This window comes from Ranitomeya imitator, chromosome 1, assembly GCF_032444005.1.
Source record: "Ranitomeya imitator isolate aRanImi1 chromosome 1, aRanImi1.pri, whole genome shotgun sequence".
NCBI classification, from domain to species: Eukaryota; Metazoa; Chordata; class Amphibia; order Anura; family Dendrobatidae; genus Ranitomeya; species Ranitomeya imitator.
The window spans coordinates 483614086-483686174 of NC_091282.1; the positions used below are offsets into that span (position 1 = coordinate 483614086).

The following is a 72089-nucleotide window of genomic DNA, read 5'->3' on the forward strand; positions in this document are numbered from 1 at the left end:
TTGTAACAGCCTCCTCGTCTTGCAAAGTCTGTTTTATACAGTTCTGACATAACCTCTTGGGGTACGTGTCGGGTAGGGGTTGCAAACATGGGGCACATTGCTTGTGCTTAGTTTTACTGGTCTTTTTAGCCTAAGGGGATAGGCAGAGAAGGAAGGGATCAGCTTATAGGTAGAGGACCATGAAACACTCACCCAGTGAAGCTAACGTCATACCGGTCTTGGAGGTGGAAACTCTGTGTGGGGAATGAGTAGATCTGAATCTCTACTTCTTGTCTTACTCCTGTGAGTATCAGCACCTGCCATGGAGCGATTACTCTTTTTTGCAGACTTAGTGCTGCTTTTCTCAGCGCTGGCATCCACCACTGGTGGAAGCTCGTTATGTGCCGGGGACAGCATAGTGAGCGATTAGCTCTGTGTCCCGGCCTGTATTTGAAAAGCGCGGTCATCCTGTCGCGAACCGGAAGTGTACCCAACCACTTCCGGTTCAGTGAATCAGCGCGGACTTACCCGCGCGATGCTGCCGCCGCCGCTCCTAGCGAAACACTCACCCAGCAGCGCCGCTGGAGAGCGGATGATCCTCCACACTTGCCTCCTCCATAGGCCGGACTCTGTCGCCCGGAACCTGCCGGATGGTGCCCAGACGAGGGGGGGATGCGTGCAGTGCCTCCCCCGACGCTGCCACCGCAGCCCCTGCTGTTCCCTCGGATACCACACAGGCGGGTGCATGGGTCAGGTAACATGGAGGTGCTCCGACCACCTCCCTCCATGTAGGTATTCCAGGCTTTCCGATAGGAACAGGAAACCAACTGAGAAGGAGAGGGGGACCGCCCTTTTTGTCTCTGTAGGTTTCCTGTTCCTATGGGCGGGTCCCTCTCTCTTAGTGGGTGCTGTCATGGCGAAGGGTAAAAAAGCACTTACCGATAACAGTATTTCCCAGAGCCCATGATGGCACCATGGAGAGAGGGAATCAGCCCTTCAGGGACAGGAAAAATACAAAATAAAAGGGCGGTACCTCTCCCCCGCCTCAGTTGGTTTACAGAGCATCGAAGGTCCTCCAGGTAAAGCGACAACAAAAAATATGCTTTTATCATATTTCTTAATAGGAACACACCGTGTCTATACATAAACACACTACACAATAAAAAACGTGCTCAACGCATACTTGATATGGGGGGGGGGGGGGAGGGAGAAATAAGCGGGTGCTGTCATGGGCTCTGAGAAATACTGTTATTGGTAAGTAACTATGCTTAGGTCTAGATGATAGGGCCTGAAAAAGGTTGAAGGTGATGACCAGGTGGCCACCTTACAGTTTTGTTCTATTGATACCTCTGACCCTTCAGCCCAGGAGGTCACCATAGCTCTTGTGGAATGAGCTTTTAGCCCCTCTGGAACTACATTTCCAGTAGATAAGTATGCAGAGGCTATCACATCTTATCCAATGCGCTATAGTGCTCTTGGATTCCTTGAGTCCTTTCCTAGGTCCCCAAAAGCAGACAGAGACCCTTCCTACAACCTCTGGGTGGACTCTAGGTACTGAATCAGACATCTCACATCTAATGTGTGAAATTTTTCTTCCCTATTTTTAGGATTTGAGCAGAATGAAGGATTATCTCTTGGAATCAGGATGCTACTTTTGGAAGGTAGGGTTATCCTAAAACCCGACCTATCTTCCAGAATTTTTGTGAAGGGAAGACCTGCAGACAGAGCTTGGAGATCACTTACTCTCCGGGCTGAGGTTAGGGCTATCAGGAGGGCAGTTTTAAGCGATATGGTTTCAAGAGGGATCGACTCTATAGGTCGAAAAAGGAAGAAGGGGGGGGGGGGGGGGGGGGGAGGAAAGAATCTGTTAAATCTAGTTCTAAGTCCCAAGATGGTATTCTTTGAAGGGCTAATGGTTTAGACCTTGCGGTGGCCCTGATAAATCATGCTATCCAAGGGTTGCCTGCTATACTTTCATTATACAATGTTCTTAGAGCTACTACCTGTACCTTTAAGATACTAAGGGCTCATTTCCACTTGAGAGAAAAGAAAAAAAACAAGGAGGTAAATCATGCGAACGCAGATACGCTGGTAATTCAATTGCCGGCTTTTGCTATCTCCTTCACAAACCCGACAGGATATGAGACACGGTTTACATACAGTAAACCATTTCATATCCCTTATTTTATTACATATTCCTGACTACTAGTGTACGAAGTGTCTTTGTGCAAAATTTGGGGGCTCTAGCTGTTAAAATAAAGGGTTAAATCACAGAAAATATTGGCGTGGGCTCCCGCACAATTTTCTCCGCCAGAGCAGTAAAGCCAGTGACTGAGGGCAGATATTAATAGCCTAGAGAGGGACCATGGATATAGAACGCCTGTTCTGTAAGATGCGCCTGTTCTGGCACTTGGCCACTCTTCCCACTCCCGTGTAGTGGTGGGATATGGGGTAATTAATGGTTAACGTCACCTTGCTATTGTAAGGTGACATTAAGCCAGGTTAATAATGGAGAGGCGTCAATAAGACACCCATCCATATTAATCAAATAGCAGTAAATGGTTAATAAAACACGCACACATATTAGGAATAAAGTATTTTAATGAAAGACAGGGTGTTGTAATAGTTTATTATACTCTTAATCCCATTGAAGACCCTTGTCACCTGAAACAAAGTTAAAATAAAAAATCAACAATATCCCATACCTTCCGTCGTTCAGTCTTGTCCCATGCTGTAAATCCATCTGAAGGGGTTAAATAATTTTACAGCCAGGAGCCTGCTAATGCAGCTGTGCTTTTGCCTGTAAAAGTTGGGGAATGAATGGAAAGCAGGGGAACGTAGCTACCTAGACTTGCGGTGTGCCCCCTGCTGGCATAACCTCATATGAACTATAGCGTGGGAAAATATTCTGAATATACCGCAAGTCTAGGTAGCTACGTTCCCCTGCTTCCCATTCATTCCCCACTTTTTACAGTCAGGAGCACAGCTGCATTAGCAGGCTCCTGGCTGTAAAATTTTTTAACCCCTGCCAATGGATTTACAGCATGGGACAAGACTGAACGACGGAAGGTATGGGATATTGTTGATTTTTTATTTTAACTTTGTTTCAGGTGACAAGGGTCTTCAATTGGATTAAGAGTATAATAAACTATTACAGCACCGTGTCTTTATTTCATTAAAATACTTTAGTGTGTGTTATTAACCATTTACTACTATACTAGTATTGGATTAATAATGGATAGCTGTCTTGATGCCTCTCCATTATTAACCTGGCTAAATGTCACCCTACAATAGCAAGGTGACATTAACCCTTTATTACCCCATATCCCACCCCTACACAGGAGTGGGAAGAGAATGGCCAAGTGCCAGAATAGGCGCATCTTACAGATGTGCCTTTTCTGGGGTGGCTGGGGCAGATGGTTTTAGCTGGGGGGGTTTCTATATCCATGGTCCCTCTCTAGGCTATTAATATCTGCCCTCAGTCACTGGCTTTACCACTCTGGCGGAGAAAGTTGCATGGAAGCCCACACCAATTTTCTGTAATTTAACCCTTTATTTTAACAGCTAGAGCTACCAAATTTTACACAAAGACATTTCTTATATTAGTAGTCAGGAATATGTAATAAAATAAGAGATCTGGAATGGTTTACTGTATGTAAGCCATATCTCATTCTGTCAGGTTTGTGAAGGAGATAGCAAAAGCCGACAATTGAAGTACCGGCTTTTCTGCTATCTAGTGCTGATATATATATATATATATATATATATAGAGATATATATATATATATATATATATATATTAGCCTTGCAGCGCTGGGGTCCTGGGTTCTAATCCCACCCGGGACAACATCTGCAAAGATTTTGTATGTTCTCTCCGTGTTTGCGTGTGTTTCCTCCGGGCACTCCGGTTTCCTCCCACATTCCAAAGACATACTGATGGGGCTCACAATCTAGAATCCCTATCGGGGACAGTGATGATAATGTGTGCAACCTGTAAAGTGCTGTGGAATATGTTAGCGCTATATAAAAATAAAGATTATATATAATCTATATCCATCTCACTTATATATGTATATATACCTATTATATGTGTATAAATCTAAGCTGTCAGTGTGATTTTACTGTACACTGTGCTGAATTACCGGCTTTTCAAAGGAGACAGGTGTGTTAAAAAAAAATAAAAAAAAATAAAAAAAAAATCAGACAGAACTCACATGATGCGAGTGCTGCGCGATTTTCTTGCACCGATTGACTTACATTGGCGAGTCTCGTCTGAGAATTGCAGCATGCTGCGATTCTCAGTCCGATTTCAGCTGAGAAAAAAAACACGCAGCTGAACATTGATCCGAGTGCAATCTGATTTATCGGATGGCACTCGTCCGTTTTCCTCGCAAGTGGAAATGAGCCCTTATTGTGAGGCCCAGTTCTAGTCCCTTCTGTAGAAACTCTAAGATCTTAGTAATCCTGTACCTTTACTCCAGAAGTGGATAGGAATTTTTTCCATAGATTTTAGTGGAGGAGTGTAGAGACTAATTTATCTGAAAAACCTCTTCCTTTCAATAACACCCTTTCAATTCCACATTGTTTAGAGATTTGCTGACAGAGGGTGGAACACCATTCCATGAGAGAGAAGGTCCAGAAGAACCTAAAGGTACCGTCACACTAGACGATATCGCTAGCGATCCGTGACGTTGCAGCATCCTGGCTAGCGATATCGTCCAGTGTGACAGGCAGCAGCGATCAGGCCCCTGCTGTGATATCGCTGGTCGGGGCAGAAAGTCCAGAACTTTGTTTCGTCGCTGGATCTCCCGCTGAATCGGCGTGTGTGACGCCGATTCAGCGATGTCTTCGCTGGTAACCAGGGTAACCATCGGGTTACTAAGCGCAGGGCCGCGCTTAGTAACCCGATGTTTAGCCTGGTTACCGGCATCGTTGGTCGCTGGAGAGCGGTCTGTGTGACAGCTCTCCAGCGACCAAACAGCGACGCTGCAGCGATCCGGATCGCTGTCGGTATCGCTGAAGCGTCGCTTAGTGTGACGGTACCTTAAGAATCTGTGACCAGCAGGAGAAACAAGTTCTTTTTGGCCAGAGGGGAGCTATTAATATTAGCCTTGACCTTTCATAGAACTGCTGGGATGAGGATGGCTGGGGGGGGTGTGAAGGCATATGCAAGATTCTGCAGCCAAGGATCATGAAAGCGTATAAGGCCTGACGGATCCCTTCTGTTGATACTGGGAAACAGGTCTATTACTGGGGTCCCCCACATTTCTACAATCTGATTGAAAATGGACTGAATTAATGTCAATTTGCCCTGTCTCAGTTGAGTACAGCTCAGAAAGTCTCCTGATTTTCTAATCCCCCCCCCAAAAAAATGTGTAAACAAGGAAATTGATAGAAGATAGTTCTCTGCCAAATTGAAGATTTTGGAAGTGATGTCCATTAAGGCTCGGGATCTGTTTACCCCCGATGGTTTAAGTAGGCGACCCCCACACGATTGTCTGAGAATAACCGAACATGATGTCCTTGTAGAATGTGTAGGAAGGCGTGACCTATTGCACAGGTACTGACATGGCTCCCTGTTCAGGCACAGGAAACCAACCGATGCAGGGGAGAGGTACTGCCCTTTAATTCTGTAGCTTTCCTGTCCCTGAAGGGCAGATCCCATCTCCGTGGCGCTGCCGGGGGGGGGGGGGGGGAATGGAGGACCTGAGAATTTCTTCACGGCATTCCTTGAGTAGTGTAAGTGAAGAGATGACAATTCTCTGGGTCAGTACGATTACTGCGATGCCACATAATATTTGAGCTTTTATCACTGAAAAGGGTTAATTAGTTTTAACAGTTTTATAGGGTACTTTGTGCCAGATGTTCATCTGTCAAGTGTACATGTCCACCTGATGTGGCCCTTGGTGACAAGGAGTGACACCCCTACTTCTGAACATCAGTGCAGACTCAAGTGTTGTATTTGGGCGCTTCAGCACCATAATGTTGTATTACAGTTTAGATGAAAGTGTAAATATCCAAGGAGGAGTCCTTCATAAATGAAGCCCAAGCTTCCAGAAGCTCATCAAGATTTCCCATTCAGATGGTATTTTGTAATATAGCCACCAACAACCTTCCAGAGGCCCTTGGAGCATACAAAGCTACTAGGTAGTACTGGCCACGGACTAAGGCTAGCCATCTCATGAGCACGGAGGAAATCCTGTCGTCACACCTCAATGAATACAAGTCAAAACCAGATATTACATGTCTGACAAGACAGCATTTTATTAGTACAAAAGTGCACAACATCGTGGATGCAGTGGGGGGGCTATACATTAGTGATACCAGATTTGTGATGAGGAGCAGAAACATCCAGGAGCAAGACAAAGTCCAGTGTTAGAGACAACTCCTTTCACAAGGTCTATTGCCAGTTACTGGCCCTCAGATCAATATGGCATTCATTCATGTAATCATGTGTCTCAATGGAAGCTTGAAGTTTTACTCCTCTTTAATGGAATCCCCACATCGGCTTCTTGCTCCTCATGTTGGCTACTAGCCAGTTGAGGGTAAAAACCACCAACCAGCCAATTTAGTGTAGTTTTGTTTATGATGTAGGTCAGCACATCATCCATACTAGCCTTTATTCTTGTGAACTTTATTCTTGTGTCTGCCAGCCTTTTAACCGTCACAAAGGACATTTCTCTGAAGGAAGAGGCAGAGTGGAAGTTTTGGTAGACATCTGCACCCATGGCCCCAACACTATGAACCTTGGTCTGAATATTCTGTGGAAGACCTCGTACGCTGGAGACCAGAGACAAACATGTAGTCTGCAGGTGCCGAGTGAAATTTTGGGCAATAGTCAGTACGTGGGATTCAATTTTCTGTAAATGGAAGTTGACAGGTTATATTTTAATATACAAGTGACGTCTAGCACAAGTCTTGTTTTAGGAGGAATGTTGTTACCTCTGCACCCTCAGTGTCCACACCAGCATCTTCTCTGCCTCTTGTCCACTCCACCCACTTGTTGTACATGTTCTCCTGGGCATCATGGATCTTCAGACTTGCATCATACAGGTTTTTTCTTGCATAATCAAGCTTAAAGAAAGGAATACATTTGGGTTCATGGAAGACTGGATGATGAGGAAGGTGCGAGCGTATGAAATACCTCTATCATTTATGCCCCTATTAGAGCTACTGCCAAGAGCAGTCATGTTTGTTTGAATGGTACTCCATGTCAGTCAACATTAAAGGGAAGCTGCATTCATGAGACTCAAGAAGGCCATGACAGATGTTTAGGGTTACAAGTACATTTACTAACCAGGCTGACAGTGCTCTGGAGCTGGGCAATGGCCTTTTGACTCCTGCATTTTGCATCCTTGATCTGGATCAAAGCCTGTTGATAAGAACGCTTGCAGACCTTAGTAGAGAGCAACCCCAGGCGCATGTAGTAACCAGGCTCATGTTGGGACACCTCAAAGCCTTCTGTTTTAGTTGCTTCATTAGCTATAATAAAGAAGGAAGTTATGCCCATATATTTTACATAAGGACAACAGGGAAGGTTCTTAAAGAAGCACTCCCAGCAAAGTTTATCCTTTTATTATATTGCAATCCTATTATGTAGTGCTGTGTAATTGCAATTGCTCATTTTGCCATCTACCCAGCTAATTTTTCCATTAGTTCTATGACATCATGCGATCAAGAAACAGAGCGTAGAAGGCTTCAGCTAGTCTATGGAGAACCAAGAAGTCTCCTCACTGAAAGTCCCTGGTAGGAGAAAGAGCAAAGCAGCTGGATCAGGAGTTAGAGGGAGGACTGCAGAGAAAGACTTGCATTACTACAAGATAGAGATAAAAGGAGACTTAACTGGGAAGAAAGTCAAAGTGAGTAGCTCAAGTACACAGTGCTATTTAAAATATCATGGCCAACATATGAAGGATAAAACCTTGGATGGGAGAACTTCTGTAGAGAAACCCAGACAAGCTAGTATTTTGACTGCCTCAAGTCAATATCCCTTGTGCAAACAAGTTGGCAGGCCTGGTAGGTTTTGGCTTACCCAGCTCCTCATGTGTTGGTGGCAGGTAGTGTTCCATTAGAGATTCAGACCTTGTTAGTGCAGAATCCACATGGTTGCTCATGACCTTCACAACACTGCTTCCCAGGACAGTGTTAATGCTGCCATGTACAACAGCCCTAGTCATCTCCACACCATCCTGCACAGCTCCCTTTGTTTTATCCACTACTCCTGTGATACTATGGACTACAGCATCTCTGGCACCAACAACGGCTTCTGAGGCATTAGCCACAACCTAAGATATAGAAGATGGCACTTGTGTAATGTAACCTGAAGTGAAATGTAAGGGCCGCCATCATTTTAGCAGCTTACCTTCCCAGGAGGCTGATGCAGAATAGGCAACTTCTCCTCAATCTTGTCCAGCCCAACACAGGCCATACTGTTTGCCACAGAAACTGAGGGGAAGAAAGGGACATTGATGCAATAGTCATCTGTGTACAGAAGGCAGCAGAGACCTGAGTAATACTAGGACTGGTGATATAGGAAGTAGGCAATTACCTAAAAGCCTGGGTGTCATGGCCAGAGTGGAGAAGTTATATTTAAGAGGTCTTGGATTTTGTGTTAGAAAGGAAAGCCATTTAGTTAGGGCTTATTTTCTCCCCATTGAGGGCATTTCAGTTAAGGTACCGTCACATTAAGCGATGCTGCAGCGATCTAGACAACGATGCCGATCGCTGCAGCGTCGCTGTTTGGTCGCTGGAGAGCAGTCACACAGACAGCTCTCCAGCGACCAACGATCCCGAAGTCCCCGGGTAACCATTGGGTTACTGAGCGCAGGGCCGTGCTTAGTAACCTGATGTTTACCCTGGTTACCATTGTGAAAAAAAAAAACAAAAAAAAAAAACTACATAGTTACATTCCTGTCGCATCCCCCAGCATCAGCTTCCCTGTACTGTGTAAGCGCTGGCCAGAAAGCAGAGCGGTGACGTCACTGCTGTGCTCTGCTTTACGGCCGGCGCTGACACTGGGGGGACGCAGGGAAGCCGACGCTGAGGAACGTGACAGGAATGTAAGTATGTAGTGTTTTTTACTTTTACAATGGTAACCAGGGTAAACATTGGGTTACTAAGTGCGGCCCTGCGCTTAGTAACCCGATGTTTACCCTGGTTACCAGTGAAGACATCACTGAATTGGCATCGCACACGCCGATTCAGCGACAAAATAAGGTACTGGACTTTCCCCAATGATCTCCCAGCAGGGGCCTGATCGTTGGTCGCTGTCACGCATAACGATTTTGTTAACGATATCGTTGCTACATCACAAAAAGCAACGATATCGATGTGTGACGGTAACTTTAATCTTTGGTTGCACTATACATCAGGCTGCAAAATGAAGTTAATTGTCAGCAGGCTTTTGATATGCAATTTGAGGGTAGCATGAGGTAGTGGCAGAGAGATTTCAGTAATAGGTCACCGATTAGTCTGTGTACTGTTTAACAGGTATTTTATCAGCAGGACATCACTACAGACATAGCAGCCTGGATGTCTTCTGGTCCAACCTCACCCCCAGCACAGATTAGTAGCTACTGGCAATATACACTGAGAGGTAAACTAGCAAACACTTTGGAAGGTTTTAAAAATTGTAGTCTAAAAAGGAGTAGAAAGATCTGCACATGTTTTAGTGGGAGAGTCACTCAGTTCTCAAATACAGAATGAGTATGGACTGCCAAACATGGAATTTTAGAAGAATCTTCAGTTACGACATGGATATCAGGCAGAGGGTCTCATCCTACATAACAGTGCCTCAAAATGATGCAATAGAGGATTGCCAGCTCAACTCTGGGGGACTAATCTCATTACTTCAGATATCTGTTGGACCTTGTATTAACAAACACCCCATACGGTCAAAAGAAAAGTGGGAGGGCATGATAAGCAATATTGAAGAGGGGTTGTGGTCTGAAATACTGGAAAGAGTTCTACAGTTCTCTTTGATTAAGTCCCATAGATTCTCCCACTTACAGGTACTGTCTACACCAGTCATGTAGAACACCCCCAATTTCTCCACAATATAGGGCTTCAACCAGACTCCATGTGCTAGATGTAAAACATCCCCAGCCACCATGCTTCATGTGATGTGGACATGCTCTGATTTGGAAACTTTCTGGAGGGATGTAATAGATCAATAGAACATAATTAGTGGATACAGATCCCTAACCATTAGTCTGCATCACTGGTGGGTAGTGATGAGTGAGTATACTTGTGTGGGTTTTCCTGAGCATACTCGGGTGGTCTCCGAGTATTTTAAAGTGCTCGGAGATTTAGTTTTTGTTGACGTAGCTGCACGATTTACAGCCATTAGCCAGCCTGAGTACATGTGGGGGTTGCCTGGGAATTCCTACATGTAATCAAGCTGTCTAGTAACCGTAAATTATGCAGCTGCAGCGAGGAAAACAAAATCTCTGAGCAGTAACAAATACTCGGAGACCACCCGAGCAATGAGTACACTCGCTCATCACTAGTACTGGGATATATAGAAGATATGAGCACCGATGAACATGACAAAATAGAAGTAGCATGCATGTTATACATGGCCAGGAAAGAGACAGCCCAACATTGGTTATCAAGAGAAACAATTAATTTTGTATTAAGTCTGAATTTTTATTTTAATAAATCTATACGAAGGAGGCCATCTTCAGATTTAAAAAAAAAAAAAAAATATGGGCTCCATGGATTAACGGCTCCAGCCTAGCATTTTGAGAACGGCAAAGATTGGCTTCTATATAGATTCAATCTAGAGACATGATCGGTGCCCTCACATTGGGGTGCTCTCACATTGGGCAGCTTTAGTATAAATATTTTCACACATACTGTTCCAAACAGATCTAGATCCCCATTAATATTGTGATGGTGATTATTCATATTGTAAGATTTTTAATTTCCTGAGGACATAACTGAAAAATTTCTCAAAACATTATGTTTAAAAAGGGTGACTGGGTCCCTTTCACAGTTGAGTTTTTACTGTTGTGTCAAAGGGGGAAAAAAAAAAAAAAGTAAACACTGATCACAACTGCTGCACCCAGAAAGTGAGTGATAAGGATTACTCTCCTTAACAAAAACAGGTCTGATATTGATCCTGAGCAGTGGGACGAGTCATGCGAACACAAGGCGATTTTAAGATAGCTTTTCCATAGGGTGATTATGTAATTTAAACAGTTAACCAAGGAAGTATTCTGCAATGTTAGATGTGAGCATATAAATCAGAGCTTTGCATTTGTAGCTTACTGTGAAGGTTTAATAAATAATTAACTGAAGATTTGCAAGGATCCTCCTATCTATATATAATTGTCTAAAGGTACCGTCACACTTAGCGACGCTGCAGCGATACCGACAACGATCCGGATCGCTGCAGCGTCGCTGTTTGGTCGCTGGAGAGCTGTCACACAGACAGCTCTCCAGCGACCAACGATCCCGAGGTCCCCGGTAACCAGGGAAAACATCGGGTAACTAAGCGCAGGGCCGCGCTTAGTAACCCGATGTTTACCCTGGTTACCAGCGTAAAAAAACAAACAGTACATACTTACATTCAGCTGTCTGTCCCTTGCCGTCTGGTTCCTGCACTGACTGCTGGCCGCAAAGTGAAAGTGAAAGCACAGCACAGCGGTGAGTCACACAGCGGTGACTCACCGCTGTGGCTGTGCTCTGCTTTCACTTTATGGCCAGCAGTCAAGGCAGGAACCAGACGGCAAGGGACAGACAGCTGAATGTAAGTATGTACTGTTTGTTTTTTTACGCTGGTAACCAGGGTAAACAGCGGGTTACTAAGCGCGGCCCTGCGCTTAGTTACCCGATGTTTACCCTGGTTACCAGTGAAGACATCGCTGAATCGGAGTCACACACGCTGATTCAGCGATGTCTGCGGGGAGTCCAGCGACGAAATAAAGTTCTGGACTTTCTTCCCCGACCAGCGATCTCCCAGCAGGGGCCTGATCGCTGCTGCCTGTCACACTGGACGATATCGCTAGCGAGGACGCTGCAACGTCACGGATCGCTAGCGATATCGTCTAGTGTGACAGTACCTTAAGGGTCACTTCCGTCTGACACGGAAATCCTGTGCCTGAGACCAATCAGCGATGGGTACAGTCCAGCAACAAATTGGCTGCTCCCTCCTCCCCTGCAGTCAGTGCCCCCTCCCTACTCCCCCCCCCCCCAGTCAGTACCCACATAGCATTAACCCCTTCCCGACCTTTGACGCACTGTATGAGTCATGAAAACCTGTGCCATTCCGACCTGTGACGCAGCATATGCGTCATGGCCAGATTGGGCTCTTGCAGGCTGGGTGAAAGGGTTAACTAACTTCACCCGGCCTGCAGGGACAGGGGGAGTTGTACTTTAGCCTGGGGGGGGGGTGTGGCTTTGCCCCCCGTGGCTACGATCGCTCTGATTGGCTGTTGAAAGTGACGTTTCACTTTCAAATCAGAGCAATAGTAATATTTCACCAATGAAAATTGGTGAAATATTACAATCCAGCCATGGCCGATGCTGCAATAGCATCAGCCATGGCTGGAGATTGTGATCTGACACCGCCACTGATCGCCTCCCCTCCGGTCCTCCATCCTGTCATTTAGCTCCCCTCCGGTCTCCTGTCCGCCCCCCCGCTGTCCGATCATACCCCCCCCCCCCCGCATACTTACCGACCTGGGTCCCTCCTGGTGTCCGTCTGTGTGTTCGATGGGCACCGCCATCTTCCAAAATGGCGGGCGCATGTGCAAACGTCAGCACTTGCGCTAGCAGCAGCCTGTTAGCGTATGTGCTGAACGGGCTGCTGCTAGCGCAGTGTGAACCTGGCCTTAGGGTTACGGCTAGAATTAGGCTATGTGCACACGGTGCGGATTTGGCTGCAGATCTGCAGCGGATTTGGCTGCGGCCAATCCGCTGCGGATTCGTAGCAGTTTTCCCATCAGGTTTACAGTACCATGTAAACCTATGGAAAACCAAATCCGCTGTGCCCATGGTGCGGAAACACCAAGGTTACTTACTGGTAGCCGGTTTTTCCGGAGCCCATGACAGCACACATGAGAGAGGGATCCGCCCAGTCGGGACAAGAAACCTACTGAAATAAAAGGGCGGTACCTCTCCCTCGCTTCAGTGGGTTTTCAGAGCATGAGAGGCCTCCTTGGTTAGTACACATGGTAAACCACCACCACATTATAATAACAAAAACACCCAACTAAAAGTGCACACCAAAGGGTGAAAAAAAAGGGAGGGAGTATACAGGTGCTGTCATGGGCTCCGGAAAAACCGGCTACCAGTAAGTAACCTTGGTGTTTTCCCGTCTCCCATGACAGCACACATGAGACTTTTGGAGAAGGAAACACCTTAGGGAGGGACCACCGCTTGCAGCACCCTTCTACCAAAGGTAAGGTCAGTTGAGGAGGATAGATCTAGTCGGTAGTGTCTAAAGAAGGTAGACTGAGGACCAGGTAGCGGCCTTACAAATTTGATCAATCGATACCTCTGCTTTTTCTGCCCAGGAAGTAGCCACGGCTCTGGTGGAGTGAGCCTTGATGCCTTCAGGGATCGGGGCACCACGAGAAGCATAGGATAAGGAAATGGCCTCCCTAATCCACCTAGCAATAGTACCCTTGGATACCCCATATCCCTTCCAGCTCCCCTGGAAAGCTATAAATAGGGATTGATCCTTCCTCCACTGACTAGTCAGAGATATATACTGCAAAATAGCCCTTATGTCAAGCGTATGAAATTTCTCTTCCCCTGGGTTCTTGGGATTATCACAGAAAGAGGGCAACACAATTTCTTGACTCCTATGGAATTTAAGAACTACTTTCGGCAGATATGCCGGATCCGGTCTGAGCACTACTCTGTCATCAAATATCTGTGTGTAAGGAGGGGAGATGGACAGGGCTTGCAAGTCACTCACCCTACGGGCTGATGTCAACGCTACCAGAAGTACTGTCTTAAGTGTAAGTATTTTAATTGATAACTCCTGCAAGGGTTCAAACGGAACACTAGTCAGAGCTTCTAACACCAGATTTAAATCCCATGGAGGAACCCTCTGAATTACCACTGGTCTAGACCTACTACACGATTTAATAAAGCGGGACACCCATCTATTGGAGGCCAGATTACAGTTATACAAGGCTCCTAATGCCGACACTTGTACCTTGAGCGTATTAGTTGCTAATCCCAACTGCAACCCTGCCTGTAAAAATTCTAAAATAGTACCCACAGGAGCCTTGTCCCCTAAAGGTTGCCCCGAAAAATCTAGAAACTTTTTCCATGTTCTGCCGTATATCCTTGATGTAACTGATTTTCTACTTTTCAACAGGGTTGAGACTAACCCTGGTGAAAACCCCTGCCTACTCAGTAATGCCCTCTCAAATTCCAGGCTGCAAGATGGAAGCCCTTCACTTGAGAGTGGCATATTGGACCTTGTTATGAAAGGCAATTCAGTACTACAATGGACATAGCGGTCAGAGCACACACAGTGATCTGACAATAACCCAAAATCATAGAACGAGCTCTGAGACGTGGGAACTCTGCAGACCGCAATCCCTAATCCTCTCCAAACACTAGAGGCAGCCGTGGATTGCGCCTAACTCTGCCTAGGCAACTCGGCACAGCCTGGGAAACTAACTAGCCTGAAGATAGAGAATAAGCCTACCTTGCCTCAGAGAAATACCCCAAAGGAAAAGGCAGCCCCCCACATATAATGACTGAGTTAAGATGAAAAGACAAACGTAGAGATGAAATAGATTCAGCAAAGTGAGGCCCGACTTTAACAGATCGAGGATAGAAAAGGTAACTTTGCGGTCTACACAAAACCCTACAAACAACCATGCAAAGGGGGCAAAAAGACCCTCCGTACCGAACTAACAGCACGGAGGTACACCCTTTGCGTCCCAGAGCTTCCAGCAACAAATTAGACAAGCTGGACAGAAAAAAAAAATAGCAAACAAATAGCAAAGAAGAACTTAGCTATGCAGAGCAGCAGGCCACAGGAATGATCCAGGGAAAAGCAAGTCCAACACTGGAACATTGACAGGAAGCCAGGATCAAAGCATTAGGTGGAGTCAAGTAGAGAAGCACCTAACGACCTCACCAGATCACCTGAGGGAGGAAACTCAGAAGCCGCAGTACCACTTCCCTCCACCAACAGAAGCTCACAGAGAGAACCAGCCGAAGTACCACTTGTGACCACAGGAGGGAGCTCTGCCACAGAATTCACAACAGGACCCTGAGTAAGCAGGTCCGGAATTTCTGGCAGAATCCATGGATCGGTCACTGACATTTATCTCAGGGAGAACCAAGGTCTTTTTGGCCAAAATGGAGCAATCAAAATTACTCTCGCCTGCTCCATTCTGATTTTTCTTACTACTGTCGGAATCATCGCTATTGGTGGAAACATACGCGAGACTGAAATTCCATTGTATTTGGAGAGCATCTACCGCGAAAGGTTTTGCTCTTGGGTTTAATGAACAGAAGCCCTCTACTTTCCTGTTGTCTAGGGTGGCAAATAAATCTATCACAGGTAAGCCCCAGGCCTGCACCATTTGTTGAAACACCTGGGGATTCAAAGACCACTCTCCTTGTTTCAGTGTCTTGCGACTTAGGTAGTCTGCTCTCGTATTCGCGACTCCCTTTATGTGGAGAGCCGAGAGGGATAGTAGGTGGCGCTCCGCTAGTTGTAGAGGACAGATGCTGACTTCATCAGGGAAGGGGATCTCGTGACCCCTTGGTGATTGATATATGCAACTACTGCGTGATTGTCTGACATCACTCTGGTATGATGGCCCTGAAGGATGGGAAGGAAATGTTTTACGGCTCTCTCTACAGCCCATAACTCTTAGGTTTGATGCTTGTTGAGATTCCAATTGGGACCAGGATCCCTGAACTGAGAGAGTGTCCCCAAATGAGCTCCCCATCCTGAACCGCTTGCATATGTGGTGATGATCTGATCTATCGGAGTTATCCACTGGACCCCTGATGTCAAATGATCTCACGGTCCACCATTTAGGGAACTTGTTACCTCTAACGAAAGGCGTAGTTTCCCCTCTAAATGCCCTTTTAACCACCTCTGCGCTGACAGGACCTCCCATTGTAACTGTCTCAGATGGAACTGAGCCCATCTTACTGCGGGTATACAGGACGTCAGAGAACCCAACAGGGACATTGCCTTTCTCAACGTCATTACGGGGTGATGAATTGCCAACTCTACAAGATTTTGAATTTTGACCAGCTTGTTTTCTGGTAGAAGACAAAGCTGACGCCTGGAGTCCAGAACTAAGCCCAGAAAAGATTGCACTAGCTCCGGCGTCAACCTTGACTTGGCAAGATTTATTTTCCACCCCAACCGCTCTAGCGTCGCTATGACTTCTTTTATTTGTGTCAGGCAATGTGGTGCCGAGTTCCCTATAATAAGGAAGTCGTCCAGATACGGAACAATAACTACATTCTGAGAGCTGAGGAAGGACATGACCTCTGACATCAGCTTTGTAAAAATTCTCGGTGCTATTGATATGCTGCTCTACCATTCGGCCTATTGATAGTGCCTGAGACAACCTTGGACATAAACCGCCACTCTTAGGAATTTTTGGTAGTCTTGATGAATTGGGACGTGGTAACAGGCGTCCTTTAGGTCTATGGCTGCCATGATGCAATTTGGGAACAAGAGTTTTGCCGTATTTACCGACTCCATTTTGAAGGAGCAGTTTACTACTGACCGATTTAGATTTTTTAAATTGACAATGGTTCTCAAAGACCCGTCCGGTTTTTGTACCAAAAAAAAAAAAAAAAAAAAAAAAAAAAAAAAAAGAAGGAGGGGAGTAAAAACCTTTTCCCTGCTCTTCCCCCGGGACCTCCACTAGAACCCGTTTTGACCCGAGCTCCAGTACTTCTGTCTCCAAGGCTAGCTGTTCCTCCGGGGTTTTTCTTTGGGGCGTTAAAACAAAAGTTTGTCGCGGTGGAAAAACAAAATCTATTTTTAGGCCATGTTCGATGACTTTTAGAGTCCAATGGCTGGGGGAGATGTCTACCCAGGCTGGGAAAAAAGATGAAAGCCTTCCCCCCACCTCTGGCCTGGCGTCATTGGGAGGGCTTTTTTGCGGATGTTGAGGGACCTTTAAACATATATCCAGATCCCTTCCTGTCTCTGGAGTCCCAATTTCTTCTATCTCCCGGGGGGCGGCCTCTATTAAATTTGCCCCTCCGAAAATAAGGCCTTCTAAAGTCCACAGGAAAACGAGGAAACCCCTTTTTCCTGTCTCCTGCTTTTTCTAAAATGTCTTCCAACTTTTGACCGAAGAGGAAATGGCCGTCACATGGTATAGAACAAAGTCTATTTTTTGAAGGTAGATCACCCGGGCACCCCTTCAACCAGAGAGCACGTCTAGCCGCATTGGATAAACTTGCAGCCCTAGCTGCCAGCCTTACGGAGTCTGCTGAGGAATCTGCTACGAAGGCAGCTGCACCTTTAGCCAAAGTTACATTCGTTAGAATTTTATCTCTCGGGGCTTTAGACTTTAGTTGCTCCTCTATCTGCTGCAGCCAGACGATAAGGGAGCGAGAGACACAGGTCCCTGCAATTGCTGGTTTCAAGCCTCCTGCGGTTGCTTCCCAGGTGTGTCTTAGGAACCCATCCGCTTTATCTAAGGGATCCCTTAATACCCCAGAGTCTTCTAAGGGAAGGGACAACTTTTTAGACGATCTAGCGACCGCACCATCAATTTTCGGAACCTTATCCCAAGTCTCTGAATCTTTGTCCTCAAAGGGGGTAACGTCTTTTAGAAGCTGAGGGAAGATTACCCGATTATTCTGGCTTCCTCCACTCTTTCTATAAGGGCCTTTATTCTGGAATTCACTGGAAAGGTGCGCTTCCTCTTTTCCTCTAAACCCCCAAACATTATGTCCTCCAGGGACTTGGCCGCTTTCTCATCTTTGAGGCCCATTGAAGCTCTAACAGCTTTTACTAGCTTGTCCGTGTTCTCAGTAAGAAAGCACGGACGGCCCCCCACATCACTATCAGAAGAGGAGCCCAAGGATTTAGAGAAGAGGAGCAGGGAGATAAAGGTTCCTCTTGATATTCCTCCTCAGAAGGAGATACTTCAGAAGCTGAAACTGGTTCAGGGTGCTTACTACCCTTTTTCTTAAGGGCTGCTTTAACAGAGTCCTGCACTTCGGTTCTGATTATTGCTCTAAGACTAGAGGCAAAGTCAGGGGTCTCTTCCTGGATAGTCTTTTGAATGCAATCTGCACACAGACTTTTCTGCCACTGGACTGACAATGGAACTCTACAGAGGGCACATTCCTTATTCTTTGCCTTGGAGCTAGCCTTCCTCGGCGCCTGCCAAGTAAACAGAAAATGTAGCCCATTACCACCAGGGTGACATTCACGTAGATCACTCACCACCCGCTGACCATAAAAGGGTACCGGATTCCGAGGCGGACTGGGAGCACGGGGAACATTCCTCCTGGATGCTGAAGAGTCGTGAGACGTCCGACGACCGCTGCCCTTTCCACCTGAGCGGCTGTCTTTCTTAGCATGATGGTGGGCAGGCGTATCGCCTGACAAGGGCTCTTGCTGCTGCTGTGATAGCTGCTGCTCCATATCTGGATTGTATGGAAACGAGCAGCGATCTTGTGTGGCCACCCCCTTAATAAGGGGTCTTTCCCCGCCTCTTCCGGTACCAATATCGCTCCTCTCCCCCTCCAGAATACCGCCGGAAAGTTTAGATTACCGGCGTTCTGAATCCATAGGCGCCGCCATCTTGGATCCAGCGCATCTCTGTGACGTCACGCAGGCACGCCCGTTCCCAGCGTGCTCTGCGCTGAACGCCAGCTGCGCACCCGGAAGTCGCCCAGCAGAGGGGGAGAGCGGCGTGGCAGCCGCGGAATGGCTCCAGAGATCCGGACTGCGCTGGACCGACGCCCGCGAGCGCCCGAAGGATCTGCGGACGGCGCTACCAGCATCCCGAAGGCCGACATACAGGCGTCCTGCCTGCGCTTCAAGTGCCGGGATGAGAGTGGGTAAGTGGATCTTCAATCAACAAAAAAAAAAAAAAAAAAAAAAAAAAAAAAAAAAAGTACTGCCGTGATTCAGCACAAGGGTTCCCATCAGGACAGGAAACCCAACTGAAGCGAGGGAGAGGTACCGCCCTTTTATTTCAGTAGGTTTCCTGTCCCGACTGGGCGGATCCCTCTCTCATGTGTGCTGTCATGGGAGACGGGAAAAATACAGCACGGAAACGCTGTGTTGTATTTTACGCAGCATGTCAATTCTTTGTGCGGATTCCGCAGCGTTTTACACCTGTTCCTTAATAGGAATCCGCAGGTGAAATCCGCACAAAAAAAAAACACTGGAAATCCGCAGGTAAAATGCAGTGCCTTTTACCTGCAGATTTTTCAAAAATAGTGCGGAAAAATCTCACACGAATCCGCAACGTGGGCACATAGGGTTAGGGTTGGAATTAGGATTAAGATTAGGCTGTGGTTAGGGGTGTGTTGTGGTTAGGGTTGGGATTAGGGTTATGGCTAGAGTTGGGATTAGGGTTAGGGGGTGTGTTAGGGTTAGTGGTGGAGTTAGAATTGAGGGGTTTCCAAACGCAACATGGCGCCACCATTGATTCCAGTCAATCTTGCATTCAAAAAGTCAAATGGTGCTCCCTCCCTTCTGAGCCCCGACATGCGCCCAAACAGTGGTTTACGCCCACATATGGGGTACCAGCATACTCAGGACAAACTGGGCAACAATTATTGGGGTCCAATTTCTCCTGTTACCCTTGTGAAAATAAAAAATTGGTTGCTAAAACATCATTTTGAGGAAAGAAACATGATTTTTTTTATTTTCACGGCTCTGCGTTATAAAATTCTGTGAAACACTTGAGGGTTTAAAGTGGTCACCGCACATCTAGATTAGTTCTTTGGGAGGTCTAGTTTCAACACTGGGGGGGGGTCACATGTGGGGAAGCTCCAATGTTTAGGCAAACAGGGGCTCTCCAAACGCGACATGGTGTCAGCTAACGATTGGAGCTAATTTTTCATTCAAAAAGTCAAATGGCGCTCCTTCCCTTCCGAGCCTTGCCGTGTGCACAAACAGTGGTTTGTGACCACATATGAGGCATCGGTGTACTCAGGAGAAATTGCCCAACACATTTTAGGATCCATTTTATCCTGCTACCCATGTGAAAATGAAAAAGTTGAGGCTAAAAGAAATTGTGAAAAAAAAAAAAAAAGTACTTTCATTTTTACCGATCAATTCGTGAAGCACCTGGGGGTTCAACGTGCTCACTATGCATCTAGATAAGCTCATTGGGGGGGGGTCTAGTTTCCAAAGTGGGGTCACTTGTGGGGGAGCTCCAATGTTTAGGCACATGGGGGCTCTCCAAACGCGACATGGTGTCCGCTAAAGATTGGAGCCAATTTTTCATTCAAAAAGTCAAATGGCGCTCCTCCCCTTCCGAGCCCTGTCGTGCGCCCAAACAGTGGTTCCCCCCCCCCCATCCACATATGGGGTATCGGTGTACTCGGGACAAATTGTACAATAACTTTTGGTGTCCAGTTTCTGTTTTTACCCTTGGGAAAATAAAAAGATTGTTGCTAAAACATCATTTTTGTGACTAAAAAGTTAAATGTTCATTTTTTCCTTCCATGTTGATTCTGCTGCTGTGAAGCACCTGAAGGGTTAATAAACTTCTTGAATGTGGTTTTGAGCACCTTGAGGGGTGCAGTTTTTAGAATGGTGTAAATTTTGGGTATTTTCAGCCATATAGACCCCTCAAAATGACTTCAAATGTGAGGTGGTCCCTAAAAAAAAGGGTTTTGTAAATTTTGCTGTAAAAATGAGAAATCTCTGGTCAAATTTTAACCCTTATAACTTCCTAGCAAAAAAAAAAAAAAAAAAAATTTGGTTCCAAAATTGTGCTGATGGAAAGTAGACATGTGGGTAATCTTATTTATTGACTATTTTGTGTCACAACTCTCGTTTAACAGAATAAAAACTCAATTTGAAAATTGTCAAAATTTTATCCAAATTTCCATTTTTCACAAAAACACAAAAATTAGCGACCTAAATTTACCACTAACATGAAGCCCAATATGTCACGAAAAAACATTCTCAGAACCGCTAGGATTTGTTGAAGCGTTCTTGAGTTATTACCTCATAGAAGGACACTGGTCAGAATTACAAAAAATGGCCAGGTCATTAAGGTCAAAATAGGCAGGGTCGTGAAGGGGTTAATCGGACTGCCTTACACCGTGGCATAACGTGGTGTAAGGCAGTCAGTTAATGCTGCCATTAACCCTGTGTGACCAACTTTTTTTACTATTGATGTTGCGCCTATGCAGGATCAATAGTAAAAACATGTTAAAAATAAACAATTTAAAAAAAATTGATATACTCACCCTCCGACTGCCCCCGGATCCAGCCCAGGCCTTTTCCGCTCTGGTCCCCAGAACGCATTGCGGCAATGACTGGAGACGACGAAGCGGTCTCCCAAGACCGCTACATCACCACGTGTTATTGCCGCTTCGGGCCGGAGCTGCGCACGAGGAGCAGGAAAGGCCTGGGCTGGATCCGGGGGCGAGTATATAACGATTTTTTTTTTTTAACAGAAATATGGTGCCCACATTGCTATATACGGCATGGGCTGTCGCGAACAATCAGTGACAGGCGCACTCCGGCCATGAATTGCCACAGGCTTTGAACCACGCTTCGCTAATTGGTCATGCCCAGCCAGCCAAATTCATTGTATTCTAGAATATATGTAGTTTATTTATGAAGATTTTAGGACACCCAATGCGTTAGAATCAGGCCACCATCTAGTTAGGAATAACCACCAAAGGCTTTGCAAGTAGGGAGACTGATATCAACCCAAATACTCAACACCCCACTTGCCAACGCAAGAAAAAAAAAAAAAAAAAAAAAAAAAAAAACACACAAAACAGTGAGGCTCAGTACCAGAGTTGATACATCTTACGGACATGCCATTACTGAGGCAGCTGAGAACTGATTTTTTTTTTTAAAGTCTGGGAAGGGGCCAATATCCATGGCCCATTGCTACGAGGCTGAAGTTGGTTTCTTATTCGGCAATTTTTTCTTTTCTGTTTTTTATAGGTTTAACAAAAAATAATCATCACAATAATAAAAGACAATGCAGCGAGGAGCCCTGATGTGAATACACTTAAAAACGGCACAAAAATGGGCATCAAAGTGGGCACCAAAGAGCGCTGAAGAAAGGGTTAAATGCCTTTGGGCCACTGATCTAACACTGCAGACATATAGAACAGGGCGCCCCACATCAAAACCAGTTATTTCCAGCCTGGCCCAAATGGGTTCTGGGTACCAGAACTGGCATCAAAGTGGGCAGACAGTCAATTCTTTCCATTTGACTAAGTAACTGATGCTTTTAAGGGGTTAAATGCCTTTGGGCCACTGATCTGACACTTAAAATACACAGAGCGATGCCCTGCATCAAACCCAGGTCCCTCCAGCCTGGCCCAAATGGGTTCTGGGCACCAGAACTGGCATCAAAATGGGCAAACAGCCCTTTTTCACAGATTTGAATAACTAACTGATGTTTTGAAGGGGTTAAATGCCTTTGGGCCACTGATACCACAATGCATATGTCAGGAAATAGGAAGAAGTCCTGATTACTTCAATTACACATACAGCGCTCTGAGCTGCAATTTCCTCTGCCTGCCCACAGAAGGCTGGAATTCTAAGCCACTCTTTCTCCCTCCTCCCACTATACAGCCGTAATGTAAGACGAGCCTGCCAGGTTCATTGAAGAATTTATATAGCCCTGTGCTGCTGTCACGATAATGCCAAAAATTGTCATGTTGTGAGTATAGTTTCAGAAGGACATGGCTAACCACACACACACTCACAATGCAGCTGCAACCCCTTGCTCTTCCCCCCCCCCCCTCCCCCCTCAGCTTCACTCCTACCTGAAACAAAGCCTATGAGAGACTGGGCAACCTGATACTAATGGCAGGCAGGGTGTGGTTTTAAACTGCAGGTGACCAATCCAGCAAAGCCACCCGTTGTCCCTCCCCTCTCTCAGGAATGCCTTTGTCTGAGACCTTGGAATAATGTAAAGAACTATCCGATCAGTGCATATCATTAACCAGCCCTTTAGTGATGTCACAAGCTCAGAAGTCAGTCACCGCTGTGCTTTCCGGCTGGCGCTCAGTCAGTGCGGGAAGCGAGGGGCGTGACAGACAGCGGAATGTGAGTATGTAGTGTTTTTTTTTTTTTTTTAACTTTTATAATGGCAACAGGGCCACGCTTAGTAACCCAATATTTTCCCTGGTTACCATTGTAAAAGTAAAAAAAACACTACATACTCACATTCCGCTGTCTGTCACGCCCCTCGCCGTTAGCTTCCCGCACTGACTGAGCGCCGGCCGGAAAGCACAGCGGTGACTGACTTCTGAGCTTGTGACATCACTAAAGGGCTGGTTAATGATATGCACTGATCGGATAGTTCTTTACATTATTCCAAGGTCTCAGACAAAGGCATTCCTGAGTGAGAGGGGGAGGGACAACGGGTGGCTTTGCAGGATTGGTCACCTGCAGTTTAAAACCACACCCTGCCCATCATTAGTATCAGGTTGCCCAGTCTCCAACATAGGCTTTGTTTCAGGTAGGAGTAACATAGTAACATAGTTAGTAAGGCCGAAAAAAGACATTTGTCCATCCAGTTCAGCCTTTAACAGTGAAGCTGAGGGGGGTGGAGGGGGTGGGAGAGCAAGGGGTTGCAGCTGAATTGTGAGTGTGTGTGGTTAGCCATGTCCTTCTGAAACTACACTCACAACATGACATTTTTTGGGCATTATCGTGACAGCAGCACAGGGCCATATAAATTCTTCAATGAACCTGGCAGGCTCGTTGTCACGATATGGTATGAAATCTCATACAAGTAGTTTCTCTTGCTAGCAGGCTGTGGGCTAAAAAGCCCCCCCTTCCCTTGAGGCTCAGCCAGGAGCTGCCTTGCCAGTGTACTGGGGGAGTTTTATTGAAGAAAGGAATTTACGATTGCTTTGGAAGGCTCCAACTCTTCTCTAGCTATAACTGGATTAGAAATTTCCAGAATCCATGAAAGTTCTTTGTTTTGTTTTTGTAAGATATTATGCAAAACGTTTACGTTAAGAACACGAAAATATATATTCTTAATCTCCCTCGGTGGATCTACCCATCCCTCGAAACACGGGCTTCTAACTCCATCTGGTAAAGAAGTAGGGATTTCTCTGTAAATATGTATCACAGATAGGACATATTTGATCTCATTAGAATGCTCACGTTAATCCGAGATGAATGCTGGGTTTGTTATGACTATGACATGTTTTGTAGCGAAGTTATAGAAATTAGAGAAAATAGTTTAAAGTTTAGTTAGACTGAAAAGGTAGGAGGGTCTGGGATAGCCAGCCCTGTTGGTGATGTCACCAAGCTGAGCTGTCTGCCCAGATCCCAGAAGTCAGTCTGCTGCTGGAAGGACATGTGAGTCTGATCTGAAGAGCTGTATCTCATGCATTGGGACAGATGGAACCTCCACTAGCCTGGTTGCCTGCAATGCTTTGAACACATGTGTTATTCTCATGTAATCCTTGTTTTTTTTTTTTTATAATTACCCTGTACATATTTGCAATTGTCTCATTTGTAACATCTTTTTATATAAACACTGCTTGAAACTTTTGATGGGGTATATTATTTAATACTAGTTCGTTCATCCTGTCCTAAACCGTACCCCAAGTCTCCCGAAGGGAATTATGCTGTGTTGGGTTAGCTTCGGACCCATTTAATCGAAGCTGGTGGCAGCATACGTTTTGTACTGGGTAGTTGGGTGGCGTTGTAGCGACTGCGGCGTTGATAATTATAGTTTCTGCCTGAGTGGGAGTAGTTTATCGCGTCGCTGCAGCGTGCCCAATAGCCAGTACATAGCAGGCAGCCTGTCTGGCGACTAATTACCCAGGGTGCAGTACCTAATCTGACCTGAGAGTAAGGGGGGGTGCCAGAGAGCTGCAAATGTTAAGTGGAACTGTAAGCGGGATATACATAAATCCCTGCAGTTTGTGGTATATTGAAGAGCAGTGGGATACCTAGAATAAGCCCCTGCTGTAAACTAAGAGGTCAATAGCCTTGTGTGTGTTTCATCACATTGTGGAGTGGAGGGTTAACTAAGATAAGCCCCCCTGCACATGTAATAGCCGTCTGTTGGTCTAAAGTCACACCGATCTGTGACGGTCACGGTGTGAATCGTGACAAATTGGTGGCAGTGGTCAGGGAATCCTGACACTCGTCTTACATTACGGCTGTATAGTGGGAGGAGGGAGAAAGAGTGGCTTAGAATTCCAGCCTTGTGCTGGCAGAGGAAATTGCAGCTCAGAGCGCTGTATGTGTAATTGAAGTAATCAGGACTTCTTCCTATTTCCTGACATATGCACTGTGGTATCAGTGGCTCAAAGGCATTTAACCCCTTCAAAACATAAGTTAGTTATTCAAATCTGAAAAAGGGCCGTTTGCCCACTTTGATGCCAGTTCTGGTGCCCAAAACGCATTTAGGCCAGGCTGTAGGGACATGGGTTTGATGCAGGGCATCAATATCTCTGTATTTTAAGTGTCAGATCAGTAGACCAAAGGCATTTAACCCCTTAAAAACATCAGTTACTTATTCAAATCTGTGAAAATGGGCTGTTTGCCCACTTTGATGCCAGTTCTGGTGCCCAGAACCCATTTGGGCCAGGCTGGAGGGACCTTGGTTTGATGCATGGCATCTGTTATGAATAGGCAATTCAGAACCACAATGGACCTTCAAGTTCAGAGCACACAAGTGACCTGACAAAAACCACAAAACATAGGACGAGCTCTGAGACGTGGAAACTCTGCTGACCGCAATCCCTAAACCTATCAAACCACACTAGAGGCAGCCATGGATTGCGCCTAACGCTTCCTATGCAACTCGGCACAGCCTGAGAAACTAGCTAGTCCTGAAGATAGAAAAATAAAGCCTACCTTGCCTCAGAGAAATTCCCCAAAGGAAAAGGCAGCCCCCCACATATAATGACTGAGTTAAGATGAAAATACAAACACAGAGATGAAATAGATTTAGCAAAGTGAGGCCCAACTAACTGAATAGACCGAGGATAGGAAAGATAGCTTTGCGGTCAACACAAAACCCTACAAACAACCACGCAGAGGGGCAAAAAGACCCTCCGCACCGACTAACGGTACGGAGGTGCTCCCTCTGCATCTCAGAGCTTCCAGCAAGCAAGACCAAAAAAGCAAGCTGGACAGAAAATATAGCAACAAAAGTAACACAAGCAGAACTTAGCTTATGCTGAGCAGACAGGCCACAGGAACGATCCAGGAGGAAGCAAGACCAATACTAGAACATTGACTGGAGGCCAGGATCAAAGCACTAGGTGGAGTTAAATAGAGCAGCACCTAACGACTTAACCTCATCACCTGAGGAAGGAAACTCAGAAGCTGCAGTACCACTCGTGACCACAGGAGGGAGCTTGATCACAGAATTCACAACAGGCATCACTATCTGTGTATTTTAAGTGTCAGATCAGTGGCCCAAAGGCATTTAACCCCTTAAAAACATCAGTTACTTATTCAAATGGCAAAAAATAGACTGTCTGCCTACTTTGATGCCAGTTCTGATGCCCAGAACCCATTTGGGCCAGGCTGGAAATAACTGGTTTGGATGTGGGGTGCCCTGTTCTATATGTCTGCAGTGTTAGATCAGTGGCCCAAAGGCATTTAACCCTTTCTTCAGCGCTCTTTGGTGCCCACTTTGATGCCCATTTTTGTGCCAGTTTTATTGTTTTTGTTGCAGTTTTTAAGTGTATTCACATCAGGGCTCCTCGCTGCATTGTCTTTTATTATTGAAATGATTATTTTTTGTTGTTAAACCTATAAAAAACAGAAAAGAAAAAATTGCCGAATAAGAAACCAACTTCAGCCTCGTCCAATTGCTAGCCTATTAATCTTCGCCCATAGCTGTGTGCCTAACCTTTGCTGGTTATTAGTTAATAGGAGAACCATATCACTTTTTATCGCGTGCATGCATACACACAGGTTAACATTGGTCAGAGTGCAATCTGTTTTATTTTAATTGCACTCACCTGTATTTCTTGCAGATGAGTATGAGCCCTTTGGTTCTTTCCCTTACCTCCTCTGATAGCAGCATAATGTAACACATTCACTTTACTGAGCAGTCAGTTAGACCCCTGTGCATTTAAGGCCTCACTCACATAAATGGAAAGTGTATTTAGGCTACGTTCAGACTAGCGTTGTGCGCCGCTGCGTCGGCGACGCAACGAAAAACGCTGCCAAACGCACGCAAAAACGCGAAAATCGGACGCAAGAAAGTGTTTTGCAAGGACATGTGAATACCATCTGATTAAAATTGATACAAGTTTTGATTTCAACATAGAGTATGGTTAACAGACGTCTGAACTTAGCCTAACAGTTCTGTAACCATCTGTCCTTCCCTGATCTCTGCCCATTTAGGACAGATCACACTAAAGTTCAATGTGCAGGAAATCAGCCTCGAGAACTAGACAAAAAACTAATCAGCAGAGATTTAGCCCAATACAGTAAAATCCCCACAAATACAGACGAGAGTGTTCCACACAAGATGATAAACCTACTTTGAGGCTCTAGTTTCTGCAGGATCGGCATGGCCCCGGTGATGGCCACAGACGTGATGCTCCTCACACTCTTCTCTGCAGCGTCACATACAGACTTCAGGTAGGGATGGTGGTCTTTAGTGGTCACGTAGGCAGAGGACACCAGGTCATAGGTGGAGCTCACCAGTGGGAGGTTTATCAGCCTTACCACCACATTCTAAGGAAGAGAGAAACATGGAAGAGTTGGACAAAAATAATAATGTACCAATTATAATACTGAGGTCTAATTCTCACAGTAAGACCTCCATAAAGAGCATACAAGGACCACCAGCTACATACAGAGGTAGTGGACGGCTCACTTACCCCTATAGAGCCCCATTACAGATCCAACACTGAGCTACAGATCAGTCATGGGCAGAATCCGCACTGAGGACACAGGAAAGTGCTGAGAACTGGACCAGGCCCAGCCTGAAGCCACAGCAGATCCTGGGACCATGCACCCTCATATGGGAGAGCACCACCCCTGGGTGCCAGTATCCTGCATGAGTGGGCATCTCCCACAGGACAAGGGGGCACACGGGTCATGTACACAGTGGGGGCTCATGGTGATACCATAGTGGTGACCCTACAGCACAACCCTGGAATTAGACATCTAACTGCAGGACTAATGGTGATGGGATCAGAAAATACAGAGATCTCACTAGGAAGTCAGGGGTCTCCCTCCATGACCAGTAACACCCACATGGCAGCAGGGGAGGGTGCATTCCCACCACACAGGTAGCAGCAGGGGAGGATTGCATCTCCCTCCACACCTATATACACCGTAATGACAGCGGCTCCCCAGCATCACTGCACATCACTATCCCCCACTACATAACACAAGGAGTTGTTACCTGTTGCTGCTGCACCGTCTCAGCCATGTTGCCAAGTGAAACCCTACAAAAACCAAAGCACAGTCACCACCAAAGGGAAGACACCGCCCCCTGCTGCCAAATGTGCGCTCTGCACGGAGGAGAAATGGAGGACTGTCTGCTGCTCGGGCGCCTCCGCTCTTATAGGCGGTAACCACGCCCACCTGTCTCCGGGGAGGCTCCTGCTCTCAGCTGACTGGTGACGTCACGCAGTGTGCTCTCCTCCTGACTGGTCGCGCCGTGCAGCGGTCACACGCGGTATTGCAGCTGTGTGGTGAGAGCGGTGAGCAGGGCCGTGTATGGGCTGAGGTCACGTGTACATATGGCGGTTATTGCTCCGCACAGTGGCTGCCGGTGTAATCTCTCCCTTCTCCCCACACAGGGTCCATGGCTGTCGGCCGCACTGGGGTGGTCGCTCCTTTCTCTCCTGACACACACAGGAGTGCGCACTGTGCCGAGCTCCTGGCTTCTCTAGGAGAAAGCAGATGTGCCTGAGGCGTCTTATGTGCCGGAGCCCAGAGGCATCTGCAGGCCCAAAGCAGATGTGCGCAGTCCTTAAAGGGGATGTCTGGGAGGATTTTATCCCCTTGTGATGGTTGTAAGCGGTAACAGGCCGTCAGTTGCTGTAGAGCCGTCCATCGCGCCCCGTCACAGAGCAGCTCGGAAGATCCCTGTGACTGCAGCAGCTGAGTCTCCAGCAGTCGCTGACCGATCCGGTGCCGGACAGAACAGCCGTCAGCGACTACCTGCCTGTCAGTGCTGGGGCCCATAGTAATACAGTAGCCATGGATAACACCCGTACCAGCCTCATCTATCGGTAGAGACTCCCCATACACATAGGACTGTCGCCCGAGCTCTTCAGTATTGGCGGGTTCAGCCAACGTCAGCCTAATGTGTATGATGGTCTTAAAGGGGTTGTCTGGCCCAAATCGATAAGTCTGCAATCGCAGTGTGACTGCAGACTTAGGAATCCCCCCAGCCCAACCAGGCTGAAGTTGGTTTCTTATTCATCAGTTTCTTTTTCGGCAATTTTTTCTTTTCAGTTTTTATAGGTTTAACAACAAAAAATAATAATCACAATAATAACATACAATGCAGCAACATGCCCTGATATAAATACACTTAAAAACAGCTAAAAAAATGTACAAAATTGGCACAAAAATGGGCATCAAAGTGGGCACCGAAGGGCATTAAAGGGTTAAATGCCTTTGGGCCACTGATATCAGACTGCAGACATATAGATCAGGGAACCCCACATCAAGTCCAGGTCTCTACGGCCTGGCCCAAATGGATTCTGGGCATCAGAACTGGCATCAAAATGGGCAGTCGATTTTGGCCATTTGAATAAGTAACTGGTGCTTTTAAGGAGTTAAATGACTTTGGGCCACTGATCTCACACTAAGAATACATAGATCAGTGGCCTAAAGTCATTTAACTCCTTAAAAGCACCAGTTACTTATTCAAATGGCCAAAATCGACTGCCCATTTTGATGCCAGTTCTGATGCCCAGAATCCATTTGGGCCAGGCCGTAGAGACCTGGTCTTGATGTGGGGTTCCCTGATCTATATGTCTGCAGTGTGATATCAGTGGCCCAAAGGCATTTAACCCTTTGATTAATGCCCTTCGGTGCCCACTTTGATGCCCATTTTTGTGCCAGTGTTATAATTTTTGTAGCTTTTTAAAGTGTATTCATATCAGGGCATCTCGCTTCATTATATGTTACTAGCTATTGAACCCGTTCTACGCCCGGGTGGCGAGCATCTATATTGGTATATGGTCTCCATCCTGGTATGTGCTGCTCCATCCTGCGTCCCCATCCTGTCATGAGCTGGTCCATCCTGCACCCCCATTCTGACATGTGCTGCTCCAATCCTGCACCCCCATTCTGACATGTGCTGCTCCATCCTGCGTCCCCATCCTGTCATGTGCTGCACCCATCCTGCGCCCCCATTGTGACATGTGCTGCTCCCATCCTGCGGCCCCATTCTGACATGTGCTGCACCCATCCTGCGCCTCCATTCTGTCATTTGCTGCTCCCATCCTGCGCCCCCATCCTGTCATGTGCTGCTCCCATCCTGTGCCCCCATTCTGTCATGTGCTGCTCCCATCCTGTGCCCCTGTTCTGTCATGTGCTGCTCCCATCCTGCGCCCGTTCTGTCATGTGCTGCTTCCATCCTGCACCCCCGTTCTGTCATGTGCTGCTCCCATCCTGCGCCCCCGTTCTGTCATGTGCTGCTCCCATCCTGCGCCACCATTCTTTAATTTGCTTCTCCCATCCATATGCCCCATAAGCTGTTCCATTATGGTCGATGGCCCCCATAAGATGCTCCATAGTATATGCCCCCCGTACACTGCTCCATAAAGATTTATGGCCCCCATAAGATGCTCCATAGTGTAAGCCCCCCGTACACTGCTCCATAAAGGTTGATGGCCCCCATAAGATGCTCCAGTGTGTATGCCCCCGTACACTACTCCATAAAGGTTTATGGCCCCCATAAGATGCTCCATAATATATGCCCCCGTACACTGCTCCATTATGGTTGATGGCCCCATAAGATGCTCCATTGTATTATATGCCCCCCATAAGATGCTCCATTGTATTATATGCCCCCCATAAGATGCTCCATTGTATTATATGCCCCCCATAAGATGCTCCATTGTATTATATGCCCCCCATAAGATGCTCCATAGTGTATGCCCCATATGCTGCTGCCATATATATAAAAAAAAATGCCATACTCACCTATGGTCGCTGGGCGCCGAGTGCTGGGGGCCTGAGCAGGCGGGGACACCGGCGCGCTGTGGGGGTCAGGTGCCGGTATCACCGCCAGCTCAGGCCCCCAGCACTTGCTATACTCACCTGTCTGTCCCGTTCTGTTCAGTCAGAGGGCGGCGCCGGCGCGCATTAAGCGCATCATCGCGCCCTCTGAACTGTGAACGTCACAGCAGAGGACCCGGGAGATGGAGCCGCACGCAGCGCTGGAACAGGTGAATATACTTACCCTCCTGGCGCGTCCACGGTCCCTGCCTCTCCGGTGGAGATCGCGGTGTGCGTTGAGTGTTTACGCATACCGCGATCTCCTGGGCGCGTCACTCTGTGGGGGCCAGACTGCGCCGGCGCTTGCACAGTCTATAAAGGCTTCGGACAGAGTGACACTCCCAGCGTTATATTATAGATTATTGTGATGCATATTTTTTGTTGTTAAACTTATAGAAAACAGAGAAGAAAAAATTGCCGAATAAGAAACCAACTTCAGCCTTGTCCCAGCCCATGCACTGTACGCTGTGGGGATTCGCCGATTTCTGAGCCGTAATCGGAGGCTATGTATGAGTTATACATACTCTTGGCCAGTACACTTATATGGTCATGTTTTAACCCCTTAGTGACAGAGCCAATTTGGTACTTAATGACCGAGCCAATTTTTGCAATTCTGACCACTGTCACTTTATGAGGTTATAACTCTGGAACATATCAACGGATCCCGGTGATTCTGAGATTGTTTTTTCATGACATATTTTACTTCATGCTAGTGGTAACATTTCTTCGATATTGCTTGCGATTATTTATGAAAAAAATGGAAATATGGCGAAAATTTTTAAAATTTTGCAATTTTCTAAATTTGTATTTTTATGCCCTTAAATCAGAGAGATATGTCATGAAAAATAGTTAATAAATAACATTTCCCACATGTCTACTTTACATCAGCACAATTTTGGAAACAAATATTTTTTTTGTTAGGGAGTTATAAGGGTTAAAAGTTGACCAGCAATTTCTCATTTTTACAACACCTTTTTTTTTTTAGGGACCACATCACATTTGAAGTCATTTTGAGGGGTCTATATGATAGAAAATAACGAAGTGTGACACCATTCTAAAAACTACACCCCTCAAGGTTCTCAAAACCACATTCAAGAAGTTTATTAACCCGTTACGTGCTTCACAGGAACTGAAACAATGTGGAAGGAAAAAATGAACATTTAACTTTTTTTTGCAAACATTTTAATTCAGAACCATTTTTTTTATTTTCACAAGTGTAAAAACAGAAATGTAACCATAAATTTTGTTATGCAATTTCTCCTGAATACGCCAATACTCCACATGTGGGGGTAAACCACTGTTTGGGCGCACCGCTGTTATGACCTGGTGGTCAGGACAGTTATGGACCTGGTGGTTAAGAGCACACGGAATGACCTGATAGTTACTGATAATAAAGGACGAGCTCTGGGACGTGGGAACTCTGCTGACCGCAATCCCTAAACCTATCAACCACACTAGAAATAGCCGTGGATTGCGCCTAACGCTCCCTATGCAACTCGGCACAGCCTAAGAAACTAGCTAGCCCTGAAGATAGGAAAACAAAGCCTACCTTGCCTCAGAGAAATTCCCCAAAGGAAAAGGCAGCCCCCCACATATAATGACTGTGAGTAAAGATGAAAATACAAACACAGAGATGAAATAGATTAAGCAAAGTGAGGCCCGACTTACTGAACAGACCGAGGATAGGAAAGGTTATTTTGCGATCAGCACAAAAACCTACAAAAAGACCACGCAGAGGGCGCAAAAAGACCCTCCGCACCGACTCACGGTGCGGAGGCGCTCCCTCTGCGTCCCAGAGCTTCCAGCAAGCAAGACAACAAATTAAATAGCAAGCTGCACAGAAAAATAGCAAACCAAAGAAATACAAGCTGGAACTTAGCTTCTGATGGGAAGACAGGTCACAAGAACGATCCAGGAGTGAACTAGACCAATACTGAAACATTGACAGGTGGCGTGGAGCAAAGATCTAAGTGGAGTTAAATAGAGCAGCAGCTAACGAATTAACCTCCTCACCTGTGAAAGGAAACTCAGAAACACCCACCAGAGGAAGTCCATGGACAGAACCAGCCGAAGTACCATTCATGACCACAGGAGGGAGCCCGACAACAGAATTCACAACACACCGCAGAACTTGGAAGTGAAGGAGCGCCGTTTGACTTTTTCAATGTAGAATTGTCTGGAATTGAGATCGGATGCCATGTCGCGTTTGGAGAGCCCCTGATGTGCCTAAACTGTGGAAACCCCCCACAAGTGACTCCATTTTGGAAACTAGACCCCCTATGGAACTTATCTAGATGTGTGGTGAGAACTTTGAATGCCCAAGTGCTTCACAGAAGTTTAGAATGCAGAGTCGTGAAAATAAAAAAAATATTTTTTTTCCACAAAAAAGATTTTGTAGCCCCCAAGTTTTTATTTTCACAAGGGTAACAGGAGAAATTGGACCACTAAAGTTGTTGTCCAATTTATCCCGAGTACGCTGATTCCCCATATGTGGGGGTAAACCACTGTTTGGGCGCACGGCAGAGCTCAGAAGGGAGGGAGCACCATTTGACTTTTTGAGCGCAAAATTGGCTGTCGTGTTTGGAGACCCCCTGATGTACCTAAACAGTGGAAACCCCCCAATTCTAGCTCCAACCCTAACCCCAACACACCCCTAACCCTAATCCCAACCCGATCCATAATCCTAATCACTAACCCTAACGATAATCACAACCCTTACCCAAAATTAACCCTAATGTCAACCCTAACCATAACCCTAATCAAAACCCTAAATCCAACACACCCCTAATCTCAACCCTTATACTAAAACCTAACCCTAATCCCAATACACCCCTAATCACAACCCTATCCTTAACCCTAATCCCAAACCTAACCCTAATCTCAAACGTAACCCTAATGCCAACCCTAACCCTAATACCAACCCTAATCCAAACCCTAACCCTAATCCCAACTCTAACCCTAACTTTAGCCCGAACCCTAAGGCTACTTTCACACTTGCGTCGTTTGGCATCCATCGCAATCCATCGTTTTAGACAAAAAACGGATCCTGCAAATGTGCCGCAAGGATGCTTTTTTTGCCCATAGACTTGTATTGCCGACGGATCGTGACGGATGGCCACACATCGCGTCCGTCGTGCACTAGATCAGTTGTGTTTTGGCGGACCATCGGCACAAAAAACGTTCAATGTAACGTTTTTTTGTACGTCGCGTCCGCCATTTCTGACCACGCATGCGTGGCCGTAACTCCGCCCCCTCCTCCCCAGGACATAGATTGGGCAGCGTATGCGTTGAAAAACTACATCCGCTGCCCACGTTGTGCACAATTTTCACAACGTGCGTCGGTATGTCGGGCCGACGCATTGCGACGGCCCCTTACCGACGTAAGTGTGAAAGAAGCCTAACCCTAAATTTAGCCCCAACCCTAACCCTAAATTTAGCCCCAACCCTAACCCTAAATTTAGCCCCAACCCTAACCCTAAATTTAGCCCCAACCCTAACCCTGAATTTATCCCCAACCCTAACCCTAAGTTTAGCCCGAACCCTAGCCCTAACCCTAGCTCTAACCCTAGCCCTAACCCTATCCCTAACCCTAGCTCTAACCCTAGCCCTAACCCTAGCCCTAACCCTAATTTTAGCCCCAACTGCTTTTCTCCTGCCGGCCGGCAGATGGCGATAGATGGCGGGCACACTGTGCATGCGCCCGCCATTTTCTTTTCCCCGGCAGCCAGGAGAAGTAGCAGGAGGACCCAGGGACACCGGTGAGTATGATAGGTGTTATGAACAGGTAATTCAGAACCAAAATGGACCTTGAAGTTCAGAGCACACAAGGTGACCTGACATTTACCAAAAACATAGGACGAGCTCTGAGACGTGGAAACTCTGCTGACCGCAATCCCTAATCCTAACACACCACACTAGAGGTAGCCGTGGATTGCGCCTAACGCTCCCTATGCAACTCGGCACAGCCTGAGAAACTAACTAGCCCTGAAGATAGAAAAATAAGCCTACCTTGCCTCAGAGAAATTCCCCAAAGGAAAAGGCAGCCCCCCACATATAATGACTGTGAGTTAAGATGAAATACAAACACAGAGATGAAATAGATTTAGCAAAGTGAGGCCCGACTTACTGAATAGACCGAGGATAGGAAAGATAGCTTTGCGGTCAACACAAAAACCTACAAACAACCACGCAGAGGGGCAAAAAGACCCTCCGCACAGACTAACGGTACGGAGGTGCTCCCTCTGCGTCTCAGAGCTTCCAGCAAGCAAGAAAAACCAATAATGCAAGCTGGACAGAAAATATAGCAAACAAAAAATAACACAAGCAAAACTTAGCTTATGCTGAGCAGACAGGCCACAGGAACGATCCAGGAGGAAGCAAGACCAATACTAGAACATTGACTGGAGGCCAGGATCAAAGCACCAGGTGGAGTTAAATAGAGCAGCACCTAACGACCTAACCTCATCACCTGAGGAAGGAAACTCAGAAGCCGCAGTACCACTCTCATCCACCAAAGGAAGCTTATAGACAGAACCAGCCGCAGTACCACTCACGACCACAGGAGGGAGCTTGGCCACAGAATTCACAACAGATAGGGTCCCCGAATCCCCCTATTTCTCTGTCCTCTGATGTGCGATCACATCAGAGGACAGAGAATTACACTTTGCTTTTTTTTTTTTTTGCGGTCGCCGGTAAACAGTTAATTACCAGCGATCGCAAAACAGGGGTCGATCATGTTCTTTGGGGTCTCGGCTACCCCCGGCAGCCGAGACCCCAAAGATTCACCCGGTGCCGGCCGGCGGGCGCACTGCGCATGCGCCCGCCATTTTGAAGATGGCGGTGCCCATCCAAAGCCACGAGGAGCACCGGGGGAGACAGGTAAGTATTGGGGGGCTACCTGGGACCCCATTTCTCTGTCCTCTGATGTGCGATCACATCGGAGGACAGAGAAATTAAAAAGAAATCGCTTTTTTTTTGCGATCGCCGGTAAACGGTTAATTACCGGCGATCGCAAATGCGGGGTCGGTAAAAAAACTCCCGAATCATGTTCTCTGGGGTCTCGGCTACCCCCGGCAGCCGAGACCCCGGAGAAAATCCGACTCTGGGGGGCCCTATTTACTTTTTCCACAGCGCCGTTAATTAACGGCGCTGTGGTTTAAGTACCCTTAGCGGCCGCCGTTAAAAGGCGTATCGGCGGTCGTTAAGGGGTTAAATATGGTATTGTTTATTTAGATACTATTGTTAATGGTCCACTCCTTAAAGGAAATTACCTCACATAATTACTCACCTGGACCCTTTGAAGCGATTACATGCAAAACGACGGTACGCCTTCCCTTCTCTCCCACATGCCTCCTTAATCTGCATGTCCACTTTTCATGTCCAAACCACGAAAGGCGAAACAAAGGAATGTGAATTTTCAGCTTCAACATGGTAATTGCCGCATTTTTTTCAACTATAATTCTACATGTGACATGTTCATGCTGAGCACCGTAAACCAAGTGCAGCTGTATCTCAGATAGTTAAAGGAAACATACATCTACAATTGTGAGCAAAACACAAATGTGGATAGAAATGCAGTCACCAACATAGTTAGACAAACCCACTAAGGGTATCTCTGTATCTATAGTACAGCGGGACAACAATAAGGACCATAGTGGACAAACTGCACAATTGTAACCAGAAACAACGAAAGGAAAAAAGCAGCAAATAGTCCGGAGTAATGAAAATATATAGAAAACTTTATTAAATGATACCAGATAAAAACATGACGAAGGGATAAAATAGTCCCTGCACTACACAAAGCATGTAACCAATGGGCAGGTGATAGGTATCCACATAATTAAGGTATACACATAGACTACCCTAAGAGCACAGCTCATATGTAATAAAAGCCATGCAGGAATGGCCCGTTGTTACTAAGTAGACAAAAAAGACCATATGGTACAAATAATTATGGCCACATCCATGCATAACAAAGTATATACATACCAGGTAGAAAATGGAAGATCTTATATGTGAGCAGACACCGCACACCTGTCCCCCCCGACGCGCGTTTCGGCTTCTGCCTTTCTCAAGGGGTATGCTAGTGACAGGCTGGGTGAAGTATAAAAGGGAGGGGGCGCACAATGATAGGGCAGAGTCTAAATAACAGACCAATAGTGACAAACAGTACCTGATGACAGTGCGATGCCTAATGGATCCGCTCCCAAAACACCTGGACGCCACACCGCAGCAGCCACATGGGGCCCCATGTACTACCACAGCGATGGCGCCATGATGGCAGGGCAGAACCAATACTTCCGGATCGCCAGAGCGTCGCACGTCATCCGCGCATGCGTATATCACCTCAGTCGGCCATCTTCAAGAAGTCCGGTGAGACATGCACTAGTGGCCGTATAGATGAAAAACAAAGCGTCCGCGCATGCGCGGAACGCACGAATCGGCATCTTAAAGAAGACCAGCCGAGGTCACACACTGTGTGGCCATTTTAATAGAGACCACAATATACCTAGCGTGGTGGCCACAATGTAAAGGCCTACAACTCCGGTGCTAGGGGAAACCCTAGATATAATGAAAGGGTAACATCTATGGCATAGGAAAACTGTATTAGTAGCTTTATATCGTATATATATAGATAAGGAAACCCAAATTACTACATCAAACTGGTATAAATCAAAAAACGCTATAAGTAAACAATGTGCAGCAATATATGTCAAATATATGGTGCGATATGCTCTAGAGATGTGATCAGTACACTTAGGATCACTAGAGGTCATAAAGGCTGTGCCCTAATTCAAAAGAAGAGACAAACAATATATACATATATGAAAGTCACACAAAGAATCATATATAGAGAATAGTTGATTACAAAGCCCCCCAAAAACACATCCCATACGGGAAAATATACTAGAAAATAAACCAAACACAAGTCAATTATATCTATAAAAGAAAAAGCAGGAGAGGGAAAAGTATCCGCCGAAATAAATCATGATGAATTTTCTTGAGTGGCCCGTTTCAATAGTTGTCTTATCGGCTGGGTAGATATGCGGAATTCCATGACGGCTCCTTAGAATGTTCATAGGATAATCACTGGTAAATCATCCTCTCGTGCCAAACACATCAGTACTAGAGAATAGAAAGACACCCATTAAAATCACATAAAATAAAATACATGCGGAAGTGCACACAGAGATACTAGCGACAGCAACCAGTGGACTACAAGAATGGGGCAAATGACATGTTTTCATTAAGACCCTCCGGGTGGGTAGTCTGGAGATGCCAAATCCATCGCGTCTCCAGCATATCAAGTTTCTTTGAAAGCTGCCCCCCCCTGATGTTAATTCGTAGGGCGTCAATCCCCCTCACTCTTAACAGAGTTGCGTCACAACCGTGGTGCTCCCAGAAATGTCTGGGCAGCGTCTTAAGCATTGATGGGTCCGTGTGGTCACGTGCCACCTGAATACCCTGAACATGCTCCCGAATGCGGACTTTTAATTGACGAGTAGTCAATCCTACATAAATAAGTCCGCAGGGGCAGGTGGCATAATAGATGACATACCGTGTAGTACACGTAATATGTGTTCTGATGGAGTATACCCTGGCACCCTTTGAATCAACAAATGTGTCACAGGTATCCATATTGGGGCAGGCGACACAGTGGCCACACGGACTACATCCAGCCTTGAGGGAATACTTATCCAAAAATGTAGGGGGACGTTTGCCCACATAATGACTTCGGACCAAACAGTCCCGAAGGTTTCTGGCTCGTCTGAATGTAAGGAGTGGCCGATTAGGGAGAAATTTCCCAATAATTGGGTCCACCCTCAGAATAGGCCAAGCTCTCTCCAGAGTCTGGCATATCTGATTGGATTGAAGGCTAAAGGTAGTAATAAACTTAGTTTTTCCACTAGCGTCATCTGAGGATCGATTAGCATGACCATAGATTAGGCTATCACGAGAGGTGTGTTTCGCTCTTAAGTAAGCTCTTTTTATGGACCTACCGCTGTACCCATGTTCCCTGAATCTGAGCCGAAGTTCATCCGCTCTCTTCTCAAAATCCCCCATATTCGAGCAAATTCGTCTCAGACGAAGGAATTGTCCCACCGGGATGGATTTGATCATATGTGTGGGGTGTCCCGATGTGGCATGTAACAAGGTGTTGGTCGATGTTTTTTTGCGGAAAATGTCCGTATTTAGGGTCCCCCCCTAATTGTGACATCTAGGAAGTCAATGGATTCATTGCTGCACACAAATGTGAGATGAATATTTAGGTCGTTGCTGTTCAGGAGGGACATAAACTGCGCAAGGTCAACGGATGTGCCCTGCCAGATGAAGATGTCATCGATATATCGTGTCCACAAAGGGACACGGTCAATCGATCCCTGTTCATCTGACAGGGGGAGGTCCCTCTCCCACAGCCCCAGGAAAAGACCAGCATATGCGGGCGCAAAGGCCGCCCCCATAGCGGTCCCCTGGAGCTGTAGGTAGAAGGACCCTTTAAAAACAAAAAAGTTATGGGTGAGGGTGAACTCCAGAAGTTCCAGCAGAAGCGATCTCATACCAGTGGAGAGAGATGAATAATCCAAAAAATATCTAACCGCATGGATACCATCACAATGCCTGATATTGGTATAAAGAGACTCGATATCCGCTGAAACTAATAGAGTACCACCCTCTAAACACAGTCCGTCGACCCTACGCAGAAGATCCCCTGTATCCCTGAGGAAGGAGGGAAGGCTGGAAACTAAGGGCTGGAGGTGGAAATCTATCCATCTATTCACATTCTCCAGCAGGTTACCCCTGCCTGAAATAATAGGTCTACCGGGTGGGGACTGGAGGCCCTTATGAATTTTTGGTAATAAGTAGAAGGTCGGGATACTTGGCTCCCTAACCATTAACGGCGTCGCCAGATCTTTGGTGATAACGTCGTCCCCTACGGCCCGCTGGATAATGGATTCCAGTTGTGCAGAGAATGCAGAGAGGGGGTTATAGGTAAGCTTTTTATAGCAGATGTTATTATCGAGTTGTCTAAATGCCTCCCTCTCATACATATCCACGGGCCAAAGGACGACGTGGAATGTGAATTGATGGATAACCCATAACTTTGTTGTTTTTAAAGGGTCCTTCTACCTACAGCTCCAGGGGACCGCTATGGGGGCGGCCTTTGCGCCCGCATATGCTGGTCTTTTCCTGGGGCTGTGGGAGAGGGACCTCCCCCTGTCAGATGAACCGGGATCGATTGACCGTGTCCCTTTGTGGACACGATATTGTTGTGAATTCTGTGGCAGAGTTCACTCCTGTGGTCACAAGTGGTACTTCGGCTGATTCTCTCTGGGATCTTCCGTTTGTGGAGGAAAGTGGTACTGCAGCTTCTGAGTTTCCTCCCTCAGGTGATCTGGTGAGCTCGTTAGCTTCTTCTCTACTTAACTCCACCTGATGCTTTGATCTATGCTTCCTGTCAATGTTTCAGTGTGGGACTTGTTTTTTTCCCTGGATCATTCCTGTGGCCTGCTGCTCTGCAAAGCTAAGTTTTGCTTATGTTATTTTGTTGCTATTTTTCTGTCCAGCTTGCTTTATTGGTTTTTCTCGCCTGCTGGAAGCTCTGAGACGCAGAGGGACCACCTCCGTACCGTTAGTCGGTGCGGAGGGTCTTTTTGTCCCCTCTGCGTGGTTTTTTATAGGTTTTTGTGCTGACCGCAAAGTTATCTTCCCTATCCTCGTTCTGTTCAGCTAGTCGGGCCTCACTTTGCTAAATCTGTTTCATTTCTATGTTTGTGTTTTCATCTTACTCACAGTCATTATATGTGGGGGGCTGCCTTTTCCTTTGGGGAATTTATCTGAGGCAAGGTAGGCTTATTTTTCTATCTTCAGGATTAGCTAGTTTCTCAGGCTGTGACGAGGCGCCTAGGTTCTGGTCAGGAGCGCTCCACGGCTACCTTTAGTGTGGTTTGATAGGCTTAGGGATTGCGGTCTGCAGAGTTCCCACGTCTCAGAGCCCGTTCTATTATTTTGGGTTATTGTCAGTTCACTGTATGTGCTCTGACCTCCATGTCCATTGTGATTCTGAATTGCCTTTCATAACAGTACAGGAAGCCAAAAGTGCTAATGATTCTCAATAGAGGGAAAAAAGAAGTTCTGAGACCATTTTTTTTTCTTTGCACTGTGTTTTGTCTTTTTTTTCCCCTAGACATTTGGGTGGTTCAGGACACAGGTGTAGCAATGGACATTAAAGGTCTGTCTTCATGTGTGGATCAGCTCACGGCAAGAGTTCAAAATATTCAAGATTTTGTGGTCCAGAATTCTTTGCTTGAACCGAGAATTCCTATTCCAGATTTGTTTTTTGGAGATAGAACTAAATTTCTGAGTTTCAAAAATAATTGTAAACTATTTCTGGCTTTGAAACCTCGCTCTTCTGGTGACCCAATTCAACAGGTTAGGATCGTCATTTCTTTTTTGCGCGGCGACCCTCAGGACTGGGCGTTTTCTCTTGCGTCAGGAGATCCTGCATTGAGTAATATCGATGCGTTTTTCCTGGCGCTTGGGTTGCTGTACGATGAGCCTAATTCAGTGGATCAGGCAGAAAAAAAATTTGCTGGCTCTTTGTCAGGCTCAGGATGTGATAGAGGTATATTGTCAGAAATTTAGAAAGTGGTCAGTGCTCACTCAATGGAATGAATCTGCGCTGGCAGCAATATTCAGAAAGGGTCTCTCTGAAGCCCTTAAGGATGTCATGGTGGGATTTCCTATGCCTGCTGGTTTGAATGAGTCTATGTCTTTGGCCATTCAGATCGGTCGACGCTTGCGTGAGCGTAAACCTGTGCACCATTTGGCGGTATTACCTGAGCTTAAACCTGAGCCTATGCAGTGTGATAGGACCTTGACCAGAGTTGAACGGCAAGAACATAGACGTCTGAATGGTCTGTGTTTCTACTGTGGTGATTCCACTCATGCTATCTCTGATTGTCCTAAGCGCACTAAGCGGTTCGCTAGGTCTGCCACCATTGGTACTGTACAGTCAAAATTTCTTCTGTCCGTTACCTTGATCTGCTCTTTGTCATCATATTCTGTCATGGCATTTGTGGATTCAGGCGCTGCCCTGAATTTGATGGACTTGGAATATGCTAAGCGTTGTGGGTTTTTCTTGGAGCCCTTGCAGTGTCCTATTCCATTGAGAGGAATTGATGCTACGCCTTTGGCCAAGAATAAGCCTCAATACTGGACCCAGCTGACCATGTGCATGGCTCCTGCACATCAGGAGGTTATTCGCTTTCTGGTGTTGCATAATCTGCATGATGTGGTCGTGTTGGGGTTGCCATGGCTACAAGCCCATAATCCAGTATTAGATTGGAAATCCATGTCGGTGTCCAGCTGGGGTTGTCAGGGGGTACATGGTGATGTTCCATTTCTGTCAATTTCGTCATCCACTCCTTCTGAGGTCCCAGAGTTCTTGTCTGATTACCGGGATGTATTTGATGAGCCCAAGTCCAATACCCTACCTCCGCATAGGGATTGTGATTGTGCTATCAATTTGATTCCTGGTAGTAAATTCCCAAAAGGTCGATTGTTTAATTTGTCCGTGCCTGAGCACACCGCTATGCGCAGTTATGTGAAGGAATCCCTGGAGAAGGGGCATATTCGCCCGTCATCGTCACCATTAGGAGCAGGGTTCTTTTTTGTAGCCAAGAAGGATGGTTCGCTGAGACCACGCCTTCTTAATAAGATCACGGTTAAATTTCAGTAACCCTTGCCATTGTTATCTGATCTGTTTGCTCGGATTAAGGGGGCTAGTTGGTTCACAAAGATAGATCTTCGTGGTGCGTATAATCTGGTGCGAATTAAGCAAGGTGATGAATGGAAAACTGCATTTAATACGCCCGAGGGTCATTTTGAGTATCTCGTGATGCCGTTCGGACTTGCCAATGCTCCATCAGTGTTTCAGTCCTTTATGCATGACATCTTCCGAGAGTACCTGGATAAATTCCTGATTGTGTACTTGGATGACATTTTGATCTTCTCGGATGATTGGGAGTCTCATGTGAAGCAGGTCAGAACGGTTTTTCAGGTCCTGCGTGCTAATTCTTTGTATGTGAAGGGATCAAAGTGTCTCTTTGGTGTGCAGAAGGTTTCATTTTTGGAGTTCATCTTTTCCCCTTCTACTATCGAGATGGATCCTGTTAAGGTCCAAGCCATCCATGATTGGACTCAGCCGACATCTCTGAAAAGTCTGCAAAAGTTCATGGGCTTTGCTAATTTTTATCGTCGCTTCATCTGCAATTTTTCTAGTATTGCTAAACCATTGACCGATTTGACCAAGAAGGGTGCTGATGTGGTCAATTGGTCTTCTGCTGCTGTGGAAGCTTTTCAAGAGTTGAAGCGTCGTTTTTCTTCTGCCCCTGTGTTGTGTCAACCAGATGTTTCTCTTCCGTTCCAGGTCGAGGTTGATGCTTCTGAGATTGGAGCAGGGGCTGTTTTGTCGCAGAGAGGTTCTGGTTGCTCAGTGATGAAACCATGCGCTTTCTTTTCCAGGAAGTTTTCGCCTGCTGAGCGTAATTATGATGTGGGCAACCGAGAGTTGCTGGCCATGAAGTGGGCATTCGAGGAGTGGCGTCATTGGCTTGAAGGAGCTAAGCATCGCGTGGTGGTATTGACTGATCATAAGAACTTGACTTATCTCGAGTCTGCCAAGCGCTTGAATCCTAGACAAGCTCGTTGGTTGTTGTTTTTTGCCCGTTTTGACTTTGTGATTTCGTACCTTCCGGGCTCTAAAAATGTGAAGGCGGATGCTCTGTCTAGGAGTTTTGTACCCGACTCTCCGGGTTTATCTGAGCCGGCGGGTATCCTCAAGGAAGGAGTAATTGTGTCTGCCATCTCCCCTGATTTGCGGCGGGTGCTGCAAAAATTTCAGGCTAATAAACCTGATCGTTGCCCAGCGGAGAAACTGTTTGTCCCTGATAGGAGGACGAATAGAGTTATCTCTGAACTTCATTGTTCGGTGTTGGCTGGTCATCCTGGAATCTTTGGTACCAGAGAGTTAGTGGCTAGATCCTTTTGGTGGCCCTCTCGGTCGCGGGATGTGCGTGCTTTTGTGCAGTCCTGTGGGATTTGTGCTCGGGCTAAGCCCTGCTGTTCTCGTGCCAGTGGGTTGCTTTTGCCCTTGCCGGTCCCGAAGAGGCCTTGGACACATATCTCTATGGATTTTATTTCTGACCTTCCCGTTTCTCAAAAGATGTCAGTCATTTGGGTGGTCTGTGATCGCTATTCTAAGATGGTCCATGTGGTACCCTTGTCTAAATTGCCTTCCTCCTCTGATTTGGTGCCTTTGTTCTTCCAGCATGTGGTTCGTTTGCATGGCATTCCAGAGAATATTGTTTCTGACAGAGGTTCCCAGTTTGTTTCGAGGTTTTGGCGAGCCTTTTGTGGTAGGATGGGCATTGACTTGTCTTTTTCCTCGGCTTTCCATCCTCAGACTAATGGCCAAACCGAGCGAACCAATCAGACCTTGGAAACATATCTGAGGTGCTTTGTTTCTGCTGATCAGGATGACTGGGTGTCCTTTTTGCCTTTGGCTGAGTTCACCCTTAATAATCGGGCCAGCTCGGCTACCTTGGTTTCACCGTTTTTCTGCAATTCTGGGTTCCATCCTCGTTTCTCTTCTGGACAGGTTGAGTCTTCGGACTGTCCTGGTGTGGATACTGTGGTGGACAGGTTGCAGCAGATTTGGACTCAGGTAGTGGACAATTTGACCTTGTCCCAGGAGAAGGCTCAACTTTTCGCTAATCGCAGACGCCGTGTGGGTCCCCGACTTCGTGTTGGGGATCTGGTTTGGTTATCTTCTCGTCATATTCCTATGAAGGTTTCCTCTCCTAAGTTTAAACCTCGTTTTATTGGTCTGTATAGGATTTCTGAGGTTCTTAATCCTGTGTCTTTTCGTCTGACCCTTCCAGATTCTTTTTCCATACATAACGTATTCCATAGGTCATTGTTGCGGAGATACGTGGCACCTATGGTTCCATCTGTTGAGCCTCCTGCCCCGATTTTGGTGGAGGGGGAATTTGAGTATATTGTGGAGAAGATTTTGGATTCTCGTGTTTCAAGACGGAAACTCCAGTATCTGGTTAAATGGAAGGGTTATGCTCAGGAGGATAATTCCTGGGTTTTTGCCTCTGATGTCCATGCTCCCGATCTTGTTCGTGCCTTTCATGTGGCTCATCCTGGTCGGCCTGGGGGCTCTGGTGAGGGTTCGGTGACCCCTCCTCAAGGGGGGGTACTGTTGTGAATTCTGTGGCAGAGTTCACTCCTGTGGTCACAAGTGGTACTTCGGCTGATTCTCTCTGGGATCTTCCGTTTGTGGAGGAAAGTGGTACTGCAGCTTCTGAGTTTCCTCCCTCAGGTGATCTGGTGAGCTCGTTAGCTTCTTCTCTACTTAACTCCACCTGATGCTTTGATCTATGCTTCCTGTCAATGTTTCAGTGTGGGACTTGTTTTTTTCCCTGGATCATTCCTGTGGCCTGCTGCTCTGCAAAGCTAAGTTTTGCTTATGTTATTTTGTTGCTATTTTTCTGTCCAGCTTGCTTTATTGGTTTTTCTCGCCTGCTGGAAGCTCTGAGATGCAGAGGGACCACCTCCGTACCGTTACTCGGTGCGGAGGGTCTTTTTGTCCCCTCTGCGTGGTTTTTTATAGGTTTTTGTGCTGACCGCAAAGTTATCTTCCCTATCCTCGTTCTGTTCAGCTAGTCGGGCCTCACTTTGCTAAATCTGTTTCATTTCTATGTTTATGTTTTCATCTTACTCACAGTCATTATATGTGGGGGGCTGCCTTTTCCTTTGGGGAATTTCTCTGAGGCAAGGTAGGCTTATATTTCTATCTTCAGGATTAGCTAGTTTCTCAGGCTGTGACGAGGCGCCTAGGTTCTGGTCAGGAGCGCTCCACGGCTACCTTTAGTGTGGTTTGATAGGCTTAGGGATTGCGGTCTGCAGAGTTCCCACGTCTCAGAGCTCGTTCTATTATTTTGGGTTATTGTCAGTTCACTGTATGTGCTCTGACCTCCATGTCCATTGTGATTCTGAATTGCCTTTCATAACACAATATATCGATGACATCTTCTTCATCTGGCAGGGCACATCCGTCGACCAGGCGCAATTTATGTCCCTCCTGAACAGCAACGACCTAAATATTCATCTCACATTTGTGTGCAGCAATGAATCCATTGACTTCCTAGATGTCACAATTAAGAGAGATATGGGGGGGACCCTAAATACGGACATTTTCCGCAAAAAAACATCGACCAACACCTTGTTACATGCCACATCGGGACACCCCACACATATGATCAAATCCATCCCGGTGGGACAATTCCTTCGTCTGAGACGAATTTGCTCGAATATGGGGGATTTTGAGAAGAGAGCGGATGAGCTTCGGCTCAGATTCAGGGAACGTGGGTACAGCGGTAGGTCCATAAAAAGAGCTTACTTAAGAGCGAAACACACCTCTCGTGATAGCCTAATCTATGGTCATGCTAATAGATCCTCAGATGACGCTAGTGGAAAAACTAGGTTTATTACTACCTTTAGCCTTCAATCCAATCAGATATGCCAGACTCTGGAGAGAGCTTGGCCTATTCTGAGGGTGGACCCAATTATTGGGAAATTTCTCCCCAATCGGCCACTCCTTACATTCAGACGAGCCAGAAACCTTCGGGACTGTTTGGTCCGAAGTCATTATGTGGGCAAACGTCCCCCTACATTTTTGGATAAGTATTCCCTCAAGGCTGGATGTAGTCCGTGTGGCCACTGTGTCGCCTGCCCCAATATGGATACCTGTGACACATTTGTTGATTCAAAGGGTGCCAGGGTATACTCCATCAGAACACATATTACGTGTACTACACGGTATGTCATCTATTATGCCACCTGCCCCTGCGGACTTATTTATGTAGGATTGACTACTCGTCAATTAAAAGTCCGCATTCGGGAGCATGTTCAGGGTATTCAGGTGGCACGTGACCACACGGGCCCATCAATGCTTAAGACGCTGCCCAGATATTTCTGGGAGCACCACGGTTGTGACGCAACTCTGTTAAGAGTGAGGGGGATTGACGCCCTACGAATTAACATCAGGGGGGGCCAGCTTTCAAAGAAACTTGATATGCTGGAGACGCGATGGATTTGGCATCTCCAGACTACCCACCCGGAGGGTCTTAATGAAAACATGTCATTTGCCCCATTCTTGTAGTCCACTGGTTGCTGTCGCTAGTATCTCTGTGTGCACTTCCGCATGTATTTTATTTTATGTGATTTTAATGGGTGTCTTTCTATTCTCTAGTACTGATGTGTTTGGCACGAGAGGATGATTTACCAGTGATTACCCTATGAACATTCTAAGGAGCCGTCATGGAATTCCGCATATCTACCCAGCCGATAAGACAACTATTGAAACGGGCCACTCAAGAAAATTCATCATGATTTATTTCGGCGGATACTTTTCCCTCTCCTGCTTTTTCTTTTATAGATATAATTGACTTGTGTTTGGTTTATTTTCTAGTATATTTTCCCGTATGGGATGTGTTTTTGGGGGGCTTTGTAATCAACTATTCTCTATATATGATTCTTTGTGTGACTTTCATATATGTATATATTGTTTGTCTCTTCTTTTGAATTAGGGCACAGCCTTTATGACCTCTAGTGATCCTAAGTGTACTGATCACATCTCTAGAGCATATCGCACCATATATTTGACATATATTGCTGCACATTGTTTACTTATAGCGTTTTTTGATTTATACCAGTTTGATGTAGTAATTTGGGTTTCCTTATCTATATATATACGATATAAAGCTACTAATACAGTTTTCCTATGCCATAGATGTTACCCTTTCATTATATCTAGGGTTTCCCCTAGCACCGGAGTTGTAGGCCTTTACATTGTGGCCACCACGCTAGGTATATTGTGGTCTCTATTAAAATGGCCACACAGTGTGTGACCTCGGCTGGTCTTCTTTAAGATGCCGATTCGTGCGTTCCGCGCATGCGCGGACGCTTTGTTTTTCATCTATACGGCCACTAGTGCATGTCTCACCGGACTTCTTGAAGATGGCCGACTGAGGTGATATACGCATGCGCGGATGACGTGCGACGCTCTGGCGATCCGGACGTATTGGTTCTGCCCTGCCATCATGGCGCCATCGCTGTGGTAGTACATGGGGCCCCATGTGGCTGCTGCGGTGTGGCGTCCAGGTGTTTTGGGAGCGGATCCATTAGGCATCGCACTGTCATCAGGTACTCTTTGTCACTATTGGTCTGTTATTTAGACTCTTCCCTATCATTGTAACATAGTAACATAGTAACATAGTTAGTAAGGCCGAAAAAAGACATTTGTCCATCCAGTTCAGCCTATATTCCATCATAATAAATCCCCAGATCTACGTCCTTCTACAGAACCTAATTGTATGATACAATATTGTTCTGCTCCAGGAAGACATCCAGGCCTCTCTTGAACCCCCCGACTGAGTTCGCCATCACCACCTCCTCAGGCAAGCAATTCCAGATTCTCACTGCCCTAACAGTAAAGAATCCTCTTCTATGTTGGTGGAAAAACCTTCTCTCCTCCAGACGCAAAGAATGCCCCCTTGTGCCCGTCACCTTCCTTGGTATAAACAGATCCTCAGCGAGATATTTGTATTGTCCCCTTATATACTTATACATGGTTATTAGATCGCCCCTCAGTCGTCTTTTTTCTAGACTAAATAATCCTAATTTCGCTAATCTATCTGGGTATTGTAGTTCTCCCATCCCCTTTATTAATTTTGTTGCCCTCCTTTGTACTCTCTCTAGTTCCATTATATCCTTCCTGAGCACCGGTGCCCAAAACTGGACACAGTACTCCATGTGCGGTCTAACTAGGGATTTGTACAGAGGCAGTATAATGCTCTCATCATGTGAATCCAGACCTCTTTTAATGCACCCCATGATCCTGTTTGCCTTGGCAGCTGCTGCCTGGCACTGGCTGCTCCAGGTAAGTTTATCATTAACTAGGATCCCCAAGTCCTTCTCACTGTCAGATTTACCCAGTGGTTTCCCATTCAGTGTGTAATGGTGACATTGATTCCTTCTTCCCATGTGTATAACCTTACATTTATCATTGTTAAACCTCATCTGCCACCTTTCAGCCCAAGTTTCCAACTTATCCAGATCCATCTGTAGCAGAATACTATCTTCTCTTGTATTAACTGCTTTACATAGTTTTGTATCATCTGCAAATATCGATATTTTACTGTGTAAACCTTCTACCAGATCATTAATGAATATGTTGAAGAGAACAGGTCCCAATACCGACCCCTGCGGTACCCCACTGGTCACAGCGACCCAGTTAGAGACTATACCATTTATAACCACCCTCTGCTTTCTATCACTAAGCCAGTTACTAACCCATTTACACACATTTTCCCCCAGACCAAGCATTCTCATTTTGTGTACCAACCTCTTGTGCGGCACGGTATCAAACGCTTTGGAAAAATCGAGATATACCACGTCCAATGACTCACCGTGGTCCAGCCTATAGCTTACCTCTTCATAAAAACTGATTAGATTGGTTTGACAGGAGCGATTTCTCATAAACCCATGCTGATATGGAGTTAAACAGTTATTCTCATTGAGATAATCCAGAATAACATCCCTCAGAAACCCTTCAAATATTTTACCAACAATAGAGGTTAGACTTACTGGCCTATAATTTCCAGGTTCACTTTTAGAGCCCTTTTTGAATATTGGCACCACATTTGCTATGCGCCAATCCTGCGGAACAGACCCTGTCGCTATAGAGTCCCTAAAAATAAGAAATAATGGTTTATCTATTACATTACTTAGTTCTCTTAGTACTCGTGGGTGTATGCCATCTGGACCCGGAGATTTATCTATTTTAATCTTATTTAGCCGGTTTCGCACCTCTTCTTGGGTTAGATTGGTGACCCTTAATATAGGGTTTTCATTGTTTCTTGGGATTTCACCTAGCATTTCATTTTCCACCGTGAATACCGTGGAGAAGAAGGTGTTTAATATGTTAGCTTTTTCCTCGTCATCTACAACCATTCTTTCCTCACTATTTTTTAAGGGGCCTACATTTTCAGTTTTTATTCTTTTACTATTGATATAGTTGAAGAACAGTTTGGGATTAGTTTTACTCTCCTTAGCAATGTGCTTCTCTGTTTCCTTTTTGGCAGCTTTAATTAGTTTTTTAGATAAAGTATTTTTCTCCCTATAGTTTTTTAGAGCTTCAATGGTGCCATCCTGCTTTAGTAGTGCAAATGCTTTCTTTTTACTGTTAATTGCCTGTCTTACTTCTTTGTTTAGCCACATTGGGTTTTTCCTATTTCTAGTCCTTTTATTCCCACAAGGTATAAACCGCTTACACTGCCTATTTAGGATGTTCTTAAACATTTCCCATTTATTATCTGTATTCTTATTTCTGAGGATATTGTCCCAGTCTACCAGATTAAGGGCATCTCTAAGCTGGTCAAACTTTGCCTTCCTAAAGTTCAGTGTTTTTGTGACTCCCTGACAAGTCCCCCTAGTGAAAGACAGGTGAAACTGTACAATATTGTGGTCGCTATTTCCTAGATGCCCGACCACCTGCAGATTTGTTATTCTGTCAGGTCTATTAGATAGTATTAGGTCTAAAAGTGCTGCTCCTCTGGTTGGATTCTGCACCAATTGTGAAAGATAATTTTTCTTGGTTATTAGCAGAAACCTGTTGCCTTTATGGGTTTCACAGGTTTCTGTTTCCCAGTTAATATCCGGGTAGTTAAAGTCCCCCATAACCAGGACCTCATTATGGGTTGCAGCTTCATCTATCTGCTTTAGAAGTAGACTTTCCATGGTTTCTGTTATATTTGGGGGTTTGTAACAGACCCCAATGAGAATTTTGTTACCATTTTTCCCTCCATGAATTTCGACCCATATGGACTCGACATCCTCATTTCCTTCGCTAATATCCTCCCTTAAAGTGGACTTTAGACAAGACTTTACATAGAGACAAACCCCTCCTCCTCTCCGATTTTTACGATCCTTTCTAAACAGACTGTAACCCTGTAAGTTAACTGCCCAGTCATAGCTTTCATCTAACCATGTCTCGGTTATTCCCACTATGTCAAAGTTACCTGTAGATATTTCTGCTTCTAGTTCTTCCATCTTGTTTGTCAGGCTTCTGGCGTTTGCAAGCATGCAGTTTAGAGGATTTTGTTTTGTTCCAATCTCCTCGCTGTGGATTGTTTTAGAAATTTTCTTACCTCCCTTCTGAGTTTGTTTTCCTGGATCTTCTTTGTTCAAGTCTAATGTTTTTCTTCCCGTCCCCTCTTCTTCTAGTTTAACGCCCTCCTGATGAGTGTAGCGAGTCTTCTGGCGAATGTGTGTTTCCCAGGTTTGTTGAGGTGTAGTCCGTCTCTGGCGAGGAGTCCATCGTACAAGTAATTCACACCGTGGTCCAGGAATCCGAATCCTTGTTGTCTGCACCATCGTCTTAGCCAGTTGTTTGCATCAAGGATCCTGTTCCATCTCCTGGTGCCATGCCCGTCTACTGGAAGGATAGAAGAAAAAACTACCTGTGCATCCAGTTCCTTTACTTTCTTCCCCAACTCTTCAAAGTCTTTGCAGATTGTCAGTAGGTCCTTCCTTGCCGTGTCATTGGTGCCAACATGTATCAGAAGAAATGGGTGGACGTCCTTGGAGCTGAAGAGCTTTGGTATCCTATCGGTCACATCCTTGATCATCGCACCTGGAAGGCAGCATACTTCTCTTGCAGTTATGTCCGGTCTGCAGATGGCTGCTTCTGTGCCTCTCAGTAGTGAGTCTCCCACCACCACCACTCTTCGTTGCTTCTTGGCTGTACTTTTTGCTGTCACTTGTTGCTGTGTGCCCTTTTCTTTTTTGCTTGCTGGTATTGCTTCATCCTTAGGTGTGCCATCTTCATCCTCTACAAAGATTTGATATCGGTTCTTCAGTTGTGTGGTTGGTGATTTCTCTATGGTCTTCTTGCTTCTTTTGGTCACATGCTTCCACTCATCTGCTTTTGGAGGTTCTCTGACACTTTTTTCACCTTCTGTGACCAGTAGAGATGCTTCTGTAATGTCTAGAAAGTCTTCATTCTCTTTGATGAGTTTCAAAGTTGCTATTCTTTCTTCCAGACCCCGCACCTTTTCTTCTAAAAGGGCCACTAGTCTACACTTCTGACAGGTGAAATTTAATTCTTCTTCTGGTCGATCTGTGAACATGTAGCACATGCTGCAGCTCACCATGTAGGTTGTCACATCTGCCATGTTGCTCCTAGATCCTGCTGACTTGCTGTGTGTTTTCCTTCTTGTGTAATCTACTCAGCCAAGCTCTCTTGCAATAATGTCCTACAGGCAAAAATTTGCGCGCCGTTAGGCGCGTGGTTTGGTGATTCTTTCCAAGCAGCTGGTCCCGGCTGTACCCAACGATCTTCTAGCTTAGGGAGACTCTTCGCTTTCCCAGAAGGCACCTGGAATATGCAAATTAGCCTCCTCAAGCTTGAATCCCTGGTTTGGTGATTCTTTCCAAGCAGCTGGTCCCGGCTGTACCCAACGATCTTCTAGCTTAGGGAGACTCTTCGCTTTCCCAGAAGGCACCTGGAATATGCAAATTAGCCTCCTCAAGCTTGAATCCCTGGTTTGGTGATTCTTTCCAAGCAGCTGGTCCCGGCTGTACCCAACGATCTTCTAGCTTAGGGAGACTCTTCGCTTTCCCAGAAGGCACCTGGAATATGCAAATTAGCCTCCTCAAGCTTGAATCCCTGGTTTGGTGATTCTTTCCAAGCAGCTGGTCCCGGCTGTACCCAACGATCTTCTAGCTTAGGGAGACTCTTCGCTTTCCCAGAAGGCACCTGGAATATGCAAATTAGCCTCCTCAAGCTTGAATCCCTGGTTTGTGCGCCCCCTCCCTTTTATACTTCACCCAGCCTGTCACTAGCATACCCCTTGAGAAAGGCAGAAGCCGAAACGCGCGTCAGGGGGGACAGGTGTGCGGTGTCTGCTCACATATAAGATCTTCCATTTTCTACCTAGTATGTATATACTTTGTTATGCATGGATATGGCCATAATTATTTGTACCATATGGTCTTTTTTGTCTACTTAGTAACAACGGGCCATTCCTGCATGGCTTTTATTACATATGAGCTGTGCTCTTAGGGTAGTCTATGTGTATACCTTAATTATGAGGATACCTATCACCTGCCCATTGGTTACATGCTTTGTGTAGTGCAGGGACTATTTTATCCCTTCGTCATGTTTTTATCTGGTATCATTTAATAAAGTTTTCTATATATTTTCATTACTCCGGACTATTTGCTGCTTTTTTCCTTTCGTTGTTTCTATCTACAATTGTGATATAGGATCTTCACTGGTGCAGTTCGATTTTTCTTTGTATTAAATATTAGACTTATGAATCCCCCCAGCCCACGCACTGAACGCTGCGGGGAATTCTCCAGTTTCTGATCCGGGAAGGGAGGGTATGTATGAGTTATACACAGAGCCGGTTTTAGAGAAAGTGGGGCCCTGGGCAAAAGTAGGGCCCCAAATGCTCACATATTCCACATCACACAAACATTTCAGCTGTATTTACAGGTGCAGAGTTCAGGCCGTTAAACAGGCTTGATTGACAGCATGGAAGTTATTAGACGATTGCCCCGAGTTTCTTTACACCGGCTAAGGAAGAATCATGAGGACAGATAGTCCTCGATAGAGTATAATGCAGGCCCCATACAGTATAATGCACTCCCCATGGTCCTTGATAGAGTATATTGCAGCTCCCCTCACAGTATACTGCAGCCGCCCTCAGAGTATATTGCAGCCGCCCTCAGAGTATAATGCAGCCGCCCTCATAGCATACTGCAGCCACCCTCAAAGCATACTGCAGCCCCCCTCAGAGTATACTGCAGCTACACACACAGTATAATGCAGCCCCCCTCCAAACACAGTATAATGCAACCCCCTCCCCACACATTATAGTGCAGCTCCCCCCAAACGCATAGTGTAGTGCAGCTCCCCAACACACAATATAGTGCAGCTCCACTCCAACACAGTACAGCTCCCTCCCAGCACATAGTACAGTGCAGCTCCCTCCCAGCACACACTATAGTGCATCTCCCCAACACACAGTACAGTGTAGTTCTCTCCCAGCACATAGTATAATGCAACTCCCCCAGAACACAGTACAGTAAAGCTCCCCTTCAGCACGCAGTACAGTGCAGCTCCCTAACACACTCCAGTGCAGCTACGTCCCAGCACATAGTACAGTGCAGCTCCCTCCCAGCGCACAGTATAGTGCAGCTCACTTCCAGCACATAGTATAGTGCAGCTCCCCCAGCACACAGTACAGTATACCACCCATCCAGCACGCAGTATAGTGCAGCTCCCCCAACACACAGTAATGTGCAGCTCCCCCAAGACACAGTATAGTGGAGCTACTCCAACACACAGTACAGTGCAGCTCCCCCCCAACACACAATACAGTGAAGCTCCCCCAACACACAGTACAGTGCAGCTCCCCTCCAACACACAGTACAGTGCAGCTCCCCTCCAACACACAATACAGTGCAGCTCCCCCAACACATAGTACAGTGCAGCTCCCTCCCCCAACACACAGTACAGTGCAGCTACCTCCCAACACACAGTATAGTGCAGACACACACACTATAATGCAGGCCCCGCACTCTCACACACACACAGCAATGCATACACTCGCACAATACTCAACCCACCTTGTGCCCCACGCTGCTCTAGGCTCTGCTGCTCCGGTCTCATCGCCTCCACTTCTGGAACAGGTTGGCGCACGATGAAGTGACGTCATCGCCTGCCTGCTGAGTCACAAGCAGAGGGGGAGTGATGGGAGAGGGAGCATCAACAGAAGCTCTCTCCTCCATTACTGCTTTCAACTGTATCGTCATCTATGATTCCGATAAGTGGAATCAGTGATGGGGGGGAGCAGGGCCTTCAGCAGCCGTGTGGTGTGCCGCTATTAGCGGCATGCCACTGGCTCAGCTGGGGGCCCCTGGAGGAGTGAGGGCCCTATTCAGCTGCCTAATCTGCCTACTCCTAACGCCGCCATGGTTATACATACTCTCAGCCAGTACCCTTGTATGGAGCGAGACCGTTCCCTCTAGTCAACCATGCCCACTGAATTGTCACATCTCTAGACAGGGCGCAGCCTTGCTCAATAAAAGGGTCCCTGGCCAGGAGTATGTATAATGTATACATACCTTCTGGTCCCGTGTCAGAAACTTGCAAATCCATGTAGCGCACAGTGTGTGCGCTAGGGGGATTCTTAAGGCTTCAGTCACACAGAGTGTGATATGGATCAGAGAAACCCTCTCACGAGACCGCTACATCATTGGGTCATTTCGCTATGCATCACTGGGAACGGAGCATCGGGAAGCCTGCAGGGGCTGCTCGGGACGCCGGGTGCATCGTGAGCATCGGGGGGGGGGGGGGGGGGTAAAAAACTGAAGTGTGAAAGAGGCCTTACATACATTCTCACATTCTAACTTCACATTCCTCATTCTCAGTATTTAAAAATGGACCATGTCGTTCAGAGGTTCTGATTCATGCTGCAACTTGCACCCCATAGTCATATTTATCAATCCATGCGGCATGCTTCTTACCTAACGGACCGCTCCTGGCACATCAAACATGATCGCAGCGTTCCGGTGGCATAGGCTCCCTGCATGCTTCCCTGAGAACGCAATGTGATCGCGCTGTTCCAAGCATCTCCTCCGTCCTCCTCCCTGCAGGCCCCGGATCCAAGATGGCCACGTGGGTCCTTCCGGGTCCTGCAGGGAGGTGGCTTGCGAGCGCCTGCTGAGAGCCATTTCTTTATGTAAATAAATAAAAAAAACAATAAAAGTACACATATTTAGTATCGCCGCATCCCTGTCGACCCGACCTATAAAACTGTCCCACTACTTAACCCCTTCAGTGAACACCGTTAGGCTATGTGCACACGTTCAGGAATTCATGCAGAAAATTCCTGAGAATTCTGGACATTTTCTGCATGAAATCCGCAAGAAAACCGCATGCGTTTTTGCCGCGATTTTGCCGCGGTTTTGCCGCGGTTTTTGCCGCGGTTTTGACGCGTTTTTGACGCGTTTTTTTTTTCCGGACACTTCCCAATGCATTTTGGAGTGGGAAATCCGCAAAAAAAACGCAAAAAGATAGAGCATGTCCGGATTTTGTGCGGTATGCGTTTTTTTTGCGGAAAAAAACGCATCATGTGCACAAAACATGAGGAATTCATTCTAAATGATGGGATGCTTATTGTATGCGTTTTTTGCGGTTTTATAGCGTTTTTAACGTGAAAAAACCGCAACGTGTGAACACAGCCTAAAGAAAAAATAAACGAGGCAAAAAACAATGCTTTATCATCATACCGCCGAACAAAAAGTGGAATAACACGCGATCAAAAATACGGATATAAATAAACATGGTACCGCTGAAAATGTCATCTTGTCCCGCAAAAAACAAGCCACCATACAGCATTATCAGTGAAAAACTAAAAAAATTATAGCCCTCAGAATAAAGCGATGCAAAAATAATTATTTTTTTATAAAATTATTTTTATTGTATAAAAGCACTAAAACATAAAAAAGAAATGAGGTATCGCTGTAATCATACTGACCCGAAGAATAAAACTGCTTTATCAATTCTACCAAACGTGAAACGGTATAAACGCCCCCCCCAAAAGAAATTCATGAATTGGTGGTGTTTGTTCATTCTGCCTAGCGAAAATCAGAATTAAAAAGCGATAAAAAAATTGGAGCGCCCCCAGACACAGGGCCACGAGTTCTCGGTACCGGGCCTCTCAGGTTCAGTTCTGAGGCTGTCACGGTGGCTAGACCCAGTCCGCGACCCTGCTAAGGCGCGTCCAATAAAGGTGGTGCAGTCTGTCAGGGGTTCGTGACGCCACCTGTGGTGTTTGGTCAGGGTGACCGATGCTGCTGTGGGGTCCGCTGGGGTGATGGAATGGCAGCTAGATGGTATACCTTCCCACAGGTGAAGTATGTCCCCAGGGCTTCCCAGTAAGGTGGATGGTGATGGTGTGAGGTGCAGTCAATAATGAGTACACAAGGTTGCAGTCTCTTTACCTCTTTACTGTAGACTTCAGGATCCTCAATCCAGAGCACGTTTAACAGGGCTATCAGAACGGCCGGTCCGATAGGCACTTCCAGAGTTTCCTTCGCAGATGGAAATCGTTGCCTACCACTAGTGCCTGTGTGTTGTAGTCCTACCCTGCTGAGAATTCGGAATAGTCCTCACAACTGCTGTTCTCGTCCGTTCGTTCTCTACAGCTTTCTCTCTTTCTCTAGTTCCAGATGTTACTAGTTTCTCGTCCCCCAGTATGTTTTGGCTAGGACGCACCCGTATGACGGGAAGGCCTGGAGGTTTTCCAGGACCCTAGAGACGCCCCTCTCCCACTGTTGCCCCCTATGTCTTCGTAGGAAATTTAAGGTAGACAGCCAACCTATAATTAACTGTCCTGCGGAGTTCGAAGTAAGGCCTAGAGTCAGTTACTCCCGCGGTGTTCCGGCCACCGGCTACGCGCCTCAGTAGGATGTTGCCTCAGTCTCACGGCACGACTCCTACTGGTACTCCTTTGTGCTTGATCTCGTTTACACTGTTCCACAATATCCTTCCCTTTGTGTCTCTTTCTTAGGATACCGCCGCAAGGTAGTGCAGGTGCGGTTCCATTACGTTCTGCTCTGTTCGCTAGGCACCTGCCAGGTTCCCACGCCTGACAGGGACCCCCCTGTGTCTTCTCCCTGCAACACCCCCTGCCACGGGATGTTGCCTGAATCCAACCCAGTCAGCTTCTGACTAACTTCCACCCCAACCCCTAGTTTTACCAGTGTGAGGAGTGGCCCAATAAATAAAGCCTTTTGCTCCCCCTAGTGGCCGGAGTGTGAAGTGTAATGTGTTCTGGTGATACCTGGTCAGGAGAACTCCTTTAGTGCCATCAGATGTACCATCACTCCCCTTAGTGGCAGAGCGTCATACTGCAACGACCAGATCTCTGGTGCGCTGCAAAATGTCATGTGCCCAAAAATGGTACCAATAAAAACGTCAACTCGTCCTCCAAAAAACAAGACCTCACATGACTCTGTGGACCAAAATATGGAAAAATTATAGCTTTCAATATGTGGTAATGCAAAAATTGTTTTTTTGCAATAAAAAGCGTCTTTTAGTGTGTAACGGCTGCCAAAAATAAAAACCCGCTATAAACCCCCCTATAAAACCCGCTATAAAAGTAAATCAAACCCCCCTTTATTACCACCTTAGTTAGGGAAAAATAATAAAATAAAAAAAAAATGTATTTATTTCCATTTTCCCATTACGGTTAGGGCAAAAGTTAGGGTTAGGGCTACGGTTGGGATTAGAGTTGGGATTAGGGTTAGGAGTGTGTCAGAGTTAGAGGTGTGGTTAGGGTTATGGTTGGGATTAGGGTTAAGGGTGTGTTGGAGTTAGGGGTGTGGTTAGGGGTGTGTTGGGGTTAGGGGTGTGTTGGGGTTAGGGGTGTGGTTAGGGTTGGGATTAGGGTTAGGGAGTTCAAATTGGGGGGTTTCAATGTTTAGGCACATCAGGGGCTCTCCAAACACGACATGGCGTCCTATCTCAATTCCAGCCAATTTTACATTGGAAAGTCAAACTGCACTCCTTCCCATCCGAGATCTGCCATGCACAAAAACAGTGGCTCCCCAACACATGAGGTATCTGCGTGCTCAGGACAAATTGTACAGCAACTTTTGGGATCCAATTTCTCCCGTTACCCTTGGGAAAATAAAACAAATTGGATCTGAAATACATTTTTTGTGAAAAAAGTTAAATGTTAATTTTTTTAAACATTCCAAAAATTCCTGTGAAACACCTGAAGGGTTAATAAACTTCTTGAATGTGGTTTTGAGAACCTTGAGGGGTGCAGTTTTTAGAATGGTGTCAAACTTGGGTATTGTCTATCATATAGACCCCTCAAAGTGACTTCAAATGTGATGTGGTCCCTAAAAAAATGGTGTAAAAATGAGAAATTGCTGGTCAACTTTTAACCCTTATAACTCAGTAAGAAAAAAAAATTTTGGTTCCAAAATTGTGCTGATGTAAAGTAGACATTTGGGAAATGTTACTTATTAAATATTTTGTGTGACATATCTCTGTGATTTAAGGTTATGAAAATTCAAAGTTGGGAGTAATGTCAAGGAAATTTTACCACTAACATGAAGTACAATATGTCATGAGAAAACAATGTCAGAATCACCAGGATCCATGCAAGCGTTCCAGAGTTATAACCTCATAAAGGGACAGTGGTCAGAATTGTAAAAATTGGCCCGGCCATTAACATTCAAACCACCCTTGGGGGTTAAGGGGTTAACAACTGACAAGGCACCAATAAACTGAACTAATATAATTAGCTAACCAAAGAAGAATAAAAGTAATAAAGAAGGAAAGAAACATAGAAAAAACATAGGACAAGTATAGCAGGGCATAGCAGAGCAGAATCAAGACAATGTAATTACAATATTTACAGTATTAACAAACGTTGACATTACAGACAGACCTTATTATTGGTACAGACAAAACAAGTGAGGGAAAATCATTACACTTCATAATGAAACAAAAACAATTGTTAACAGCACTTAAACAAACTACAGACAAACAAGAGACAACAAATTACAGATACTTTCTTTTACCTGAGGGTTTTCCGGTTAGAAATCCCCAAAGACTGACTGTAGAAAGCCTCCTTTCCCAGAGAGAAAACTGTGTGAGTAATAAATCTACTCACTTACCCGGGATCTTGTTTTCTGTTCAGGAGGGAGGAAGTCAATTGTTCAGTCTGAGATGAAAATCAAAGGGGAATATTATATCTCGCTGGGGCCGCTAAGTTGTTAGAGGAGGGATTTCTAACCTACTCGGGTGTTCTGTCTTAGTTACCTAAGCGATGAAGCAATAATCAGAGAGACAAACTGCTCGTTGTCTGTCCTCATAGTCTCTGTTTATTGGGGGGGTTAGGGTGTTCTTTTATAGTACAAGATCAAAGGAAATATAGCGTTACATAATAATTTGGCAAAAATATAGGTTATACAATGGGCTGTCAAACACATCCTGGGATACAAAATAGATTACATGAGAAAAATGTGGGGGTGCTTCCCACATGTCAGCGTGCTCTGATTCAAAAGTTAACGTTCTCGAGATTTTTGCTGAACATTCAGGATTTTTGGGTGGATACAGACAAATATCGTAAAATTAAAGAAAAACAGCAACATGTCCTTGAAAAATTCTGGAAAGAGATGAACCTGGCCATGTGTAATGTCCAGGCAATTGTTTGCTTGTAGACAGATGATAACTGGAACACAGGCCATTCTAGCATAATATTATTTTCTGCTATTTTACTCAGAAAATGGAAATTAACCACTTCTTAAACACTATCAGTATGTCAAGAGTGGGAGAAGAGGGTTGCATTTAAAATAAAACAGAATGGGCAGCACTTTGAACACATTTTATAAGTGGTCATAAACTTGTAAATAACTCATGAAAGAATAAAATTACGTTAAAACCAAGTACACCATTGTTTTTCTTGTGAAATTCTCAATAAGTTTGATGTGTCACATAACCCTCTTCCCAGTGGAAAAAATAAAGTTAGATCCAAAATGGCCGCCATGGTCACCATCCATCTTGAAAAGTTTTCCCCCTCCCATATACTAATGTGCCACAAACATGAAGTTGATATCACCAGCCATTCCCATTATATGTAGGTGTATCCATATAAATGGCCCACCCTTTACAGGCTGGATAAGGACTAGTACTATTATGACATTTCCTCTAAGTTCACACAACGCAGACACCAAGGACAATGATTCATCAGATCTGGTTCACAATATGTCAGTCACTCAGTCCACACTGCACAGTCGCTGGCATAGAGCCATTATTGGTCAAAAATTAGAATAGAGACCTAACAAAAAATGTCATGGCTCAGAAAATGGTAACAAAAACAAGCCCCTCATGACTGGGTTGGCAGAAATAAAGAAAAATTATACCACTCAAATATGGCTACGAAAAATCTTGTTTTTGCAAAGAAAAAAAGTATTTTATTGTGTGATAGCAGCCAAAGAAAACATTATAAATCTGGTATCTCTGTATTTGCACTGACCCAGAGAATAAAGTCATCTAATCACTTATACCACAATAAGGAATGCCATCAAAAATAAATAGAACCAATTATTCACGTACTATTGATTTGCTCATTTTACCTTCCAAAAATTGTAGTAAGGCTCAGCGCACATTTATCCTGCGCTCTGCACTGAGCGCTTACACCGGGGTTTCCATGTAAATCTCTGAAATACGTGATTCAGACAGAACCCCCAGTGGAAGATTCCTTATAATGAAGCAGAAGACACTGTGGATTTTGTCTGACCTATCATCCGACGGTTGCACTCTGTAGTGCTATAGCATGTAAACATGAATTTTGAAATAAATGAATGAATTGGAATACTGCGCTAGAAAATAGGAAAAAACAAAGATACTTATCACACAATTTGGCCAATTCATGCATGCCCACCAGCCAACGACAAGGCAAAATCCTTTTGCAGGTGGCCTATCTTGATGAGAATCCTTTCATAAGGTGCAAATTGTACAATCTATTTTCACATGTTACCTTTGTGAAAATAAAAAAAACGTGGCAAGAGGAACATGTTTGTGGGGAAAGAATGTGATGTATACTTAATTTTCACAACTCAACATTATAAAATTCTTTGAAGCACCTCTGGGTTCAAAGTGCTCACCACACCTCTAGATAAGTTCCTTTAGAGGTGTTGTTATAGCACTATGTGGTCATACAAAACTTTCCTTTCAATCTCTAAATATAAAATAACAAAACCATAGAAATGCGATATCCAGCTGGACTTAAAGTGCGGAGACAGTGTAACACAATAAAAAATAGATCATAAATTTACATACAGACTCATAACCATATCACTTACACTAACCAATATATAGGGCTATCAGTCCTGGCAGTATTAAACTAGCAACATTATGTAAATTATATGATAGCGTAAAGACCTAAACATACATGTGTCAGATAACCATGTGTCACATGCCTTATTGCTAATCCATATAGGAGAGATATACTCAGTACAGCCTCAGACCATGACAAACATACTGACATGTAGGTCATAAAAATATCCCAGTCAGAGCATGAGAGTGTAAATTATAAGAAAGAAATTCAAGGAACACTCTCACCCGATAAGATGACCAGGATTGAAGAGGTATGTTCTGACGTAATCCATCATGGAATGTCTGGAGATATGGTCAGATCCTACGATGTGCTGCTCCCAACGTGTTTCCTTAATATAAATTCTTCAGGAGAGTCTAGTGATCTAAGGTGGGGACCAATCCCACCATAATAGCACCAAGAGACCACTGGTCTAGTGCCTTAAGACCATGGTGCTGTCCAGTAAAGCATAATGCTGTCTACATATTCAAAAGTCACTGCACTTTATCTTATGTTCTGGCAACACTGCCTGAAGTGCTCATCATCACTTCCCGTAGGTGAAGCGCAACGCTCGGCTGTGACACACAGACATCACTTCCAGGGAAGCGTCACATCCGGACAGCATATAGACCAGCTGGTGACATGCAAATGTCACCTCCAGACAGGCATAACATCAGGTTGATGCACCGAATCACGCACCAGGTAAGCGACGGACATAGGAGGTGGAGCATACATAAAGAACGCCCCCTCACCACACTCCCATATCCTAAAGCCCAATCAAGTGCGCAGGACATTTAACAGCACTACACCTAAGGTCATGCTCAATGATAAGACCATCGGGGCTGAAAAAAAATTATGAATATATCATGGGATAAATCCTCTACTGTACATCACCCCATGAAACCCTTAAAGGGGCAAGTCATGTAATTAGCCACGCAAAATAAGCAAAAGTGGGCATAAGAGGCCAAAAGTATCCAGACCAAGGCAAACGTCTAGGAGGAGCACACCCCCCACCCAGCCAACAGATAACAATGAGATAAACACATGGAGAGGATAATCAATGTTTAATGGAAATATATATATTTCATATAGATCTCACTTGCATATATACTCGTGTATACTCACAGCTAATATATACACTATAATCAAAGGCTTAAAATGGCTGACATAAACCAGTCAAAAAAGAGGAACAATACGAGATGTCCCGAGTGCTGAGTCAATCAATGTCTCAATTTTTAGCTTAACTTCAGAAAAGGCGACAGTTACACTTTATTTACTTAATCAGCATTTATATATGCATTAATCACAATATTCCATATACATTGCCTTGCGAATGTATTTGGCTCCCTGGAACTTTTCAACCTTTTCCCACATATCATGCTTCAAACATAAAGATACCAAATGTAAATTTTTGGTGAAGAATTAACAACAAGTGGAACACAATTGTGAAGTTGAACGAAATTTATTGGTTATTTTAAATTTTTGTGAAAAATCAAAAACTGAAAAGTGGGGCGTGCAATATTATTCGGCCCCTTTAACTTAATACTTTGTTGCTCCACTTTGTGCTGTGATTATAGCTGCAAGTCGCTTGGGGTATGTCTCTATCAGTTTTGTACATCGAGAGACTGAAATTCTTGCCCATTCTTCCTTGGCAAACAGCTCGAGCTCAGTGAGATTTGATGGAGATCGTTTGTGAGGAGCAGTTTTCAGCTCTTTCCACAGATTCTCGATTGGATTGAGGTCTGGACTTTGACTTGGCCATTCTAACACTTGGATACATTTATTTGTGAACCATTCCATTGTAGACTTTGCTTTATGTTTGCGATCGTTGTCTTGTTGGAAGACAAATCTTCGTCCCAGTCTCAGGTCTTTTGCAGACTCCAACAGGTTTTCTTCAAGAATGGTCCTGTATTTCCCTCCATCTAACTTCCCATCAATTTTAACCATCTTCCCTGTCCCTGCTGAAGAAAAGCAGGCCCAAACCATGATGCTGCCACCACCATGTTTGACAGTGGGGATGGTGTGTTCAGGGTGTTGAGCTGTGTTGCCTTTACGCCAAACATATTGTTTGGCATTGTTGCCAAAAAGTTCGATTTTGGTTACATTTGACCAGAGCACCTTCTTCCACATGTTTGGTGTGTCTCCCAGGTGGCTTGTTGCAAACTTTAAACAACACTATTTATGGATATCTTTGAGAATTGGCTTTCTTCTTTCCACTCTTCCATAAAGGCCAGATTTGTGCATTGTACGACTGACTGTTGTCCTGTGCACAGACTGTTCCACCTCAGCTGTAGATCTCTGCAGTTCATCCAGAGTGATCATGGGCCTCTTGGCTGCATCTCTGATCAGTCTTCTTTTTATGAGATTAAAGTTTAGAGGGACCGCCGGGTCTTGGTAGATTTGCAGTGGTATGATAGTCCTTCCATTTCAATAAGATCGCTTGCACAGTGCTCCTTGGGATGTTTAAAGTTTTGGAAATCATTTTGTATCCAAATCTGGCTTTAAACTTCTCCACAACAGTATCACGGACCTGCCTGTTGTGTTCCTTGGTCTTCATGATGCTCTCTGTGCTTCAAACAGAACCCTGAGACCATCACAGAGCAGGTGCATTTATACGGAGACTTGATTACACACAGGTGGATTATATTTATCATCATTAGGCATTTAGGACAACATTGGATCATTCAGAGATCCACAATGAACTTCTGGAGTGAGTTTGCAGCACCGAAAGTAAAGGGGCCGAATAATATTGCACGCCCCACTTTTCAGTTTTTGATTTTCCACAAAAATTTAAAATAACCAATAAATTTAGTTCAACTTCACAATTGTGTTCCACTTGTTGTTGATTCTTCACCAAAAATTTACATTTGGTATCTTTATGTTTGAAGCATGATATGTGGGAAAAGGTTGAAAAGTTCCAGGGAGCCGAATACTTTTGCAAGGCACTGTATATTTAGATAACCAATTACAGAGGAGTTTGCATATGGTAATTAACTAACCACCCCTTTCTATATGCAATTTATCAGAAACCTGTCAGCACTGGCGTGCTGCCACGGCTGAGCAGGGTGACTCACCCACACTGTGGGAGATCCCAGGGTCAGATGGCACAGGGAAAGCTCAGGCAGATAGGACCTGCGCAGAGAGCTAAAGGTAGAAGGAAACAGAAGGACCTACGATCATGTGAGCACAGGGGGTGGGGCTTAGCGTCCTGCTACTGAAGATAAGTGCAGGATTCTACAGGCACCCTGAAATAGAGGAAAAGAAAATTCAAGTCGTACAAACGGGGGTCAGACACAGAAAGGGTGGCGTGGTACAGAAGGGACAAGCAGAGAATAGTCAGAACGTAAGCAAGTAGTCATACACAGAGATAGCAGCGCAGTACAAAAGGGACAGACAGAACTCTAAACGGGGACAGAACCAGATCAGAACCAGACAAGCATAAATTAGCACAGGCACAAAGCACAGGCACAAAATACAGGCACAACAGGGTCACACACACTCGGCCAAGAGTCAGAGTATAAGTGACAGAGGATGGCTCCACAATGAGGCTATAAAAAGCCTCCCAAAATCCCAGAGTGAGGCCATCCAAGTTAACCCTAAAACCACCTAATTCCAGAAACTCAGCAGACCATGACACAATTATAAAAACATGCAAAACCACAAAAAAAATAGTGTATAAGTCCAGAAATGCATATAAAAAATATTTTTATTTGTTGAAACAAACATAACAATATGGACACATACAGCAAGGTAAGTGACGTAAAAAACCTCATGAAACCTAAGAAGCTGGCAATGTTCACAAGATGATATTAGTATAAACACCCCACAAAAGATTGTGGGATGTTAAGGTAGGAACACATGAACACTAGTAACATACTGTCCAGGGGCATATAAAAGTGATAACATTATTGCACAATGATTTAAGTAAAAATAGATGCCCAAGGACTAGTAAAATTGTGAATAGCAACAGTGTACATACCCAAATGAATGAGGGGAACACGCCAGCTCCAGCCCACCCCAACGCGCGTTTCGGTACAATCCTTCCTCAGGGAGCGTGCCAGGTATAGAGGCCGGTGGAATATACAGTGGCCTAGCCACATGCACTCACCAATAGACGGACGCATCAACACGAACCGGCTGCACCTGTCTGTACCAACATTAGACATACTGACGGCCTGGCAGCTGTCCGATTTTTTCTTGGGAATTCCACACTACCGATTGGTACAATAAAACATCAGTATTTGATGGAATGTTAGTCTGTAACCCTGGGTGTACAGTGTCATTCTTGAGCGCTCAAAATACTCAGCATTATTGGGAATGTCCGCAGCACACACAAGGATAGATTTATCCTAAACAAATTTCCATAACAAATGCCTAACTCTATAAGTACTATCCAGGGCAGAACAAACAACAAACAGAGTGACCGACAGGCTTGCAGACAAGGAGTCTGAGAGATGGGGAGAGACAACACCAAGCGAGACAAGGGCAATATATGATAAAAGTCAAGGACATCGTGGTAGTTAAGGAGGTTAGAGGGCAGCAGAATAAATTGTAGAGAGTGAATGTGGGGCCATAAGGTAATATGCCTAACTCTCCTTCTGTAAAACTCTAGACTGAATGCTACCTAGCAGCGGAGGTTGGCACCCTAAGTTGGTACTCCGATACTGTTTGCCCATGAAGTGAATGCAGAGACTTCCCCACATGTGGATGCACCTCAATAACCCTTTCAACATATGTACAAGATGGCCACGTGAAAGCAATGTTCCCATTATTAGGAAGTTGGTACTCCCATACTGTATGCCCATGAAGTGAATGCAAATCCTTCCCCAAATGTGGACACACCCCAATAACCCTTTGAACATATGTACAGATGGCCACCTGAAAGCAGTGTTCCCATTATTAGGAAGTTAGTACTCCCATACTGTTTGCCCATGAAGTGAATGCAAGACCTTCCCCAAATGTGGACGCACCCCAATAACCTTTTGAACAGATGTACAGGATAGCCACCTGAAAGCGATGTTCCCATTATTAGGAAGTTGGTACTCCCATACTGTTTGGCCAAGAAGTGAATGCAAGGCCTTCCTCAAATGTGGACCTACCCCAATAACCCCTTGAACAGACGTACAGGATGGCCACCTGAAAGCTATGGTCGCATTATTAGGAAGTTGAGGCTGAAGACCCGGCAGTGGAGTATTGCAGTGTTGAGCCTGAAGAAACTGCAGTGAATTGCAGTGTTGAGACTGAAGAACCTGCACTGGAGAATTGCAATATTGAAGCTGAAGAACCTGCAGTAAATTGCAGTGTTGAGGCTGAAGAATTGGCAGTGGAAAAGTGCAGTGTTGAGCCTGAAGAACCTGCAGTGGAGAATTGCACTGTTGAGGCTGAAGAACCGGCAGTGGAGAATTGCAGTGTTGAGGCTGAAGAACCGGCAGTGGAGAATTGCAGTGTTGAGCATGAAGTACCTGCAGTGAATTGCAGTTTTAAGGCTGAAGAACCTGCACTGGAGAATTGCAATATTAAAACTGAAGAACCTGCAGTGAATTGCAGTGTTGAGGCTGAAGACCCGGCAGTGGAGAATTGCAGTGTTGAGCCTGAAGAACCTGCAGTGGAGAAGTACAGTGTTGAGCCTGAAGAACCTGCAGTGGAGAAGTACAGTGTTGAGCCTGAAGAACCTGCAGTGAATTGCAGTTTTGAGGCTGAAGAACCTGCACTGGAGAATTGCAATATTGAAGCTGAAGAACCTGCAGTGAATTGCAGTGTTGAGGCTGAAGAACCTGCACTGGAGAATTGCAATATTGAAGCTGAAGAACCTGCAGTGGAGAATTGCATTGTTGAAGCTAAACAACGTGCAGTGGAGAACTGCACTCTTGAGGCTGAAGATTCTACAATGGAGAATTGCAATGTTGAGGCTTTCCAGACGTTGTTTGAAAGGTTCACCGAGAGGGAGAAACTCCTGCCAGAGTAGTGGACAATGGTACTGGCGCCATACTCGATGGGGGAACCCCGGAAAGCTGTTAGTACCACGACAAAGTCTTGCTCTGACAGGCAGGGTCTCTGGTGTCTCACTGCACGCACTTGTACTGTGGTCAGTATTTCCCTTTTCCATGCTCTGCATGCTTCGAGCCGGTCCTCTGGCCATGTCCTTAGGGCACACGCGTGTGCACTCCCGCCCTCCTAAAGGGTCAGTGCGTGCATTTGCTATTTCCTCCCAGCCAATAGCTGTGGGGCATTATGTATATATTGCTTCATCCCCACTGGTGAGGTGTCTGAGCAACCTTCCTGTTTTGCAGGCAAAGTTGTGTAAGGTTGCATACCTGTCCCTGCTGCACTCCGGTGAAAATCCTGCCTGGTGCACTGATGCAGATCCAGCCTACTGCACTTTGATGCAGATCCAGCCTGCTGTACTCTGCTGCAAACTCTGCTGCGCTCTGCTGCAAACTCTGTCTGCTGCACTCTAATGTGAACTCTGTCTGCTGCACTCTGATGTGAACTCTGCTGCTCCCTCCAGTCTGTCCTCTGGGTCCAGCTGCTGTGCATCCATTGGTCTGTCCTGGAGTGGCACCTGGCGATCATCGGGAGCCAAGTCTAACCTCACCATCAGAGGCTCTAGTGAACAGTCAGGTGTTCGCTTAGTCAAGGCTTACCAGGCTCTCCACGGTCCATGGCTGTTATGAATAGGTAATTCAGAACCACAATGGACCTTGAAGTTCAGAGCACACAAGTATACTGACAAAAACCACAAAACATAGGACGAGCTCTGAGACGTGGAAACTCTGCTGACCGCAGTCCCTAAACCTATCAAACCACACTAGAGGTAGCCGTGGATTGCGCCTAACGCTCCCTATGCAACTCGGCACAGCCTGAGAAACTAGCTAGCCTGAAGATAGAAAAATAAGCCTACCTTGCCTCAGAAAAATTCCGAAAAGGCAGCCCCCCACATATAATGACTGTGAGATCAGATGAAAATACAAACACAGAGATGAAATAGATTTAGCAAAGTGAGGCCCGACTTACTGACTAGACCGAGGATAGGAAAGATAGCTTTGCGGTCAACACAAAAACCTACAAACAACCACGCAGAGGGGCAAAAAGACCCTCCGCACCGACTAACAGTACGGAGGTGCTCCCTCTGCATCTCAGAGCTTCCAGCAAGCAAGAAAAAACAAAAAAGCAAGCTGGACAGAAAATATAGCAACAAAAGTAACACAAGCAGAACTTAGCTTATGCTGAGCAGACAGGCCACAGGAACGATCCAGGAGGAAGCAAGACCAATACTAGAACATTGACTGGAGGCCAGGATCAAAGCACTAGGTGGAGTTAAATAGAGCAGCACCTAACGACTTAACCTCATCACCTGAGGAAGGAAACTCAGAAGCCGCAGTACCACTTGTGACCACAGGAGGGAGCTTGATCACAGAATTCCCTTGAGGAGGGGTCACCGAACCCTCACCAGAGCCCCCAGGCCGACCAGGATAAGCCATATGAAAGGCACGAACAAGATCGGCAGCATAGACATCAGAGGCAAAGACCCAGGAATTATCTTCCTGACCATAACACTTCCACTTAACCAGATACTGGAGTTTCCGTCTCGAAACACGAGAATCCAAAATCTTCTCCACTATATACTCCAACTCCCCCTCCACCAAAAGCGGGGCAGGAGGACCAACAGATGGAACCACAGGCGCCACGTATCTCCGCAACAATGACCTTTGGAATACGTTATGGATGGAAAAAGAATCTGGAAGGGTCAAACGAAAAGACACAGGATTAAGAACCTCAGAAATCCTATATGGACCAATGAAACGAGGCTTAAACTTAGGAGAGGAAACCTTCATAGGAATATAACGAGATGACAACCAAACCAAATCCCCAACACGAAGTCGGGGACCCACACAGCGTCTGCAATTAGCGAAACGTTGAGCCTTCTCCTGGGACAAGGTCAAATTGTCCACTACATGAGTCCAAATCTGCTGCAACCTGTCCACCACAGTATCCACACCAGGACAGTCCGAAGACTCAACCTGCCCTGAAGAGAAACGAGGATGGAACCCAGAATTGCAGAAAAACGGTGAAACCAAGGTAGCCGAGCTGGCCCGATTATTAAGAGCGAACTCAGCCAACGGCAAAAAGGACACCCCATCATCCTGATCAGCAGAAACAAAACATCTCAGATATGTTTCCAAGGTCTGATTGGTTCGTTCAGTCTGGCCATTTGTCTGAGGATGGAAAGCCGAGGAAAAAGACAAATCAATGCCCATCCTAGTACAAAAGGCTCGCCAAAACCTTGAAACAAACTGGGAACCTCTGTCAGAAACGATGTTCTCTGGAATGCCATGTAAACGAACCACATGCTGGAAGAACAATGGCACCAAATCAGAGGAGGAAGGTAATTTAGACAAGGGTACCAAATGGATCATCTTAGAGAAGCGATCACAAACTACCCAAATGACCGACATTTTTTGAGAGACGGGGAGATCCGAAATAAAATCCATAGAGATATGTGTCCAAGGCCTCTTCGGGATCGGCAAGGGCAAAAGCAACCCACTGGCACGAGAACAGCAGGGCTTAGCCCGAGCACAAATCCCACAGGACTGCACAAAAGAACGCACATCTCGCGACAGAGACGGCCACCAAATCTCTGGTACCAAAGATTCCAGGATGACCAGCCAACACCGAACCATGAACCTCAGAGATAACTTTATTCGTCCACCTATCAGGGACAAACAGTTTCTCTGCTGGGCAACGATCAGGTTTATTAGCCTGAAATTTTTGCAGCACCCGCCGCAAATCAGGGGAGATGGCAGACACAATTACTCCCTCTTTGAGAATACCCGCCGGCTCAGGCAAACCCGGAGAGTCGGGCACAAAACTCCTAGACAGGGCATCCGCCTTCACATTTTTAGAGCCCGGAAGGTACGAAACCACAAAGTCAAAACGGGAGAAAAACAGCGACCAACGAGCCTGTCTAGGATTCAACCGTTTGGCAGACTCGAGATAAGTCAAGTTCTTGTGATCAGTCAAGACCACCACGCGATGCTTAGCTCCTTCAAGCCAATGACGCCACTCCTCGAATGCCCACTTCATGGCCAGCAACTCTCGATTGCCAACATCATAATTTCGCTCAGCAGGCGAAAACTTCCTGGAAAAGAAGGCGCATGGCTTCATCACCGAGCAATCAGCACCTCTTTGCGACAAAACAGCCCCCGCTCCAATTTCAGAAGCATCAACCTCAACCTGGAACGGAAGCGAAACATCTGGTTGACACAACACAGGGGCAGAAGAAAAATGACGCTTTAACTCTTGAAAAGCTTCCACAGCAGCAGAAGACCAATTGACCACATCAGCACCCTTCTTGGTCAAATCGGTCAATGGTTTAGCAATACTAGAAAAATTACAGATGAAGCGACGATAAAAATTAGCAAAGCCAAGGAACTTTTGCAGACTCTTCAGAGATGTAGGCTGAGTCCAATCATAAATGGCCTGGACCTTAACAGGGTCCATCTCGATGGTAGAAGGGGAAAAAATGAACCCCAAAAATGAAACCTTCTGAACACCAAAGAGACACTTTGATCCCTTCACAAACAAAGAATTAGCACGCAGGACCTGGAACACCATTCTGACCTGCTTCACATGAGACTCCCAATCATCCGAGAAGACCAAAATATCATCCAAGTATACAATCAGGAATTTATCCAGGTACTCTC

The 72089-nt window shown here is 45.7% G+C and overlaps 1 protein-coding gene across 1 annotated transcript; it reads right to left on the bottom strand.

Moving 5' to 3' along the window:
• Positions 1–6220: 6220 nt before the first annotated feature.
• Positions 6221–29069, bottom strand: LOC138676387 (perilipin-2-like). The gene is made up of 7 exons (XM_069765630.1): positions 28512–29069; positions 27640–27835; positions 8342–8424; positions 8012–8264; positions 7277–7461; positions 6922–7053; positions 6221–6839 (listed from the first exon to the last, which is right to left on the bottom strand). Exons 1-7 carry the CDS (start codon positions 28536–28538, stop codon positions 6438–6440), a joined length of 1278 nt encoding a protein of 425 aa, XP_069621731.1. The 5' UTR covers positions 28539–29069; the 3' UTR covers positions 6221–6437.
• Positions 29070–72089: the final 43020 nt, after the last annotated feature.

Bases quoted from the DNA above. Each gene is read 5' to 3' on its own strand.
- LOC138676387 (XM_069765630.1), bottom strand. From the start codon at position 28,538: ATGGCTGAGACGGTGCAGCAGCAACAG. The intron at 7,462-8,011 runs GTAAGCCAAAAC...TCTTTATTATAG, and splicing joins ACCAACACATGAGGAGCTGG to CTAATGAAGCAACTAAAACA. The intron at 6,840-6,921 runs GTAACAACATTC...TTCCATTTACAG, and splicing joins TGGACACTGAGGGTGCAGAG to AAAATTGAATCCCACGTACT.